Here is a 72,089-nt window from a genome sequence, read left to right as displayed (position 1 = left end):
AAAAGATATCATGATCACCAAAAGTGTTCACATTTCAAAAAATGTTCACGAATTTGAGAGGTGTTCGAAAAATAAAAAATGAAAAATGAAATAAATAAAAACGAAACTAAAAACACAAAAGAAATTGGAAATAGTGGAAAAGGGAAAAGAAAGAAAAACCAGAAGGAAAACTAAGGAAAACAAGAAAGCTGGAACCTACCCGTAACCGGAGGGGAAAATCTAGTCTCTGTCAGCCCATACACTGGACATACATGCGAGGGGGGGAATGCCCTAGGTTGTTATAGCTACCTGCGCATTAGTAGGGAACTGACCTTTCTCTCGCTTAAAGCAAGACGTATGGAAGCCTCACTTGGCTCAAGATAGTCCGGCATACGATTGGGGGAGGCCACAGCCTGGGTTTTTTTTCTTCACATTTATTGTTTCCGTGTTTAACTTTATTTTTTACTCTTGCATTTACTTCGAATATTCTATATAATTATATTGCAACAAACACTTTACATAATACATTTAAAATAAATGTTAACCAAGCATTTGAAAAATGTTAGATGTGTACAGAGAAAATGCTCCTCATGTATAAAAAATATATATTTGTGTCTGAAAAAAGTCGATCATGTATTCAGAGTATTAATCAAGCTTTTAAATGAATGTTAAGCAAGTATTTGAAAAAGGTTAATCAAGCATTTGGTAATGTTAAATGTGTATAGAAAAATGTTGAACATGTATTAAAAAAATTAGTCTTGTATTATAATAATCCTAAAAACATATAGAAAAGGTGGACCATATATTAGAAAATAATCTTGTATTTGAAAAATGTTAATGAGGCATTTGATGAAAATGTTAAATGTCTACAGAAAAAATATTGACTATCAATTCAAAAAATGTAGATCCTGTATTGGAAAAATGTTAAACGTGTATTAGAAATTAGATCCCTGCAAAATTATTAGATATACCAAAAATGAACAATGCCTATGAAAAGAGGTAGACATAAAAAAATATATGTTTTCATAAAATATTAAGCATGTATTTCAAAATGTTAAACATGTATATAGAAAATGTTTCTGATGTATATAAAAAAATGTTGAATGTGTACTGTAAACACAATGATGAGAAACAAAGAAAAATGATGATAATGAGAAACAAAGAAAACTGACGAAATATGAGAAGGAAAGAAAAAACCCGCAGAAAACGAAGAAAAAAAAGAGAGAGAATAAAAAAATAATGAAAACCGAAAAAACAGGGGAAAACCCTGAAGAAAATGAAAGAGAAAATAAAGAAAAGGGAATACTAATGAGAACAGAGAAAGAAACGAAGAAATATGATTAAAAAACCAGTGGGAAAACCGGCTCATTTACCTCAAGTTTGTCACGCCTCGAATTTTACCACCAACTCTTGTTCCTCAATGGCTAGCAACGCTATACAGCACCGAGCAGACGTGGGATCGATCACTTTATTTTTGCGCTAATGGGTCGGCCCATTAATGCAGACACTTCCAGCAAGAGCTTCATCGTCTTGGCATAAGCGAGATATAGCTCTTGCAATTTTTTTGAGAAATTATAGCTCTCGCAAATAGTAATGTTCGTCTGGCTGCAGGTTTTTATCCCACGTGACTTTACCAGGCCGACACATTTAGTCTACATTTTGGTAAGCTAGGTTTCGATTGAAAACGCTCGCCGTTGGGTTTTTCAGTATTTTTTCTTTCACTTCTTTTTCTTCGGGATATTTAGTTTACTCTTTGGTTTTGTTCGGATATTTTTCTTTGTCATATTTGGTTAACTTTCGTTTCTTATTCGATTTTCTTTCTTTCTCTGTTATACTTTGGTTTTCTTTGTTCCTTTCTTAGTTTTCTCTGTTTTTCTTCTTATTTGTTTGTCTCCTTTGTTTTTTTAACACATCTACCTTTTCTCAATACATAGTCTATATTTCCATTTCACATGTGGAAAAAAATTAATACACAGTGGACATTTTTCAAACAATTTTCGGAACACACTATGACATTATTCAAATCATGCATTGGTACAATTTTTAACATCAACCAAAAAATTTAAAACTACCAGAACATTTTTTGTATTTTATAAAAGTTTCTTTAAATTGTCACAACATATTTTTAAATGTGATAATATTTATTTAGATTATCACGAACATGTTTAAAAGGCAGGAACATAATTTTCCATTGTACAAATAGTTTTTAAATGTCATGACTATTTTTCTGAAACACGAGAATATGTGTTGAAAATATTATGTATATTTTTAATGGTATGAAACACTGTTTTATTAAAAAAAATCTAACAATATACGCACTTTAAAAAATCACATTTATCTTTTTGAAATGCGGGAATATTTTTTTCAACTTGATGAGCATTCCTCTAAAAGCTAACAACATTATTTTAATTGTGTAGCAAATTATTTATAGTACGTTTACCTTTTTTAATTTCCAGACTGTTTTAGAAAATAAGTAAATTTGTGTTTTATACTGTCTTCATTTAAACTAAAAATAAAATTAGAACGAAAATAAAGACAAGTTTGGTTTGACATCTTCATGACATCAACATTGCCAAACCAAACATCTACAGAATCAAAAATCATCTACAGAATCAAAAATCATCTCTGACGGCCTTTTGTTTCCCTCATACTCCTTCAGAATTAGCACACTGAAATCATATTGCCATGGCCCATTATTCATTGCATGTTTCCAATCCCCCTCACTGCCAAAGTGCACCTCAAAAACGTTTGAACCCAAATCTCTGAACTGGGCTTCTCTGTGCAAACCCCAAGCTCTTTGCATTGTTCTTTCTAGTGCACTCTTGATCATCGGTCTCTTTGAGCAAACCTTCCCTACTGCAGACCACCTTGAATTCTTCGGGATTACTTCTTCAGGTTCATCAAAGATCAGTCCCTCTACCTCCTTATCCATCAGTACCATGCCACCCATCCTTGCTGAAAGACTCGACGTAGGATCCGGAGTTTTGCACTCTAACGGGGATTTTGAACTTTGTTTTTGAAAAAAACTAACTAATTTCGAAATTACAAATATATTTTAAAAATAGGAAAAAAAATTACAATTGTGTTTTTTCTAAAAAAAATCAAAAAATTGAGAAATTTTTTTGAAACTTCAAACAAGCATTGAGTTTTTTTTAATATTATAAACATTGTTTCTAAAAAAACTAAAAATCCCAATAAAGAGAAAACAGAGAAAAAATAGTCAGAATATTCTAAAAGGTTCGCAAAACCGGAACCAAAAACCCTCATGCTAGCCCTAAAAGGGCCTGCCTCCTTGCTCGCTTGGTGTGCTATTCCCTAAGTGAGGCAGCGACATAATACGCGGCACATAAGATTTTCCCAGCCCGACTACGTCAAAAAGGCTAACAAATTACGAAATGAAATGAGAAAAGGAGGAGTCGAAAAATCAAAAAATTGAGAATTTTTTTTCAAACTTCAAACAAGCATTGAGTTTTTTTTAATATTATAAACATTGTTTCTAAAAAAACTAAAAATCCCAATAAAGAGAAAACAGAGAAAAAATAGTCAGAATATTCTAAAAGGTTCGCAAAACCGAAACCAAAAACCCTCATGCTAGCCCTAAAAGGGCCTGCCTCCTTGCTCGCTTGGTGTGCTATTCCCTAAGTGAGGCAGCGACATAATACGCGGCACATAAGATTTTCCCAGGCCGACTACGTCAAAAAGGCTAACAATTACGAAATGAAATGAGAAAAGGACGACTACGTCAAAAAGGCTAACAATTACGAAATGAAATGAGAAAAGGAGGAGTCGAACCCTGGTCTCAAGGGAGATCGCGCGCTGCACTAACCTCCCTGCCAAAGTTAGTTTCATAGTTAGAACTAGGGGCGCGTCATACTTGACGATACTCGAGCGGTTTTCTTCTATATAATAGGTTTTCCTTTTTTATTTTATTTTGTTTCTTTTCTTTTTTTCTTCTCTGTTTTATTTCATTCTTTTTCATTCATTTTTGCGTTTTGTTTCTTCATTTTTTATTTTCTTTTTTCTTCTCCATTGTTTGTTTGGTTTTATTTTTTCTTCTCCATTTTTCGGTTTTCATTTTTTTCGTCTTTTCTTTGTTTCTTTTTGTTCCATCCTACATTTTTATATACATGATCAATATATTTTTTCAAATACTTGTTCAACATTCTTCAAACACTTGTTCCACATTTTTATATACATGGTCAACATTTTTTCCAATAACTGTTTAACATTTTTCCAAATACTTGCTCAACATTTTTATATACATGATCAACATTTTTTCAAATAATTGTTCAACATTTTCAATTAATTGTTCAAAGTTTTTTAAATACTGTTCAACATTTTCCAAATACTTGTTTAATATTTTTATATACATGATCAATATATTTTTAAATACTTGTTCAACATTTTTCAAATACTCGTTCAACATTTTTTAAATATTTGCTCGACATTTTGTCAAATGCATGATTAACATTTTTCTAAATATTATGTAAAGTATGTTTTTGTAATATATATGTCTATACTATTCGAAAGTGTAAACAAAATGAAAAAAATGGAATCAAAAAACGAAATAAAAACATGAAGAAAAAACAGAAGAAAAAAACGACATAGTGTAGTACATGCGAACTTGGTCCGGCCCATATGCTCCCGCGCTTCAGCGAGTCGAAAGCCTCGACTCATTGAACGCGACACATAGTGAGTGATGCCTGTCAGCTACTCTCTTTGTGGCCAATTCCTTGGCGCTTGACACCTTATCTCGTGTGCGTGTAGTTCCCATATGGGCCGATCCATGTAGGAGTCTTTCCAGCGGTTTTAGGAAACTTCTGGAAGTTTCCATCGTATTTATCCCGGTTAGGTTTTGTTCGGGTTTTTTCATTTTATTTTAAATTTTTTTAAAAAAATTCATTTTCTCTTTTTGTTTTGAATTTCCGCAACATGTTTTCATTTTTGTGAACATGTTCAAAGCGCGGAATTTTTTCAAATCCGTGAACATTTTTTAAAATCCGCGACCACTTTTTAAATTTGGTACTCCCTTCATCAGCACAACGGCGTGGTGACGATGATGGTGATGTGATCCGCGCAGGGCCTCGCCTAAGCACTACGACAATATGACCGGAGGAGTAAACTGTGGAGAGGGGCACCGCACACGGCGAAAAACAACTGTTGTCCTTTGGGGTGCCCCTGCCCCCATATATAAATGAGGAGAGGGAGGAGTCCGGCCACAAGGGGGCGCGCCATGGGGGGGAAACCGACAAGGACTCCTAGTCCTAGTCGCCCCCTTCCTTTCTTTAGGAGGGGGAAAAGGGAAGGAGAAGGAGAGGGGGAAGGAAAGGGGGGACCGTGCCCCCTCCCCTTGTCCAATTCGGACAACCCATGGGGGGGCGCCTCCCCTTGTGGGCTTCCCTCTCTCTCCCCTATGGCCCATGTTGGCCCATTACTCCCTCCCCGGGGGGGGGGGGGTCCGGTTGAGGGAGTCCTGGATTAGGGGGGTCCTCGGACAACCGGACTATATACTTTGACCGGACTGTTGGACTATGAAGATACAAGATTAAAGGCTTCATCCCGTGTCCGGGTGGGACTCTCCTTTACGTGGAAGGCAAGCTTGGTGATTCGGATATGTAGATCTCCTTCTCCGTAAACGACTCTGTGTAACCCTAGCCCCCTCCGGTGTCTATAAATCGGAGGGTTTAGTCCGTAGGACAACAAAAATCACAATCATAATCGTAGGCTAGCTTCTAGGGTTTAGCCTCTACGATCTCGTGGTAGATCAACTCTTGTAATACTCATATCATCAAGATCAATCAAGCAGGAAGTAGGGTATTACCTCCATCGAGAGGGCCTGAACCTGGGTAAACATTGTGTCCCCCACCTCCTGTTACCATTAGCCTTAGATGCACAGTTCGGGACCCCCTACCCGAGATCCGTCGGTTTTGACACTGACATTGATGCTTTCATTGAGAGTTGCACTGTGCCGTCACGATAAAGGCTTGATGGCTCATTCGATCATCGGTAACGATGCGATCCAGGGTGAGGTTTTTCTCCCGGGACAGATCTTCGTATTTGGCGGCTTCATACTGCGGGTCAACTCGTTTGGCCATCTAGAGCAGATCGATAGCTACGCCCCTGGCCATCAGGTCAGATTTGGAAGCTTGAACTACACTGCCGATATCCGCAGAGACTTGATCTTCGACGGATTCGAGCTCATGTCAGGCGCGCCGCACAGTCACGACGAGCATGACTTAGCTCTGCCATCGGACGGTGTTCGGGAGATCGCACCTGCGGTTACTCCGGCCCTCAATCCGGAGCAGATCGTGCCATCCGAGGACGGGTGGATTGTAACACCCACGATGCGGCTATATCTCCCATGTGTTGAAGCACGACTTAGATGCATAACCGCATAGTAGGCATGTCACAAGAGGGGTAATCTTTACACATCCCATGTGCTGAATAAGAAAGGGATAAAGAGTTGGCTTACAATCGCCACTTCACACAAATACAAATTATACATACATCATCCAGAATACAATCAAGGTCCGACTACGGAACCAAAGTAAAGAAAGACAACCCCAAATGCTAGATCCCCGATCATCCCAACTGGTCTCCACTACTGATCAAAAGGAAACAAAACAAAACAACGACCAAGATCTTCATCGAGCTCCCACTTGAGCTCGGTTGCGTCACCTGCACTGGTATCATCGGCACCTGCAACTGTTTGGAAGTATCTGTGAGCCACAGGGACTCAGCAATCACACACCCGCGAGATCAAGAATATTTAAGTTTATGGGTAGGAAAGGGGTAATGAGATGGAGCTACAGCAAGCACTAATCATATATGGTGGCTAACATATGCAAATAAGAGCAAGAAGAGAAGCAGCGCACGGTCGTGAAGCTAGAAATGATCAAGAAGTGATCCTGAAACTACTTACGTTCAAACATAACTCCAAAGCCGTGTTCACTTCTCGGACCCCGCCGAGAAGAGACCATCACAGCTACACATGCGGTTGATGCATTTTAATTAAGTTAAGTTTCAAGTTTTCTACAACCGGACATTAACAAATTCCCATCTGCCCATAACCGCGGGCACGGCTTTCGAAAGTTCAAAACCCTGCAGGGGTGTCCCAACTTAGCCCATCACAAGCTCTCACGGTCAACGAAGGATATTCCTTCTCCCAAGAAGACCCGATCAGACTCTGAATCCCGGTTACAAGACATTTCGACAATGGTAAAACAAGACCAGCAAAGCCGCCCGAATGTGCCGACAAATCCCGATATGAGCTGCACATATCTCGTTCTCAGGGCACAGCGGATGAGACATCCTACAAGTAAAACCAAACCTCAAGTTTCCCTGAGGTGGCCCCGTAGTCTACTCGGTTCGGACCAACACTTAGAGAAGCACTGGCCCGAGGGGGTTAAAATAAGATGACCCTCGGGTTAATTACTCCCAAGGGAAAAGTTTAGGTTGTTAGGCAAATGTAAAACCAAGGTTGGGCCTTGCTGGAGGAGTTTTATTCAAGGCGAACTGTCAAGGGGTCCCCATAACACCCAACCGTGTAAGGAACACAAAATCAAGGAACATAACACCGGTATGATGGAAACTAGGGCGGCAAGAGTGGAACAAAACACCAGGCATAAGGCCGAGCCTTCCACCCTTTACCAAGTATATAGATGCATTAATTAAATAAAAGAGATTGTGATATCCCAAACATATCCATGTTCCAACATGGAACAACCTTCATCTGCACCTGCAACTAGCAACGCTATAAGAGGGGTTGAGCAAAGCGGTAACATAGCCAAACAACGGTTTGCTAGGAAAGGTGGGTTAGAGGCTTGACATGGCAATATGGGAGGCATGATATAGCAAGTGGTAGGTATCGCAGCATAGCAATAGAGCGAGCAACTAGCAAGCAAAGATAGAAGTGATTTCGAGGGTATGGTCATCTTGCCTGAGATCCTGCAAGGAAGAAGAACGAGTTCATGAAGAAGACAAACGGACGTAGACGAATGAATCCTCACAACTCCGGAACAAAACCGAAGCTAACGCGAGAAGCAACCCAGAAAGAAGCAAACAACAGAGTAAACAACCATCACATAAGCATGGCATGATGCATAACCAAGTATGATGCATGTCCGGTATAATGAGGCATGGCATGGCAAAGTGCACAAGCAAAACTACAAGTTAAGTGGAGCTCAAAATGCAACGAGTTGCTTTTTAGCGAAACACCACAACAATTATTTAGTTCTCTCTCGTTTAAGTACTCAACAACATTAAATCTTTGTTAGCATGGCAAGGGGTGAAGAAAAAGAAAACTACCTATCTATGCAAGTTTAAATGAGGTCGGAAACAACGAACAACAATTCCGGTAAATCCCCATATGCAATTTATGGATTTGGTACTGTTCTACCCTAAACATAATTTTAGAGTTGTTAAACATGCAAAGTACGTACACCATGATAAACTAGCCATTTTCCACCCCATTTACATATAAAGTTTATTAAATTCCGAGTTACAGTTATTTAGTTATGAAATAAAGCATTTTAGCATGGCAATAGGTAAAATTTAAACAAACAACATTTTAAACATGGATGAAAGTTGCAAATTATGAAACTAGATTAAATTCTAGTCATGTTTCATATATAAATCATTTTAATCCGGTGCACGGATGATGAGTTATTAAATGCATGAAGCTAGGGGGTTTTCTGTAAATCTGTCGTTCTCTGGATAAAAAGGAACATCGCTGAAAGAAAAAAACAGAAGCGGGCCAAAACTGCTGGGCCCAAGGTGCACACGAGAGGGGGCGGCTCACCCATGGGCCATGGCCCGGCTCGGAGGAGGGGACTGGGCCTGCTGGCGCTGGATGCGCGGTCACCGCTCGGGATGAGCGGGCCGCTGCTGCTCTTTGTTCTGAAGAAGAGAGATGACAGAAGGCCATGGCGATGGAGAAGACGCAGGCAGGGGCCTTGGCGACAGGGTCGGCAGGAACCGGAGGAACGAGAGGATCGAGTCATCCGGCCTCGGTTCCAGGCAACGGTGGCGGACGGAGCTCCGGCAGGAACTTGGCGCGCGGGCGCAGCGACCTGAAGGAGGCGGCGAATAGAGAAGGCTGCGGTTGGATTTGACGAATGGAACGGCGAGGCGAGGTGGACCGCGGGGGAGGTCAAGGATGAAGGGGCCCGACGGATCCGGACGGGGCGGCGCTTGACGGCGGAAGGCGACGCGAGGCAGAGGAGGAGCAGAGGCAAGCCGGCGGCATCCATGGAGGTCCCCTGTCCAAAGGAAACGAGCAGAGGGATGAGCAAAGGGAGAGGAAACCAGAGAGGGAAAAGAAGGGGAAGGGGAAGGGGGTAGCGGTCTTGTTCTTGTCGCCGGTGGTGGTCGCCGGCAGCAGGTTGAGCTCCTGCTCGAGGAAGGAGGCACGCGAGGGGCTGGGCTTCTTGGTTGGAATGGATCAGGAGGGGATCGAGGGGAGGAGGTGGTTGGCCCAGTGGATCGGGCAGGGGAGATCCCGAGGGGGGATTTGGGTCAGGTGGCGGCGGCGATGGGACAAAATCTCCTAGGTTTTAGGGTTTGATCTGATATATATATAACAAGTGGATTTTTTGATAGGGGCATTTGGTACCTCCGATCTTAACCATACGGTCCCGGATAAATAGGTTAGGGAGCCCAATTAAGAAAACAGAGACGTTTTGTAGATGTTTGGGGATGATCTGGATCCAACGGTGACGACTGCCAGGGTCGGGTCCGGGACAGCTTTCGGACGCGCGCGTGAGGAGGGCTGCGGGCTTACAAGAGAGCTTAGGTTGGGCCTGGCGGTAGGTAGTGGACTGTGTAGACGGTCTAGAGAGAAAAGAGAGGAAAATCCCGGCAACAGTTTTCGGAGACCGAAAACGTCCGACGTTTGACCGACTATATTGTCGCTATAGTTATTCGTTGGGGCGTCAAACGAACTCCGAATGTGATGAAACTTGGCAGGCGGTCTACGGACAACATGACAACACCACATGCCAACTTTCAACCCATACCGAGAACATCTTTCGACCACTTAAAAAAACTATTTCGGACATGCCACGGGCGCGTGCAAGTGTGTCTGGGCTCAGAACGGGCAACAGAAAGAACTGGGAAACCCGGATGAATGCAAGTTTTGAAAAACATGATGATGCAATGTGCATGATGACATGGCATGATGCAACACGCAAGAAACTGACATGGCAAAGACAGCGAATAACTGGAAGACACCTGGCGCATCGGTCTCGGGGCATCACAACACTCCACCACTACGAGAAGATCTCGTCCCGAGATCTAGGATGGCACTAGAGGGAAAAGGAAGAGGAAGAGTAGAGGTAAAACTAAGTTGCTTCTTTGACAAACGAGTGAAACCAAGAACCTTGAGAGGTTAAACCATCTTCGAGAAAAGAATACAACGAAGATGAACAAAGTTGAAAACACTCCGTTAGAAAAGAGGAACAAGGAACATTACGGAAACCTTGTAGGTTGAAAGGCATAAGAAAAGGGTTGCAATTGACAAGAAGTACATGCAAGCACTCCGGTTAAGAAAAGATGCAAGACCTGACAAAATGGGAAGAACCTGAAAAGAGGGCTCGACACTCCGGTTAAAAGGATAAGCAAGGAAAAGAACGTGATCTTGACAAAACAAGATGATGGGTCGAAGAGAGCAATATCACAATGCCTCCGGAACAGAAGAATAGAAACTAGATCATTGGAAATGAAAGAATTGAGAAGAAAATGACAACTTCTGCCACAAATGAGCTTGGAAAACACCCTTCCAAAAAGGTTATAGCGGAGTTGTTGGAAAAAATCAACAACGAAACGAATAAACTTGTAGTGGGCTTATGGAGAACTTCTCAAGATTGAGGCGAAATTCTGCCACTACGGAAACAAAAGATTGGATTGATATCAACAAGGAGACGAGAAGCTTATTTCCCCGGGAGGAAAAATGAAGAACTTGGGTCATTTATAAGCACCATAAATAGCAACAAACCTTAGGGAAGGCTTTAGGTGAAAAATGACACAAGATGACTCCAACGAAGGGGTTAATGGATTGGAAAGGATCTCCTGAACAAAAAGAAAATGAAGGGTTTACATATCTCATCCATGAAAACTTGGGAATCATGAAACACTAATGGAAATTGTCAACAATGACATAACACCACCTCAAAAGATAAGTTAGAAATAATTGCACTTCGGAATGCAAGATGAAGAATGCTTAAACTCCTCAAAACAAAACATGTGTTGAACACCATGTTTATTTTAGAGTATAGCTTGGCGTAACATAACTCCGATAGAAATCTTGAAGAACAATTGAAGAATGAAAGGAATCCTTGACGAACCACCATGAAGAACCTCCATGAAGAACTCCGGTAACAAAATGATGATAAAAAGAAAGAGAAGTTGACAACACAAGGTGAAGCCTTATAATGATTTAGATGGATCTCCGTGGTGATATAATTGAGAGAGCTTGGAACTCTGGGAAAGAAAAGATGAAACAAATGAAAATTGAGAATTTATTCATCATGAACAAACTCCGAAGGAAGGAATTAATCACTTGGTTGAAATAAGAATAAGAATTAGATTATGCGTATCCTTCACCAATTAAATTGATGGCAAGCAATGGATTTGACATACTGCTTATTCTCGTAGAAAGGATTAAGAGAGATATAGATCAATCTTGAGGAGGTCTTCAATGATACGCCGGTAGGATTTGGAAAGAACGAATGAATTGATATGATAACGAAGGAAGAGAAATCTTGAATGAACCGCCGTAAGAATTGAAAATGAACGAAGAAAAGATAGAAACACCGGGAAGAATTGGAAAACGAAAGAAGATACTTGAGAGAATTTAGATACATGAGAACGAATAGATCACGAGCTGATTAGAGAATATTTGAATGATGCACCGGTAAGATTTGGAGAACAATAGCTGAAAGCTAAGAATGAATAAACCCGAAATGATGGCCTTCGGAGAATCAAACTAAAAAGAATCTCGAATTGCTCTGGATAGGTGAAAATAATTCTCACAATCAAAACCAATTATGAGAGGATGGCATCAAGCTTGAACTACGCATCTTCGAGAGAACGGACAAGATTTAAGAGAAAATCTTCTTCGGTCTTCCGATGTTGAGAATGATGATGAGAAACACCACCATGATTATTGAGGCACTCCGGAACAATGAAGGATAGGAAGGTTGAACCAACGATGAAAGAATTTGAAAGATCTTGGAGAAAGACATTTGACTCATGACAAATCATTCCTACGTCAAACTTTGAAATAAATTTGAGGATAACACCGGAAAAATAGAAGAGTCAGGTAAGATCCTAGGAAAAAACCTGTGGGTTAGGGCCCACTCAAAAGATACACTGTTGAAAGATTTAAAAGAGAGATTGCGCCGGTTGAATTTAATGGCTTGAATGAGATAACAACCTCGAGATAGCTTAAATGAATTAGCAATGGAAACACGAATCTTCTGAGATATCTTTGGCACTCTGGAACACTTGATTAGCGAGAAGTGGATGATTAAGAGGTGAACCGGCATGAGAAGACATTTGAAATAAGGAAATAGATATGATCAACAGCGAAAGCTTGAATTGAATCCAACGGAGAAGAAAAGAGAATGAAGAATGATGAACTTGAAGCTCCGTTAGTATCTTCATGAGAAATCACCGGATAAGAACATTGAAAGAAAAGAATGGAGAGACTTCACATCCATAAGATGGATAATTGATTAAGAAATCCAAGTCCTTGAAGAAACAAGAGTGGGAGGGTGGGAAAACAAAGACAACTTGGGATGTATGAAACGAACACCATTGAGAAAACTGAGATTGGATCTTGCGAATGGGAAAAAAATGATAGGATCATCTTGAAGAGAATCACACCGGTTGGAAAGAATTGACATGACAACCTCAATGATCAAGAAGGATTGGTATTCACATAGAAGTATGAGAACACCACTTAGGGAAGGTATGGAATCAACATTTGACATTGAAGCAACTCAAATACCACAAACCAAAATAAAAACAAAGGATTGGCTTGCAGAATAAGCCGGAACAAACATATGATAGAGATTTCATCCGAAGTTTTCGTGGCAGGGCCCACACGGGCTCGATCGTACATCACCATCATGTACAAGGCAGTGCACATGACATACGAAGCGTCCCCGAGTCAGCATAGCCCAAGGACTCTTTAAGACACAAGGAGACCACTGTAAAACCAACCGTGGATAGGTGGACCACTAGACGTCGAACCCCAATCTCATATCATGCATCTGTCGAAAAGATATCCTAAGAGCTACTTGAATTCCCACTTATAAACTCCTGAAACTTTCTGGTTATGCATTCAGGTGTTGGGGACACATGGGAAGCATAATATCTCACCCAAACTAACAATCCCACATCCAGCTGTATCCATCCTTTAACACATAACCAAGAAACCTTCGGAAATCATTTACCTCAACCTTTGAAAAGCATCCGTTATACGAGTTATGGCAATACTCCCGAACTCCCGCCCTAGTACTGGGTGGCGTCGAGGTTATCTCACCAACAACTGCATAAAAGAGATTTTCGATGTCGGCGAACTCAGGTATTCCAGAACTGCAATGATAAAATTGTGACGACAACACCTCGGAGCTCAACTCCCCAGGACACTGCCACAACCCCTAAATGTCAGGAGGAACCAAGAACAATGTTCTCGTCACAAAATCATCGGAACGATTCCAAGATACCCGCGTGATCCTAAAAAAAACTTTCGTGAAATTTGAGGAGAGAAGAGTCAAAACTTCTACGTCAGCAGGCATCACCAGAGCGACGAAGGGACTGAGGAGTAAAAAGAATCCTACTCTCCGATATATATAATCCTAAGACTCAAAATTTTTTGTTCTAGACTCAACAACGTCAGGATTCAATCAAGAAGGGGGATCCTAAGTCGGGGATGGCTCTGATACCAACTTGTAACACCCACGATGCGGCTATATCTCCCACGTGTAGAAGCACGACTTAGAGGCATAACCGCATAGTAGGCATGTCGCAAGAGGGGTAATCTTTACACATCCCATGTACTGAATAAGAAAGGGATAAAGAGTTGGCTTACAATCGCCACTTCACACAAATACAAATTATACATACATCATCCAGAATACAATCAAGGTCCGACTATGGAATCAAAGTAAAGAAAGACAACCCCAAATGCTAGATCCCCGATCGTCCCAACTGGGCTCCACTACTGATCAAAAGGAAGCGAAAAAAACAATGAACAAGATCTTCATCGAGCTCCCACTTGAGCTCGGTTGCGTCACCTGCACTGGTATCATCGGCACCTGCAACTGTTTGGAAGTATCTGTGAGCCACAGGGACTCAGCAATCTCACACCCGCGAGATCAAGACTATTTAAGCTTACGGGTAGGAAAGGGGTAATGAGATGGAGCTGCAGCAAGCACTAAGCATATATGGTGGCTAACATACGGAAATAAGAGCAAGAAGAGAAGCAGCGCACGGTCGTGAAGCTAGAAATGATCAAGAAGTGATCCTGAAACTACTTACGTTCAAACATAACTCCAAAGCCGTGTTCACTTCCCGGACCCCGCCCAGAAGAGACCATCATGGCTACACACACGGTTGATGCATTTTAATTAAGTTAAGTTTCAAGTTCTCTACAACCGGACATTAACAAATTCCCATCTGCCCATAACCGCGGGCCCGGCTTTTGAAAGTTCAAAACCCTGCAGGGGTGTCCCGACTTAGCCCATCACAAGCTCTCACGATCAACGAAGGATATTCCTTCTCTCAGGAAGACCGGATCAGACTCGGAATCCCGGTTACAAGACATTTCGACAATGGTAAAACAAAACCAGCAAAGCCGCCCGAATGTGCCGACAAATTCCGATAGGAGCTGCACATATCTCGTTCTCCGGGCACAAAGGATGAGACATCATATGAGTAAAACCAACCTCAAGTTTCCCCGAGGTGGCCCCGCAGTCTACTCGGTTCGGACCAACACTTAGAGAAGCACTGGCCCGGGGGGGGGGGGGTTAAAATAAGATGACCCTCGGGCTAATTACTCCCAAGGGAAACGTTTAGGTTGTTAGGCAAATGTAAAACCAAGGTTGGGCCTTGCTGGAGGAGTTTTATTCAAGGCGAATTGTCAAGGGGTCCCCATAACACCCAACCGTGTAAGGAACGCAAAATCAAGGAACATAACACCGGTATGACGGAAACTAGGGCGGCAAGAGTGGAACAAAACACCAGGCATAAGGCCGAGCCACCCTTTACCAAGTATATAGATGCATTAATTAAATAAAAGATATTGTGATACCCCAAACATATCCATGTTCCAACATGGAACAAACTTCATCTTCACTTGCAACTAGCAACACTATAAGAGGGGCCGAGCAAAGCGGTAACATAGCCAAACAACGGTTTGCTAGGAAAGGTGGGATAGAGGCTTGACATGGCAATATGGGAGGCATGATATAGCAAGTGGTAGGTATCGCAGCATAGCAACAGAGCGAGAAACTAGCAAGCAAATATAGAAGTGATTTCGAGGGTATGGTCATCTTGCGTGAGATCCCGCAAGGAAGAAGAACGAGTCCATGAAGAAGACAAGCGGACGTAGATGAACGAATCCTCACAACTCCGGAATGAAACCGAAGCTAACGCGAGAAGCAACCCGGAAAGAAGCAAACAACATAGTAAACAACCATCACATAAGCATGCCATGATGCACAACCAAGTATGATGCATGTCCGGTATAATGAGGCATGGCATGGCAAAGTGCACAAGCAAAACTACAAGTTAAGTGGAGCTCAATATGCAATGAGTTGTATATTAACGAAACACCACAACAATTATTTAGTTCTCTCCTGTTTAAGTACTCAACAACATTAAATGTTTTTAGCATGGCAAGGGGCGAAGCTAAAGAAAACTACCTATCTAGGCAAGTTCAAATGAGGCCGGAAACAATGAACAACAATTCCGGTAAATCCCCATATGCAATTTATGGATTTGGTACTGTTCTGCCCTAAACATAATTTTAGAGTTGTTAAACATGCAAAGTAAGTACACCATGATAAACTAGGCATTTTCCACCCCATTTACACATAAAGTTTATTAAATTCCAAGTTACGGTTATTTAGTTATGAAATAAAGCATTTTAGCATGGCAATCGGCAAAATTTAAACAAACAACATTTCAAACATGGATGAAAGTTGCAAATTATGAAACTAGATGAAATTCTAGTCATGTTTCATATATAAATCATTTTAATCCGGTGCACGGATGATGAGTTATTAAATGCATGAAGTTAGGGGTGTTTTCTGTAAATCTGCTATTCTCTCGATAAAAAGGAAATCGCTGAAAGGAAAAAAACAGAAGCGGGACAAAACTGCTGGGCCCAAGGTGCACATGAGAGGGGGCGAGTCACCCATGGGCCGTGGCCCGGCTTGGAGGAGGGGACTGGGCCTGCTGGCGCCGGATGCGCGGTCACCGCTCGGGATGAGCGAGCCGCTGCTGCTCTCTATTCTAAAGAAGAGAGATGGCAGGAGGCCATGGCGACGGAGAAGACACAGGCAGGTGCCTTGACAACAGGGTCGGCGGGCACCAGAGGAACGGGAGGATCGAGTCGTCCGGCCTTGGTTCCAGGCAACGGTGGCGGACGGAGCTCCGGCAGGAACTTGGCGCGCGGGCGCAGCGACCTGAAGGAGGTGGCGAACAGAGGCGGCTGCGGTTGGACTTGACGAATGGAACGGCGAGGCGAGGTGGACCATGGGGGAGGTCAAGGACGACGGGGCCCGATGGATCCGGATGGGGCGGCGGTTGACGGCGGAAGGCGACGTGAGGTAGAGGAGGAGCAGAGGCAAGCCGGCGGCGTCCATGGAGGTCCCCTATCCAAAGGAAATGAGCAGAGGGATGAGCAAAGGGAGAAGAAACAAGAGACGGAAAAGAAGGGGAAGGGGAACGGGGTAGCAGTCTTGTTCTTGTCGCCGGTGGTGGTCGCCGGCAGCAGGTCGAGCTCCTGCTCGAGGAAGGAGGCGCGCGAGGGGCTGGGCTGCTTGGTTGGAACGGATCAGGAGGGGATCGAGGGGAGGAGGTGGTTGGCCCGGTGGATCGGGCAGGGGAGATCCCGAGGGGGGATTTGGGTCAGTTGGCGGCGGCGATGGGACAAAATCTCCTAGGTTTTAGGGTTTGATCTGATATATATATACACATACATATATATGCATATATATAACAAGTGGATTTTTGGATAGGGGCATTTGGTCCCTCCGATCTTAACCGTACGGTCCCGGATAAATAGGTTAGGGAGCCCAATTAAGAAAACAGAGACGTTTTGTAGATGTTTGGGGATGATCCGGATCCAACGGTGATGAGTGCCCGGGTCGGGTCCGGGATAGCTTTTGGTTGCGGGCTGACGAGAGAGCTTAGGTTGGGCCTGGCGGTAGGTAGTGGACTATGTAGACGGTCTAGAGAGGAAAGAGAGGAAAAGCCGGGCAACAGTTTTCGGAGACCGAAAATGTCCGACGTTTGACCGACTATATTGTCGCTATAGTTATTCGTTGGGGTGTCAAACGAACTCCGAATGCGATGAAAGTTGGCAGGCGGCCTATTGACAACATAACAACACCGCATGCCAACTTTCAACCCATACCGAGAACATCTTTCCGCCACTTAAAAAAACTATTTCGGACATGCCACGGGCGCGTGCAAGTGTGTCTGGGCTTACAACGGGCAACAGAAAGAACTGGGAAACCTGGATGAATGCAAGTTTTGAAAAACATGACGATGTAATGTGCATGATGACATGGCAAGATGCAACACGCAAGCAACTAACATGGCAAAGACAACGAATAACTGGAAGACACCTAGCGCACCGGTCTCGGGGCGTCACATGGATGGACCCCGTCACGGAGGCCGCACACTCAGCGGCGATAGAGCCGAATACTGACTTCACCTCCTATGAGACCTGTGTTACCGGACCCTTGGATTCGTCCCCGGCCACAGGCTCTAAACCGCCTGCGTCCGTGCCTATCAATCTGATTGGGCACCGATCATGGAGTTTACCTCGATGGATATTTTTCAGCACTCGCCCTTGGGCGATGTGCTAGATTCATTGAGGTCTCTCTCCTTGTTAGGGGACCCTCGGCCGAACTATGTCAGGCTCGAGTGGGAAGCAGACAACGAAGGAATTCGTTCCCCACCCACCACCCACTTAATAGCCATTGTCGACAACTTAACCGACATGCTTGATTTCGACTCCGAAGACATCGACGGTATGGATGACGATGCAGGAGAGGAACAGGAACCACCGCCTACAGGGCGCTGGACAGCCACTTCATCACACGATATATACATGGTGGATACACCCAAAGAAAACAACGATGAGGAACGGAAGGATGCAGCGAAGGATAGTCCCCTCGAGAAGCAACCAAAGCTACGACGTAGGCGCCGCTCCAAATCCCGCCTCAGCAAAAACAGCGATAACAACGCAAGAAAGAATAATACCCCGGTCGACTCCAAAGGAAACAACGACCACATGGACCCAGCGATGGAGCAGGATGAGCCAGCGGACGACGAACATAGTACGGAGCCGCTGTCCGATCACGGCGACGTCAAGGGTAAAGCTCATCAACCTGTCTCCGGAGAGGAGAACAGTCCGGACGACGATGCACACATCATCCCGGAAAGACACTTGGAACAAGAGAACCTCCATAGAAGGCTTATTGCCACCGCGAGGAGCCTGAAGAAGTAGAAGCAAAGGCTTAAGGCCGCGCAGAATACGCTCAACAGCAGATGGAATAAAGTTCTTGACACTGAAGAAAAGTACGGTGGCAGTCGCCTCACAAAGAGCTATCCAAAGCGCAAGCTGCTGCCTGAATTCGACGACGAGGCTTTAGAGCCCATTCAGCCGAAAAATAAAACGGCCGATCAGCCGGATCGACCACCCCGTGGCCGTGACAGGGCGGCTATCGATGTCGCACACAAGTCAGCGCATGATTTACGCGAAGACCTGCACAAAAAAGCCGGTATGGCCAGGTCCATCTACGGATCCAGGAAGCACGCTCCGTCACAGAATCATGGCCTCCCAAACGATTATATTGACCGAATAACAACTCAATATCAAAACCAAACACTACAACCGTCTGAAGAATGCCATGACACATCCAAATACAGGGGTGCCGCGCACCCCCTATGCTTCACCGATGAGGTGCTGGATCATGAATTTCCAAAGGGATTCAAACCCGTGAACATAGAGGCACACGACGGAACGACAGACCCTGGGGTCTGGATTGAGGACTTTATCCTTCACATCCACATGGCTCGCGGAGATGATCTCCATGCCATCAAATACCTGCCCCTCAAGTTGAAAGGACAAGCTCGGCACTGGCTGAAAAGCCTCCCCGAAAACTCAATTGGAAGCTGGGAAGAGCTTGAGGATGCTTTTAGGGCCAATTTTCAAGGGACCTATGTCCGACCTCCGGACGCAGATGATTTAAGTCACATAATTCAACAGCCGGGAGAGTCAGCCCGAAAGCTTTGGAACAGATTTCTCACAAAGAAGAATCAAATCGTCGACTACCCGGATGCCGAAGCCTTAGCGGCTTTCAAGCACAGCGTCCGGAACGAATGGCTCGCCAGACACCTCGGCCAGGAAAACCGAGGACAATGACAACCCTAACAAGCCTTATGACCCGCTTTTGCGCGGGCGAAGATAGTTGGCTGGCCCGTAGCGGCACCAGCAACCCAGGCACATCCGAAGTCAGGGATGGCAACGGGAAACCGTGATGGAATAAAAGCAAGCGTCGAAACAACAAAGACAGCCCAGACAACACGGCGGTAAACGTCGGATTCACGGGCTCTAGACCCGGTCAATGGAAAAAGCCATTTAAAGGCAGCAGAGATGGACCGTCCAGCCTAAACAAGATTCTAGTGTAGCGACCAGACCTCAAACAGTCTGATCTCTGTGCTTTAGTGTCATCCCTGGATCAGTAATGCTGACATGCACAGTACTTGAAGGATTTATAATAGAGTAGCAATCACACACTTATTACATCGAATGTCTCAAAAGAGAACTTATTACAATAAGTATGGCTTAAGGCCATCTAATAACGATAACAACGGAAGGCTTGGAAGATAAGTGAGTCCATCAACTCCAATGGCATCACTGAGTATAGAACCACGACCTAAAGGCACCTTACTCGTCGTCTGAAAAGTCTGCAACATGAATGTTGCAGCCCGAAAACGGGTCAGCACATGGAATATGCTGGCAATGTAACACATAGAGAGTAATGGAAGAATAAAGCTATACTACATGCATATATGGCTGGTGGAAAGCTCTATGGTTACAGTTTTGCGTAAAGCCAATTTTTCCCAAATGCAAAGGAATAAATCTTATTTAACTATCATGGTAGTTGTTAAACATTGAGAGTGTAGACACCCTGTCAATCCCAATTTAGTATCATCATTAAAACCCAACAGTATTAATTTAAAGTAACATGATGAGATTCACATGATAATCCAAGTACTAGATACTCAAGACGTCCATAACCGGGGACACGGCTAACCATGATTAGTTTATACACTCTGCAGAGGTTTGCACACTTTTCCCCACAAGACTCGATCTCCTCCGTTGGGATTCTTGCACTACATGGTGTTTGCGAAACGGATGACCGAGACATAGTCTTTCAGAAGCGCTAGTACCTTATGATCGGGTAGGCAGTACCAACCTACATCCCCTACATCTGCTAGTCTACCACTGTAAGAGTTCGCATGGCTTAATCGACTATGCTAGAGCCCATAGTAGCTTGTGGCTGCACACGGAAGTTTCTAGTATGAATAAATCTCATGATCCCTTTGAGCCTGGGTGGCGGTCCATAAAGAAAAACAGGCAATCGCTGGAATACCCAGGTGCCTCAATCCACCCAGATGTGTGTTTAAGTTGCCACCTTAAATAAACCATTAATTTATCAATCTCACATCTGTCATGGATACACTCTCCCAATCCACGTCTACTAGCATAGCATGGCATAATAAGCAAACGTAGAAGTAACTCCCAAGGGTTGATAATAAAACAGGTAATAGGTTCTACCTCATCTACTTCCCAAAACCCACATATTAATTAGATCCTAATCGCACAATTGTTTGAGGATTGATCTAATGCAATAAAACTGGGTAGTAAATAGGTATGATCAAAGTGTTACTTGCCTTGCTGATGATCCGTGAAACCTAGAGATTCGAAGTAGCAAGCGGCGCACTCCGAGTACTCTACTGCAAACAAACAAGCATACAATAGGTACTCATCTAATGCAAGGGTAAAACTCAAATAAGAAACTAACCAGAAAGTTCAACTTAAGAACTCCGGTTTGTAAAAAGAATCAAATCGAACGAAGCAACGAAAATCAAACGGTGAAAGAAACAAGCTTCATTTACTAATCTGGATCTAAGTCAAATTTTATAGATGCAAAAACTTGTTTGAGTTGGTTAAACGGAAAGAGGGTTTCGAGACGAAACTCCAGGCGCTTGAATCGCCTAATTCCGATAAACGAGCGAAAAGTTGTACTAGAACGAAAATCGGATCAGAAATCGCGATCAAAAATCGCGATCAGAAATAACCGCGGAAAAAATTCAAGAAAAAGAAAAACTGATGAACAGATTAACGAACGAACGTCCGTTAACTGAAACTAAACGACGAATTCGTCCGTTAAAACGAACGAACGGGCGAACGCTCGCTAAATAAATAAACCGGAAAATAAAACCGATCTATTTATAAAAAAAGAATCTAGGGTTTTTCTAAAAAACCGGATCGGTTTCTTTAGAAAAACCAGGGCAGCGGGCGGCTACCTCGGCTCGGGCTCCGGCGAGGTCCGGCGGGGCTTCGGTGGCGGTGGGCGGCATGGGCTGGCGGGGCGGCGGCTCCTGGCGGCGGCGGCGCAAGGCGGCGGGGCGGCGGTGGCTTGCGGGGCAGCAAGTGGCGGTGCGGGCGGCGAGGGGCTGCGGTGGCGGCGACTCGGGGCTCCAGGGGGGCCCCGGGGTGGTATTTAAAGGGGTAGAGGCGGCAGCGGCTCCGACTTGGGGAGGGGGTCGGGCGGCGGCGGCTCGGACTCTCCCGAGTCCGGCGGCGGCACGGGACGGGGAGGCGGTGGCGCGGGCGGGCCGGCCTGGCTCGGCTGGGCTTCGGCCCAGTCGGGCGCGTGGGAGGTTTTTTTTTTTAAAAATCCCGCCGAACTAAGAAAAACCTAGAAAAATAAATAAAAATCTAAAAATGCCAAAACAAATTTTCACCGTCTAAATAAAATATTTAGAACATGATGAACATTTTCTTGGCCCTAAAATGCAGTTTTGAAAACGTGCATTTTTTCCTAAATTCAAATAAAATAGCGAGAAAACTCCGAAATAAAATCTTACTTGATTTTTTTTATTAAACCTTCAATATTTCTTTATTTTGGGAAAGTCCTTTTATTCCCTCTCTCATATTTTTATTATAGAAATAATTGAATATAGAATAAATAAAATCAATGATCCTATTTTCAAAATTTGAGAAAAACCCAAATATGAAAATAACGAAATCCCCAACTCTCTGTGGGTCCTTGAGTTGCGTAGAATTTCTGGATCAGGCCAAAAGCAAATAAAATATGATATGCAGTGATGACCTAATGTATAACATTCCAAATTGAAAATTTGGGATGTTACAAACCTACCCCCCTTAAGATGAATCTCGCCCTCGAGATTCAGGTTGGCTAGAAAATAGGTGAGGGTGGTCCTTCAGCAGTTCTTCCTCTCGCTCCCAGGTGGCTTCATCCTCGGTGTGGTGGCTCCACTGAACTTTGCAAAACTTGATAACCTTGCTGCGGGTGACTCGGCTGGCATACTCAAGAATCTTGACTGGTTCCTCCTCATAGGTTAAATCACTATCCAACCGAATTGCTTCCAGCGGCACGGTATCTCTCAGCGGTATGTCCGCCATCTCTGCGTGGCACTTCCTCAACTGGGAGACATGGAACACGTTGTGAACTCCCGACAATCCTTCAAGCAACTCCAACTTGTAGGCAACTTCTCCCATACGCTCCAAAACTTTGTATGGTGTGGCGCTAACATTCCTTTAACTCCAAAGCGCTTCACTCCCCGAAGTGGAGATACTCGAAGATAAACTCGGTCTCTGACTTCGTAAACTGTCTCCTTGCATTTAGGATCCGCGTAGCTCTTCTGCCTGGACTGGGCTACCTTGAGCCTATCACGAATCAATTTCACTTTTTGTTCAGACTCGTTAATCAAATCCGGTCCAAACAACTGGCAGTCTCCAACTTCATCCCACGACAATGGTGTTCTGCACCTTCTTCCGTACAAGGCTTCGAAAGGGGCCATCTTCAAACTGGATTGATAACTGTTGTTGTAGGAGAACTCTGCATATGGCAAATTGTCGTCCCAACTAGATCCATAATCTAGCGCACAAGCTCTCAGCATATCCTCCAAAATCTGATTGACTCTCTTGGTCTATCCATCTGTCTGCGGATGAAAAGCTGTACTGAACTCTAGCCTGGTACCCAAAGTTTCATGCAATTGATTCCAGAACTTTGAGGTAAACTGGGTTCCTCTATCTGATACAATGCTCCTTGGAACTCCATGCAGTCATACGATCCTGGTCATGTATATCTTTGCCAACTTAGCGCTGGTGTAGGTGGTCTTTACTGGGATGAAATGAGCTACCTTCGTCAAGCGATCGACTACAACCCATATCGAGTCATAGCTTGAACGGGTCCTGGGTAATCCCGTGATGAAATCCATGCCTAGCTTATCCCACTTCCATTCGGATATCAGCAATGGTTGTAGCAATCCTGCTGGCTTCTGATGCTCTGCCTTTACTCTCTGACATACATCACAAACTTCTACATACTCCGCAATATCCTTCTTCATTCCGGTCCACCAGAAAGTATCCTTCAAATCCAAATACATCTTGGTATTTCCTGGGTTTATCGAGTATGGTGAATCATGGGCCTCCTGCAGAATCAACTTCCTGATCTCCAGGTCGTTAGGCACATAAACACGATCTTCAAACCATAGGGTATCGTGCTCATCCTCACGAAATCCTTTAACTTTACCTTTGCTCATCTTCTCTTTTATAGAGGCAACCTCCTTGTCAGTTTTTTGAGCTTCTCTGATCTTATCCATCAAAGTAGACCGAATCTCCAATGCTGCTACATAGCCTCTCGGAACTATCTCCAAACATAGCTCACGGAGGTCTTCGGCTAACACCTTCGATAAATCTCCCATCATTAATGTGTTGACATGGCTCTTATGGCTCAGCGCATCGGCTACTACGTTAGCCTTTCCGGGATGATAATGCAATCTCATATCATAATCCTTGATGAGATCCAACCATCTCCTTTGCCTGAGATTTAGCTCCTTCTGCGTGAAAATATACTTCAAACTCTTGTGATCCGTGTATACTTCACAATGGTTTCCAATGAGAAAATGTCTCCAAGTCTTCAATGCATGCACTATGGCTGCTAACTCCAAATCATGCGTGGCATAATTCAACTCACGAGGTTTCAGCTGTCGTGAAGCATACAAAACAACTCTTCCCTCCTGCATAAGCACTGCTCCAAGTCCTCGACGTGAAGCGTCGCAATACACCTCACAATCCTTGCTCTGATCTGGCAGAATCAACACTGGTGATGTAACCAAACGTTTCTTCAACTCCTGGAAACTGGCCTCACATTTCTTAGTCCATTTGAACTTGGTATCCTTCTTCAACAACTCCGTCATAGGCTTCGCAATTTTTGAGAAATTCTCAATGAATCTCTGGTAGTATCCTGCAAGTCCAAGAAAACTCCGGATCTCTCCAACTGTTGTTGGTGCTTCCCAATTTGTCACAGTGACAACCTTGGTGGGATCTACTGCTATACCTTATCCGGATATAACATGTCTGAGGAATCCAACTTCCTTCAACCAAAACTCACATTTACTGAACTTGGCATATAACTGATGTTCTCTGAGCTTCTCAAGTACCAAACGCGAATGCTCCTTATGCTCCTCTTCGTTCTTTGAGTAGACTAAAATATCATCAATGAACACCACGACGAACTTATCCAAAAACTCCATAAACACCTTGTTCATGATGTTCATGAAATATGCAGGTGCGTTAGTCAGACCAAATGACATAACGGTATACTCGTATAGCCCATACCTGGTGGTAAAAGCCGTCTTAGGTATATCCTGCTCTTGAATCTTCAACTTATGGTATCCTGATCGCAGATCGATCTTGGAAAATACCTTAGCTCCTTGCAATCAATCAAACAGATCATTGATCATCGGCAGTGGGTACTTGTTCTTGATTGTTACTTCGTTCAATCCTCGATAATCAACAACCATCCTTAACGATCCATCCTTCTTCTCCAGTAGAAGTACTGGCGATCCTCAAGGTGAAGAACTTGGGTGAATATAACCTTTATCCAGTAACTCCTTAATCTGCTTCTTAATCTCCTCCAAATCTTTTGCGGGCATCCTGTATGGTCTCTTAGATATGGGCCCTGTGCCTGGAAAAAGCTCAATCAAAAACTCAATATCTCTATCCGGTGGCATGCCTGGCAACTCCTCCGGAAATACGTCAAGGAAATCCTTCACCACTGGTACTTCCTCCTACACAACTCCTGATAAGGAATTTACTTGAGTCCTCTTTGGCACATGCCGGGATACATACTTGATCCTTCTTCCTTCTGGAGTTGTAAGAAAAATTGACTTACTAGCGCATTCAATGTTCCCTCCATACTTCGATAACCAATCCATGCCTAATATCACATCTAATCCTGGAGATTCCAATACTATTAGGCCTGAGGGAAATACATAGTTACCAATCCTTAATGGTAACCGATCACACCATAGACTAGCCATATACTCTGCTCTAGGCGAGGTTACTAACATGGGTGACCTAAGGGCTTGGGTTGGCAGTTTATACTTATCCACAAATCCCCTTGAGATGTCTGAATGCGATGCACTAGTATCAAAAAGAATGAGTGTAGTAAATGACTTAACCAAAAACTTACCTATTACTGCATCTGGCTGAGCTTCAACCTCCTCCACGTTAACGTGATTCACCTGTCCCCTATTGAAAGGGTTCGGCTTCTTCCCAGAGCTTACAGTGCCATTTCCACTCTGGGCTTCAGGACATTCATTGGCGTAGTGTCCAGTCTTCTGGCACTTATAGCAAGTCACTTGGCTCAGGTCTCTCTTGGCTGGCGTCGATGGGTTGGTACGGTTCTGGCCGTTGCTTCCTCCATTCCCGTTACCATTCTTGGGGCCATTATGATTGTGCGAGCTGCCTCCTCCATGGGTATGCTGAAAATGTCCTCCCGGTTTAGGGGTAAAACGTGGCTTCTGCTGAGCTCCAGAATTGTACTTCCCTTGTCCATACTTCCTCTTGCGGTTTTCAATCTGCTGCTGCTTCCCTTCAATCATAAGAGCGCGATCTACCAACTCCTGGTAGTTGTTGAAGCTTGCTACCATCAACTGCATGCTCAACTCATCATTCAGTCCTTCCAGAAACTTCTCCTGGTTAGCTGCATCCGTAGCAACTTCATCCGGGGCATAACGTGCTAGCTTACTAAAGTCATCCACATACTGGCCAACTGTCTGTCCTCCTTGGCGCAAGTTGCGAAACTCACGCTTCTTCATGGCCATAGCTCCTGCTGACACATGGGCAGTATGGAAAGCCTGCTGAAATTGGTCCCATGTCACCGTGGCTATAAGGTAGGTGACAGTGTAATTCTCCCACCATGATACTACTGGTCCATCGAACTGATGTGCGGCAAAGCGCACCTTCTCAGCATCAGTACATCTTGTAGTGGTTAACTCCCTTCCAATCTCGCGAAGCCAATCATCTGCTACTATAGGCTCGGTGCTACTAGAGAACACCGGCGGATTCAGCCTAAGAAAACGGGTTAAGTGATCCACAGGTGGTGGCGGTGGTGGGTTGTTGTTGTTGTTGTTGTTCCCCTGATCCTGATTCTGGACTAGCAACTGCATCAACGTATTCTATTGCTAGATCAACTGGGTGAGCTCCGGTGGGAAAGCAAATCCATTGTCATGTCTGGGAGGCATCTTGGGGGGTTTAGAAAAGAGGAGAATATAGAATAGAATGAGGTCTAGAGGGAAAACACTACCCATATGCACATGAGGCAAATGCAAACAAAATCACTTCATTCAATCAAACAAGGGCATACAACGGTCTATCTATCGTTAAAAAAGTGCTCGGGCTATACTAGGTACATGGGGAAATACTACTACTGATATGGGGGTCGACTAGAAAAACTGCTCCGATGAAGACTCCATGATATCTGCTCCGGCTTCATCAACATAGTCATCATCGCTATCGTCTGGGCCCGAGTCGGTGTCGTCGATGATGATGTAGTTCTCTGGACAAGTGCAATCTTCGTCTTCTCCACCAATTGCGGGAAATCCCATGAATATTTTTAGCTTCTTCTTCAGATCATCGTTCTTCTCCACAAGTGTTGCTATTTCCTCCTCATATCCATCGCGTGTAGAATTGAGTAGCTCCGTGATCTTGGTCATGGCCTTCTTCAGGTCTATCATGCCTGCGCACATCTGGTTCTCCTGGCGTCGAATGTGCTGGTTTAACTCCTGGATGAAAGCTGCAATTGCTCTATCCTTCCTGGTGCTGATCATCTTCCATTGCTCATCTCGGCGCCCACAAATCTGGTAGATAGTATCCTTGAGATCCTTGTGGTAGACTTCTCTAATGCGTCCCATAGTGATGTGGGCTGCCATGCTCTTTCCTAGACTCCAGGTTGGTGCGTCAAAGGAAAACTCTACGGCCTCAGTGACGGGCATGAACGTCCTTCCTGAAACTTGAACTTGAATCATCCAACGCTCCTCTTTAGGTAAAGTGGCGTTGTAGGTTCCGGTGAAGCTTGGTACTCTGATGTTCAGGTATCTAGTAACTTCCTTCAAGTGACGTCCAAAGGGTGTATCTTCATCCGGTTGCGTGAACTTGTTCCTTGAATCCGCCATCCTAAAAGAGTAGAAAAGATGAGGAGTCAGAAATGAGAAGAGGGAGTATTGATCTAGGGCTTTAGCTTAGTGGTCGTGTCCTACAGTCAGCGTGTGCTCTGATACCATCTTGTAGCGACCAGACCTCAAACAGTCTGATCTCTGTGCTTTAGTGTCAACCCTGGATCAATAATGCTGACACGCACAGTACTTGAAGGATTTATAATAGAGTAGCAATCACACACTAATTACATCGAATGTCACAAAAGAAAACTTATTACAATAAATATGGCTTAAGGCCATCTAATAACGATAACATCGGAAGGCTTGGAAGATAAGTGAGTCCATCAACTCCAACGACATCACTGAGTATAGAACCATGACCTAAAGGCACCTTACTCGTCGTCTGAAAAGTCTGCAACATGAACGTTGCAGCCCGAAAACGGGTCATCACATGGAATATGCTGGCAATGTAACACATAGAGAGTAATGGAAGAATAAAGCTATACTACATGCATATATGGCTGGTGGAAAGCTCTATGGTTACAGTTTTGCGTAAAGCCAATTTTTCCCTAATGCAAAGGAATAAATTTTATTTAACTATCATGGTAGTTGTTAAACATTGAGAGTGTAGACACCCTCTCAATCCCAATTTAGTATCATCATTAAAACCCAACAGTATTAATTTAAAGTAACATGATGAGATTCACATGATAATCCAAGTACCAGATACTCAAGACGTCCATAACCGGGGACATGGCTAACCATGATTAGTTTATACACTCTGCAGAGGTTTGCGCACTTTTCCCCACAAGACTCGATCTCCTCCGTTGGGATTCTCGCACTACATGGTGTTTGAGAAACGGATGACCGAGACATAGTCTTTCAAAAGCGCTAGCACCTTACGATCGGGTATACAGTACCAACCTACATCCCCTTACATCTGCTAGTCTACCACTGTAAGAGTTCGCACGGCTTAATCGACTATGCTAGAGCCCATAGTAGCTTGTGGCTGCACACGGAAGTTTCTAGTATGAATAACTCTCATGATCCCTTTGAGCCTGGGTGGCGGTCCATAAAGAAAAACAGGCAATCGCTGGAATACCCAGGTGCCTCAATCCACCCAGATGTGTGTTTAAGTTGCCACCTTAAATAAACCATTAATTTCTCAATCTCACATCTGTCATGGATACACTCTCCCAATCCACGTCTACTAGCATAGCATGGCATAATAAGCAAACGTAGAAGTAACTCCCAAGGGTTGATAATAAAACAGGTAATAGGTTCTACCTCATCTAGTTCCCAAAACCCACATATTAATCAGATCCTAATCGTGCAATTGTTTGAGGATTGATATAATGCAATAAAACTGGGTAGTAAAGAGGTATGATCAAAGTGTTACTTGACTTGCTGATGATCCGTGAAACCTAGAGATTTGAAGTAGCAAGCGGCGCACTCCGGGTACTCTATCGCAAACAAACAAGCATACAATAAGTACTCATCTAATGCACGGGTAAAACTCAAATAAGAAAACTAACCAGAAAGTTCAACTTAAGAGCTCCAGTTTGCAAAAAGAATCAAATCGAACGAAGCAACGAAAATCAAACGACAAAAGAAACAAACTTCATTTACTAATCTGGATCTAATTCAAATTTTACAGATGCAAAAACTTGTTTGAGTTGATTAAACGGAAAGAGGGTTTCGAGATGAAACTCCAGGCGCTTGAATCGCCTGATTCCGATAAACGAGCGAAAAGTTATACTAGAACGAAACTCGGATCAGAAATAACCGCGGAAAAAATCTGAGAAAAAGAAAAATTGATGAACAAATTAACGAACGAACATTCGTTAACTGAAACTAAACGACGAATTCGTCCGTTAAAACGAACGAACGGGCGAACGCTCGTTAAATAAATAAACCGGAAAATAAAATCGATCTATTTATAAAAAAAGAATCTAGGGTTTTCTAAAAAAACAGATCGGTTTCTTTAGAAAAACCAGGGCGGCGGGCGGCTACTTCGGCTCGGGCTCCGGCGAGGTCCGGCGGGGCTCCGGTGGCGGTGGGCGGCATGGGGTGGCGGGGCGGCGGCTCCTGGCAGCGGCGCAAGGCGGCGGGGCGGCGGCAAGTGGCGGCGCGGGCGGTGAGGGGCTGCGGCGGCGGCGAGTCAGGGCTCCAGGGGGGCCCCGATGTGGTATTTAAAGGGGGAGAGGCGGCGGCAGCTCCGACTTGGGGAGGGGGTCGGGCGGCGGCGGCGGCTCGGACTCTCCCGAGTCCGACGGTGGTGGTGCGGGCGGGCCGGCCTGGCTCGGCTGGGCTTCGGCCCAGTCGGGCGCGCGAAAGGTTTTTTTAAAAAAAATCCAGCCGAACTAATAAAAAAACCTAGAAAAATAAATAAAAATCTAAAAATGCCAAAACAAATTTTCACCGTCTAAATAAAATATTTAGAACAGGATGAACATTTTCTTGGCCCTAAAATGCAGTTTTGAAAACGTGCAATTTTTCCTAAATTCAAATAAAATAGCGAGAAAACTCCGAAATAAAATCTTGCTTGATTTTTTATTAAACCTTCAATATTTCTTTATTTTGGGAAAGTCATTTTATTTCCTCTCTCATATTTTTATTATAGAAATAATTGAAGATAGAATAAACAAAATCAATGATCCTATTTTCAAAATTTGAGAAAAACCCAAATATGAAAATAACGAAATCCCCAACTCTCTCTGTGGGTCCTTGAGTTGCGTAGAATTTCTGGATTAGGCCAAAAGCAAATAAAATATGATATGCAGTGATGACCTAATGTATAACATTCCAAATTGAAAATTTGGGATGTTACATCTAGACAGACCATGTCAGATTCATGGCACCTCCGACAAACCTGCAAATCACACCAACAGAGAATGCTGGGTCTTCAAGCAGGCTGGCAAGCTAAACGCCGAACATAAGGGGAGGGAGACACCAAGAGAAGACGAGGATGAGCCTTGCCAGCCGAACACTGGGGGACAGAAAGAATTCCCACCAGAGGTCAAAACAATGAACATGATTTACGCAACTCACATACCGAAGGGGAGGTGCAAACGCGCACCCCAAGACGTATACACCGTGGAGCCCGTCACCCCCAAGTTCAACCCTTGGTCGGCCTGCCCGATCACTTTTGATCGCAGGGATCACCTGACTAGTATCCAGCACGGAGGATCGGCTGCCTTGGTGCTAGACCCAATAATTGACGGATACCATCTCACCCGAGTCCTTATGGACGACGGCAGTAGTGTTAATCTGATATATCAGGACATCGTCCACAAAATGGGGATAGACCCATCTAGAATCAGCCAAAGCAATACTACCTTTAAAGGAGTAGTACCAAGCCCAGAGGCCCGCTGCACGGGCTCTCTAGTGCTAGAGGTTGTATTCGGTTTTCCGACAACTTCCGAAGAGAAGAATTAACCTTCGACATCGCTCCATTCCGAAGCGGCCATCACGCACTACTCGAAAGAACGACCTTCGCTCGTTTTAATGCAATACCGCATTACGCTTATCTTAAGCTTAAGATGCCCGGTCCACGTGGCATCATCATAGTTAATGGAAACACAGAGCGTTCTCACGTACGGAGGAATATGTGGCGGCTCTAGCAGCCAATCACTGAACGGCCTCTCCAACCAGAATAAATGATCGGTCGGCAAGACCGAGGACACGGTTAGATGATTCTGGTGCACCACCAGCTGTAACAGCTCAGATAAACCTGAGATTGGGTCGATGGATATACCCCCATAGGTGGTGCTAGGGGCTTCCCGCATGTAAAATGGGCTATAGTTTGGATTGACCCTATTTAGATTACATTTTAATGGTTCATTAAGAATAACCAATTTTTCGCACGAAGACTTTCACCTGGGTTTTTCTCTTTTACAGATGATCATCGTGCTACACCCTTCCAGGATACGACACAAAGGAGACACATGCGCAGACGTGCAGCAGGGCCCCGCTCAAAGGCTTCTTTTTAGATTAAGACCCTGTGTAAACCTTTTTTTTACTGTCTCTTGTTTCTTCACTCCCTCCGGATACTCTACACAACCGAAAGGGATGCTGGCGTTATTGGCATTTCGTCACGTCAGGCTAATGCAAGTACCTGGAAATTCAGGGCTCATTATCGAGGGCGTTACTCAACCCAGTATATGTTGTAAAGTCTGAATACCTTAGGGAGTGTTCGGCGTCGCGAGTTTGGCCTTATATGTATCAGCTCCGAATCATGTCTTTGGTCAATAGTTGGGTTTGCCCGGCTCCCGTGTTTTGCTACCTTATGTTCCTCTCTATTGGCTAAGGTGGCACCGGGAGAACTACTATGATTGTGCCCTGGTTCATCTGGATGAGCACCTTAGTAATGAAAGCCGAAAACTGACCGCCATGATAAAGCGCGAGACTGGTCAACTACTCGATGACTCAGCGGAATCTTCGCGATTCCTCCGCATTAACGAAGGACCGGTTTCCGAGTCATGTATGTACGCGCACCATATTCGGATGAGCGCGGAAGTACCAGGGGCTATATAGTAGCCCCACCATCAAACTCCTATGGCTAAGTGAAAGTGTTAAAGCTATATAGTCTGATTGCCTTGTTCGCCGCGCTATCACCTCCTTAATGGACCAAGACGTTGGGTCAAGTGTGAATACGTGCTTTTCTGAACACCCCCGCATTATGTGCGTGGGGGCTGAAGCCAATGACTGCAAACTTTCAGGTTATATACATACATAAACGGCCGCACAGGAGGCATCATAATAATTTCAGGCAAAAGTATAAACACAGCCTTTATAATCCAAATAGCATTGTTTTTACAATTGGGATACATGTCACTCGAACATGATACTCTTCGAGCACCGAGCCTCTATTAAACAAGCGCCTTCTAGGACTTCTTCAAAATAGTGCTCAACCGAGACTTGGCCTACGGCCGGATCCCGGGTTGCAATAGCAGTGGCCTCCATCTCTGCCCAGTATGTCTTAACACGGGCAAGAGCCATCCGCACACCCTCTATGCACGTCGACCTCTTTACAGCATCGATATGAGGCACAACACCAAGGAATCGTTGCACTAAACCAAAATAACTATCCGGACTTGGTCCCTTTGGCCAAATATGATCCACGACAGACCTCATGGCAAGTCCGGATAACCTATGGAGCTCGGCCCACTCGGCCATTTGTTCATTTAACAGCAGCGGACGCGTTGGAGCACTGAACTGCGAGCAGAACAATCTTTCCACTTCATGATCTTTCTAATCTTTGAAAAACTCAGTCGCATCAGCAGCACTCATTGCCAAGTCCAAGTACGCGTCTGCAGTACTCCATAATTGATCTAGAGGGCCATACTTCGGATCTTCGAACTTTGTCCGCAACAAAAAGGGCTTCCCAGCCATGATATCTCCGGCTTGATGGAGCTCCTCCTTGGCTGCTTCCACGGCTTTCTTCAGGTCAGCCGCTTTTTCTTGGCTTTCCTTTTCAAGAAGCTCATATCGGCCGGCGGCATCTTTCAGCTCAACAACCATCTTGGCTATTTTATCTTCGCTCTGGCGATGAGCAGCCTGTTCGGCTCTTAAGTCTTCGGCCGCCTTTAGGGTGGCCGCATCACTTCTCCTGGCTTGTTCCTTGGCTCGGGCAAGTTCCGCCCGAAGGGTCTCCACGGCGGCAGCTCCATATGCAGTCATAGCATATTATAGATACTAGCATCATGCTCCTCTTAATATTTGTTGACCACCCAAAAATACATACCCTGTGCCACGTCAAGCCGCTTGTTCACAAGCGCAATGTCAGCATCTGTCGCGTCAAGTTGCCGCCTCAGTCCGGCAAACTCAGCAGTCCGGCCAGCCACCAGACCCTCAGCCGCCTGCACATGAAAGCAGCGCGATCGTTACCTGGGACTATGATCCTCTGTTTGTCACCTCTGGACAGCAACCAGAGTCTCAGGGGCCACTATCTATATAGGGCACACCTAGCGTGTGCGGTGATACGTCCATTTTGCATCATGCTTTTATATCGATATTTATTGCATTATGGGCTGTTATTACACATTATATCATAATACTTATGCCTATTCTCTCTTATTTTACAAGGTTTACGTAAAGAGGGAGAATGCCGGCAGCTGGGATTCTGGGCTGGAAAAGGAGCAAATATTAGAGACCTATTCTGCACAGCTCAAAAAGTCTTGAAACTTCACGGAAGTCATTTTCAGAATATATAAAAAATACTGAGCTCAAGAAGTTCACCAGGGGGGCCACACCATGCCCACGAGGGTGGGGGGCGTGCCCTATCCCCTGGGCATGCCCCCTACCTCGTGGGCCCCCTGGTGGTCCTCCGATGGCCATCTTCTGCTATATGGAGTCTTTCAATGAGGAAAAAAAATCATAAGCCATCTTTTCGGACAAGACTCCACCGCCACGAGGCGGAACCTTGGCGGAACCAATCTAGGGCTCTGGCGGAGCTGTTCTGCCGGGGAAACTTCCCTCTGGGAGGGGGAAATCATTGCCATCATCATCACCAATGCTCATCTTATCGGGAGAGGGCAATCTCCATCAACATCTTCACCAACACCATCTCCTCTCAAAACCCTAGTTCATCTCTTGTATCCAATTCTTGTCTCCAACTCCGGGATTGGTACCTGTGGGTTGCTAGTAGTGTTAATTACTCCTTGTAGTTGATGCTAGTTGGTTTATTTGGTGGAAGATCATATGTTCAGATCCTGTATGCATATTAATACCCCTCTGATTATGAACATGAATATGCTTTGTGAGTAGTTACGTTTGTTCCTGAGGACATGAGAGAAGTCTTGCTATTAGGCCCTATTTGGTTCAGCTTTTATCAATGGATTCCGCTGCCGCGCAGCAGAATCTGAACTAATGGACGAACCCAGCAGAATCCGATTCCAGAAATCCGCTGCCAAAATCTGAACCAAAAGCGGAAGCAGCCCAGGACGTGCTTTCCAAAATCTGATTCCGCTGCGGGGCAAAATCTGAAAAAGCTGTATCAGCTGGTTTGCCAAATGACCTACATCTTTTTCACATCAGATTTTCCACAGCAGACTTTTCACAAATGCTTTTAGAAATCCACAGCCGAACCAAACAGGGCCTTAGTAGTCATGTGAATTTGGTATTCGTTTGATATTTTGATGAGATGTATGTTGTCTCTCCTTTAGTGGTGTTATGTGAACGTCGACTACATAACACTTCACCATTATTTGGGCCTAGAGGAAAGCATTGGGAAGTAATAAGTAGATGATGGGTTTATAGAGTGACAGAAGCTTAAACCCTAGTTTATGGCGTTGCTTCGTAAGGGGCTGATTTGGATCCATATGTTTCATGCTATGGTTAGGTTTACCTTAATACTTTTGTTGTAGTTGCGGATGCTTGCAATAGAGGTTAATCATAAGTGGGATGCTTGTCCAATTAAGGGCAGCACCCAAGCTCCGGTCCACCCACATACCAAATTATCAAAGTACCGAATGCGAATCATATGAACGTGATGAAAACTAGCTTGACGATATTCCCACGTGTCCTCGGGAGCGCTTTACATCATATAAGAGTTTGTCCAGGCTTGTCCTTTGCTACAAAAAGGATTGAGCCACCTTGCTGCACTTTATTTACTCTTGTTACCTGTTACTCTTTACAAATTATCCTATCACAAAACTATCTGTTACCTATTATTTCAGTGCTTGCAGAGAATACCTTGCTGAAAACCGCTTATCATTTCCTTCTGCTCCTCGTTGGGTTCGACACTCTTACTTATCGAAAGGACTACGATAGATCCCCTATACTTGTGGGTCATCAAGACTCTTTTCTGGCGCTGTTGCCGGGGAGTGAAGCGCCTTTGGTAGGTGGAATTTGGTAAGGAAAAATTTATATAGTGTGCTCAAATTTACTGTCACTTGTTACTATGGAAAGTAATCCTTTGAGGGGCTTGTTCGGGGCATCTTCACCCCAACCAGTAGAGCAAAGAGTTGCTCCTCAACCTACTGAACCTAATGAAAATGAAAATGTCTGCTTTGAAATTCCTTCGGGTATGATAGAAAAACTTCTAGCTAATCCTTTTGCAGGAGACGGAACAATGCATCCTGATGAACACCTAATACATGTGGATGAAGTTTGTGGATTATTTAAGCTTGCAGGTGTACCCGGAGATGTTATTAAGAAGAAGGTCTTCCCTTTATCTTTGAAGGAAGATGCATTGACATGGTATAGGCTATGTGATGATACGGGGTCATGGAACTACAAATGATTGAAATTGGAATTTCATCAGAAGTTTTATCCTATGCATCTTGTTCATCGTGACCGCAATTATATATATAATTTTTGGCCTCGCGAAGGAGAAAGCATCGCTCAAGCTTGGGGGAGGCTTAAATCAATGTTATATTCATGCACCAATCATGAGCTCTCAAGAGAAATGATTATTCGAAATTTTTTATGCTCGGCTTTCTGATAACAATCGCACCGTGCTTGATACTTCTTGTGCTGGCTCTTTTATGATTAAGACTATTGAATTCAAATGGGATTTATTGGAAAGAATTAAACGCAACTCTGAAGATTGGGACCTCGACAAAGGTAAGGAGTCAGGTATGACACCTAAGTTTGATTGTGTTAAATCTTTTATGGATACCGATGTTTTCTGTAAATTTAGCACTAAATATGGACTTGACTCTGAGATAGTAGCTTCTTTCTGTGAATCTTTTGCTACTCATGTTGATCTCCCTAGGGAGAAGTGGTTTAAATATCATCCTCCCATAGAAGTAAAAGTAGCTGCACCTATTAAAGTTGAAGAAAAGACTATCACTTATAATGATCATGTTGTTCCTACTTCTTATGTTGAGAAACCACCTTTCCCTGTTAGGATAAAGGATCATGCTAAAGCTTCAACTGTGGTTCGTAAAAGCAATATCAGAACTTATACACCTCCTGAGCAAATTAAAGTTGAACCTAATATTGCTATTGTTAAAGATCTCTTGTCTGATAATATTGAAGGGCATGTTATTCATTTCCGTGATGGGACTGCTAGAATTGCTAAAGTTGTGCTAAAGATAAACCTAGATCTTTGGTAGGCATGCCTGTTATTTCTGTTAAAATAGGAGACCATTGTTATCATGGCTTATGTGATATGGGTGCCAGTGCTAGTGCTATACCTTTTGACTTATACAAAGAAATTATGCATGATATTGCACCCGCTGAGATAGAAGATATTGATGTCACAATTAAACCTGCCAATAGAGATACTATTTCACCAATGGGAATTGTTAGAGATGTTGAAGTCTTGTGTGGGAAAACTAAATATCCTGCTGATTTTCTTGTTCTTGGTTCCCCACAAGATAGCTTTTGTCCCATTATATTTGGTAGACCCTTCTTGAACACTGTTAATGCTAAGATAGATTGCAAAAAGGATGTTGTTACTATTGGTTTAGGTGATATGTCTCATGAATTTAATTTATCTAAATTTCGTAGACAACACCGTGAATAGGAATTGCCTAGTAAAGATGAAATTATTGGTCTTGCTTCTATTGCCGTACCTCCTAGTGACCCCTTATAATAATATTTGCTAGACCATGAAAATGATATGTTTATGAATGAAAGAAGGGAAATAGACGAAGTATTCTTTAAACAGGAACCCATCCTGAAACAGAATTTGCCTGTTGAAATCCTAGGGGATCCTCCTCCACCCAAGGGTGATCCCGTGTTTGAGCTTAAACCGTTACCTGATACTCTTAAATATGCTTATCTTGACGAGAAAAAGATATATCCTGTTATTATTAGTGCTAACATTTCAGAGCATGAAGAAGAAAGATTATTGAAAACTCTAAAGAAGCACCGTGCTGCTATTGGATATACTCTTGACGATCTTAAGGGCATTAGTCCCACTCTATGTCAACACAAAATAAATTTGGAGGAAGATGCTAAACCAGTTCATGATCATCAACGACAGCTGAATCCTAAGATGAAGGAAGTGGTAAGAAAGGAAATACTAAAGCTTCTTGAGGCAGGTATAATTTATCCTGTTGCTGATAGTCAGTGGGTAAGTCCTGTCCATTGTGTCCCTAAGAAGGGAGGTATTACTGTCGTTCGTAATGATAAAGATGAGTTGATCCCGCAAAGAATTATTACTGGTTATAGGATGGTAATTGATTTCCACAAATTAAATAAAGCTACTAAAAAAGATCATTACCCCTTACCTTTTATCGATCAAATGCTAGAAAGGTTATCCAAACATACACATTTTTGCTTTCTAGATGGTTATTCTGGTTTCTCTCAAATACCTGTGTCGGCCAATGATCAATCAAAGACTACTTTTACTTGCCCTTTTGGTACTTTTGCTTATAGACGTATGCATTTTGGTTTATGTAATGCACCTGCTACCTTTCAAAGATGCATGATGGCTATATTCTCTGACTTCTGTGAAAAGATTTGTGAGGTTTTCATGGATGATTTTTCCGTCTATGGATCCTCTTTTGATGATTGCTTAAGCAACCTTGACCGAGTTTTGCAGAGATGTGAAGAAACTAATCTTGTTTTGAATTGGGAAAAGTGCCACTTTATGGTTAATGAAGGTATTGTCTTGGGGCATAAAGTTTCTGAAAGAGGTATTGAGGTTGATAAAAGCCAAGGTTGATGCTATTGAAAAGATGCCATGTCCCAAGGACATCAAAGGTATAAGAAGTTTCCTTGGTCATGCCGGATTTTATAGGAGGTTCATTAAGGACTTCTCCAAAATTTTCCGACCTTTGACTAATTTATTACAAAAATATATACCATTTGTCTTTGATGATGATTGCGTTGAAGCATTTGAAATACTTAAGAAAGCATTAATCTCTACACCTATTGTTCAGCCACCTGATTGGAATTTACCCTTTGAAATTATGTGTGATGCTTGTGATTATGCTGTAGGTGCTGTTCTAGGGCAAAGAGTTGATAAGAAATTAAATGTTATTCAATATGCTAGTGAAACTCTAGATAATGCCCAGACAAATTATGCTACTACTGAAAAAGAATTCTTAGCAGTTGTATTTGCTTGTGATAAGTTTAGACCTTGTATTATTGATTCTAAAGTAACTATTCACACTGATCATGGTGCTATTCAATATCTCATGGAAAAGAAAGATGCTAAACCTAGACTTATTAGATGGGTTCTCTTGCTACAAGAATTTGATTTGCATATTATTGATAGAAAGGGAGCTGAGAACCCCACTGCAGACAACTTGTCTAGGTTAGAAAATGTGCTTGATGACCCACTACCTATTGATGATAGCTTTCCTGATGAAAAATTAAATGTCATAAATGCTTCTCGTACTGCTCCATGGTATGCTGATTATGCTAATTATATTGTTGCTAAATTTATACCACCTAGTTTCACATACCAGCAAAAGAAAAAGTTCTTTGATTTGAGGCATTACTTTTGGGATGACCCACACATTTATAAAGAAGGAGTAGATGGTGTTATTAGATGTTGTGTACCTGAGCATGAACATGAATAGATCCTACAGAAGTGTCACTCCGAGGCTTATGGAGGACACCATGCTAGAGATAGAACTGCACACAAGGTATTGCAATCCGGGTTTTATTGGCCTACTCTCTTCAAGGATGCCCGTAAGTTTGTCTTGTCTTGTGATGAATGTCAAAGAATTGGTAATATTAGTAGACGTCAAGAAATGCCTATGAATTATTCACTTGTTATTGAACCCTTTGATGTTTGGGGCTTTGATTATATGGGACCTTTTCCTGCCTCTAATGGATATACACATATTTTAGTTGCTTTTGATTACGTTACTAAGTGGGTAGAAGCTATTCCAACTAGTAGTGCTGATCATAACACTTCTATTAAAATGCTTAAAGAAGTTATTTTTCCAAGGTTTGGAGTCCCTAGATATTTAATGACTGATGGTGGTTCACATTTTATTCATGGTGCTTTCTGTAAAATGCTTGCTAAGTATGATGTTAATCATAGAATTGCATCTCCTTATCACCCTAAGTCTAGTGGTCAAGTAGAATTGAGTAATAGAGAACTCAAATTAATTTTGCAAAAGATTGTTAATAGATTTAGAAAGAATTGGTCCAAGAAACTTGATGATGCATTATGGGCCTATAGAACTGCATATAAAAATCCTATGGGTATGTCTCCGTATAAAATGGTTTATGGAAAAGCATGTCACTTACCTCTCGAATTAGAACATAAGGCTTATTGGGCTATTAAAGAGATCAACTATGATTTCAAACTTGCCGGTGAGAAGAGGTTATTTGACATTAGCTCACTTGATGAATGGAGAACCCAAGCCTATGAGAATTCCAAATTATTTAAAGAAAAAGTTAAAAGATGGCATGACAAAAGGATACAAAAGCGTGAGTTTAATGTAGGTGATTATGTATTTCTATACAACTCTCGTTTAAGATTTTTTGTAGGAAAAACTTCTCTCTAAATGGGAAGGTCCTTACGTTATTGAGGAGGTCTATCGTTCCGGTGCCATAAAAATCAACAACTTCGAAGGCACAAATCCGAAGGTGGTGAACAGTCAAAGAATTAAACATTATATCTCAGGTAATCCTATAAATGTTTAAACCAATGTTATTGAAACCGTAACCCTGGAGGAATACATAAGGGACACTTTCCAGAACGTTCCAGACTCCGAAAAGAAATAGGTATGTGGTACGGTAAGTAGACCGACTCCAAAACAGTTCTAATGGAAATTTTCTTCCGTTTTGGAATATTTAGAAAAATAGAAAAATAAGAAGCAGTCCGGGAAGGACACGAGGGCTCCACGAGGGTGGAGGGCGCGCCCTACCCCCTGGGCGCGCCCCCTACCTCGTGGGCACCTCGTGTGCTCTCCGGACTCTACTTTCTTACCCGACACGTATTTTGGTCGGTAAAAATTCATTATATAACCTCCTGAAGGTTTTGACCCCCGTATCACGCAAATATCTCTTGTATTTGTTTGAGCTGTTTTTTGTCAGGGTTATCAAGGCCAGGCATTATGTCGTCTCCCTCCTCCTCCAACCATGAGGGCAACGATGCTTGGCTAATGAAGATAGAGCTGAAGAGAGAAGAACCCATGGAGATCAACAAGGATGAAGGGATCAAGAAGACCACGTAGGACCAAGTTCCGACGACAGAAGACCTCCTACGCTCAATGTGCATCTATCCATCACCAACAACTCCACCTTCTTCACCAAGAAAGGAGACATAATCACATGGGTATGGGCACTCCCCTTGGTAACTGCCAAGCTTGGGGGAGTGCCCCGGTATCGTATCACCATCACTTTTATCTTTACCATTCTTCTTAGTTCGATCCTTTTGATAATATTTTGATCTAGTAGAATAAAAGCTTTTAGTATGATCTAGTTGTGAGTTTTTCTTTATGATCCTTCTATGTAATCGAGTCCGTGAGCTATATATAATAAAGATTAGTGTTGAGTCAAGGGCTTGATTATTTTGCCATGATCTTGAGTGAATAAAAGAAAAGAGAAAGAATAAAAAGAAATAAAAGAGATCATATGGATCTTATGGAGAGTAATGAGTTCACATATAAAAAGTATGATGAATAAAAGTTGTTGAGAGTTGACAGACATAGTTTTGGTCATCGTTGCAATTAACAGGAAGTAATAAAGAAAGAGAGGTCTTCACATATAAATATACTATCTTGGACATCTTTTATGATTGTGAGCACTCATTAAAATATGACATGCTAAAGGGTTGACGTTGGACAAGGAAGACAACGTAATGGGTTATGTCTTCTTACATCTGAGATAAATTATATTGTCATGGATCATCCAACATGGTTGAGCTTGTGATACGTCTCCGTCGTATCTACTTTTCCAAACACTTTTGCCCTTGTTTTGGACTCTAACTTGTATGATTTGACTGGAACTAACCTGGACTGACGCTGTTTTCAGCAGAATTGCCATGATGTTGTTTTATGTGCAGAAAACAAAAGTTCTCGGAATGACCTAAAACTCCACAGAATATCTTACAATAAATAATAAAAATCCTCACCAAAGATGAAGACCAGGGGGCCCACACCCTTCTCACGAGGGTGGGGCGCGCCCCCCCTAGGGCGTGCCCCCTACCTCGTGGCCCCCTTGGAGACCCCCCCCGACTCCAACTCCAACTCCATATAACTGCTTTCGGGTAGAAAAAATTCAGAGAGAAGAAATCATCATGTTTTACGATACGGAGCCACCGCCAAGCCCTAAAACCTCTCGGGAGGGCTGATCTGGAGTCCGTTCGGGGCTCCGGAGAGGGGGATTCATTGCCGTCGTCATCATCAACCATCCTCCACCACCAATTTCATGATGCTCACCGCCGTGCGTGAGTAATTCCATCATAGGCTTGCTGCACGGTGATGGGTTGGATGAAATTCACCATGTAATCGAGTTAGTTTTGTTAGGGTTTGATCCCTAGTATCCACTATGTTATGAGATTGATGTTGCTATGACTTTGCTATGCTTAATGCTTGTCACTAGGGCCCGAGTGCCATGATTTCAGATCTGAACCTATTATGTTTTCATCAATATATGAGTGTTCTAGATCTTATCTTGCAAGTCTATAGTCACCTATTATGTGTTATGATCCGTTAACCCCGAAGTGACAATAATCGGGATACTTACCGGTGATGACCGTAGTTTGAGGAGTTCATGTATTCACTATGTGCTAATGCTTTGTTCCGGTTCTTTATTAAAAGGAGGCCTTAATATCCCTTAGTTTCCATTAGGACCCCGCTGCCACGGGAGGGTAGGACAAAAGATGTCATGCAAGTTCTTTTCCATAAGCACGTATGACTATATTCGGAATACATGCCTACATTACATTGACGAATTGGAGCTAGTTCTGTGTCACCCTATGTTATGACTGTTACATGATGAACCGCATCCGGCATAATTATCCATCATTGATCCAATGCCTACAAGCTTTCCATATACTGGTTTACGCTTATTTACTTTCCCGTTGCTATTGTTACAATCACTACAAAACACCAAAAACATTACTTTGCTTTCATTACTCTTTTGTTACCGTTACCATCACTATCATATTACTTTTCTACTAAACACTTTGCTGTAGATACTAAGTTTCCAGGTGTGGTTGAATTGAAAACTCAGCTGCTAATACTTGAGAATATTCTTTGGCTCCCCTTGTGTCGAATCAATAAATTTGGGTTGAATACTCTACCCTCAAAAGCTATTGCGATCCCCTATACTTGTGGGTTATCAAGACTAATTTCTGGCGCCGTTGCCGGGGAGCATAGCTCTATTCTTTGAGTCACTTGGGATTTATATCTGCTGGACACTATGAAGAACTTGAGAGATCCAAAAACCATGATCTATCCCTCAACTACGAGGGGAGGTAAGGAACTGCCATCTAGCTCTGCACTTGATTCACCTTCTGTTATGAGTAAGCTTGCGACACCTACACCTGCTTCTGCTATTCATTCTGATATGTCGCATGTTATTGATGATGCTACTTCTGCTATGCATGATACTTATGATGAAACTACCTCTATGCTTGATACTACTATGCCACTTAGCGATTTTCTAGAGGAACGACTTGATAGGGCTAGAGAGATTGAAAATATTGAATCTGATTATGAAGATGAAAGTGATGATGAAGAATCACTTGTTATTCCTGAGGGTTATTTATTTGATCAAGATGCTTCTTTAGCTATTTTATCCTGCAAAGATAGATATGAACTCAAAAGGTTATTAGCTAAATGGAATAAGCAATCTCCAAATGCTAGGATGAGACCTGACCCTGCTTTTGCTACTTCACCTATATGTGTTGCTGATAAGGATTATGAATTCTCTGTTGATCCTGATATAATTACTTTGGTTGAATCTGATCTTTTTCATGGCTACGAATCTGAAACTGCTGTAGCACATCTTACTAAATTAAATGATATAGCCACCCTGTTCACTAATGATGAGAGATCCCGCTACTTTTATATCCTTAAAATATTTCCGTTCTCATTAAAGGGTGATGCTAAGATATGGTTTAATTCTCTTGATCCTGGTTGTGTGCGTAGTCCCCAAGATATGATTTATTACTTCTCTGCTAAATATTTCCCTGCTCATAAGAAACAAGCTGCTTTAAAGGAAATATACAACTTTGTGCAAATTAAAGAAGAGAGTCTCCCACAAGCTTGGGGGAGGCTTCTCAAGTTACTTAATGCTTTGCCTGATCATCCTCTTAAGAAAAATGAAATACTTGATATCTTTTATAATGGACTAACCGATGCTTCCAGAGATTACCTGGATAGATTTGCTAGTTCTCTTTTTAGGGAAAGAACACCGGATGAAGCTGAAATCTTATTGAATAACATGTTGACAAATGAAAGTAATTGGGCACCTCCTGAGCCAGCTCCTAAGCCAGCTCCTGCTCCAATTAATGATCCTATTCCTAAACCAACTCTGAAGAAGAGAGGTGTTCTATTTCTCAGTCCTGAAGATATGCAAGAGGCAAAGAAATCTATGAAAGAAAAAGGTATTAAAGTTGAAGATGTTAAGAATTTACCTCCTATTGAAGAAATACATGGTCTCAATTTACCACTTGATGAAGAAATATATGATCTTAATCCTTTATTTATTGAAGAACCTCCAGACCTCGATAACCCGACACAGGTAGTAAAGGTAAATTCTCTCTATAGATATGATAAAGCTGAAATCCCTCCTACTAAAATTGCTAGTCAATGCTTGGATGAGTTTGATAATTTTATGTTTAAGCAAGAAGACTTCAATGTTTATTTTGGTAGATAATTAAAACAAGATGCTGATATGATTAAATACTTGGGTGATTATATGGCTAATATTAGAGGTGAACTTAAACTTGTTAGCAAACATGCTTCTATGGTTACCACTCAAGTAGAACAAGTACCTAAAGCTCAAAAAGAATTGCTCAATGAGATGAATAGTAAGAAAAATAACTATGCTGTTAAAGTGGCTACTAGAACTGGTAGAATGACTCAGGAACCTTTGTATCCTGAAGGCCACCCTAAGAGAATTGAGCAAGATTCTTAGAGAAATAAAATTGATGCACCTAGTTCTTCTAAAAGGAAGAAAAAGAAAAATGATAGAACTATGCAAACTTCTAGTGAACTTATTGCTGAACCACCTGATAATCCAAATGATATTTCTATTTCTGATGCTGAAACTCAATCTGGTAATGAACATGAACCTAATGAAAATGTTAATGATGATGTACATAATAATGCTCAACCTAGTAATCATAATGATGTAGAAATTGAACCTGCTGTTGATCTTGATAACCCACAATCAAAGAATCAACGTTATGATAAGAAAGACTTTGTTGCTAGGAAGCATGGTAAAGAAAGAGAACCTTGGGTTCAGAAACCCATGCCTTTTCCTCCCAAACCATCCAAGAAAAAGGATGATGAGGATTTTGAGCGCTTTGCTGAAATGATTAGACCTATCTTTTTACGTATGCGATTAACTGATATACTCAAAACAAATCCTTATGCTAAGTACATGAAAGATATTATTACAAATAAGACAAAGATACCGATAGCTGAAATTTCCACCATGCTTGCTAATTATACTTTTAAGGGTGGAATACCAAAGAAACTTGGAGATCCAGGAGTACCTACTATACCATGCTCCATTAAAAGAAACTATGTTAAAACTGCTTTATGTGATCTTGGAGCCGGTGTTAGTGTTGTGCCTCTCTCTTTATATCGTAGACTTGATTTGAATAAGTTGACACCTACTAAAATATCTTTTCAAATGGCTAATAAATCAACTGCTATACCTATCGGCATTTGTGAGGACGTGCCTGTTGTGGTTGCAGATGTTACTATTTTAACGGACTTTGTTATTCTTGATATTCCCGAGGACGATAGTATGTCTATTATTCTTGGAAGACCTTTTCTTAATACTGCAGGGGCTGTTATTGATTGCAACAAAGGCAATGTCACTTTTCATGTTAATGATAATGAGCATACAGTACACTTTTCGAGGAAACAACCTCAAGTTCATAGTATCAATTCTATCGGAAAAATTCCATCGATCATATTTGGAGGTTTTGAATTTTCTCTTCCTGCTGTCAAGAAGAAATATGGTATACTTATTATTGGGGATGTGCATATCCCTGTTGAGGTAACCTAGTGTTATTCGAAATTTCTCCGGTTTCATGTTAATTGGAATGGGTTTGTTAACAAGACTTGATCAACCTTGTTAGTGGATTCCTTTTGACGAGCATGAGATGGATGAAACTAGAAGCACAACCTTCTGTACCCTCTCTATACTTTCTGTTATTTAGTTAAAATAAAGTAAAAATAAATAATTTTCTGTGTGTTATCTGATTATCCATGCAATATAAAAATACCTCGAAAATAAAAGTTCTCCAAATTCCCTAAAAATTAAATATGATTTTTTATAGAATATTTGAGGATTTATGGAACAAAGAACACACACCCGGGGGCCAACCACCTTGCCACAAGGGTGGAGGGCGCGCCCACCCCCTAGGGCACGCCCCCCTGCCTCATGGGCCCAAGGTGGCCCTCCTCCACTTATTCTTCCAGCCACACACTTCATCTTCCTCCCCCAAACACGAAAAACCAACTCAAACCCGAGTCCAAGCTCGTTTTGCTGTCATTTTCAATCTCCTTGCTCAAAGCACCTCTCACAAAATTGCTTGGGGAGATTGTTCGTTGGTATGTGACTCCTCCATTGGTCCAATTAGTTTTTTTTCTAGTGCTTTATTCATTGCAATTTTGTGTTGCTTAGGTGACCCTATTCTTGAGCTTGCATGTGAAATTTATATGGTCAAAAGTAGTTTTGATGTATGATATAGGCCCTAGGCACTTGTAGGAGTACTTGCTATCAATATTATTGAGTTTGGTTTACTTTTATTTTGAAGTTACTAAAAATTTCATAATTTTTCAGAAAATGATGAGGAGCTTATTGAGGGGCTCATCGAGCTAAAGCTCGAAGGAAAAGGCACCGAAACCCAAGTATAATTTACCACGCACCGCGGAGGTTCGGGCGTGTGAATGGCCTTCTGAGGATTTCTTGAGAGCAGCCAGGATTTATGAAGATTTTCATGAGTTGGCTCATAATGCAGGCCTCACTGCTTTCCTCCATGACCAATGCGATCAGTATCTCTTGCTCACAAATACCTTTGTGGAAAACTTTCATTTTCATTCTAGGAACTCACCACCTACGGTGGAGTTTCATTTATATGATGAGCATAAGGAGATGTCACTTTATGATTTCTGTCAGATTTGTTTAGTCCCTTTTGGGGGCAAGACATAAGAACCACATCATGATGATGTGAAGGGATTTATTAATACTATCACTTTAGGGGAAACTAGGAAGGTTTCCGATGCACGAACCACTAGCATACATTTTCCTGTCTTACGTTACTTTGCATTATTTGCTAGTCGTTGCTTAATTGGTCGCGGAAACTGTGGAAACCTTAGTATCCCTGATATTATTATTTTGCTCCATGGTTTATACAGTGATAACACTTTTAGTATGGGCGGCATTATTGCTAGACGGTTAAGTATGAACCGTACTAAGGGTCCCATCTTTGGAGGCATCTATGCTACACGCCTAGCTGCACATTTTAACATTCTTATTAGGCATGCTAAGAAGGAAGAAAAAGTGCTGCCTCGCATTTATTTAGATTATAAAAGTATGGTGGCACATGATTTTATTGTTAAGAATAGGGCAGGAGAGCTTAAATATCAATTGTTCTTCAATAAACATCATCCTGAGACCATTACCTTGCTTGCTCCTGCTTTGTTTGATTTGACTGTAGGCAAGTACCTTGTTCCCTTGACGGCTATCCATGCCTACCGGAACCCTGCACCAGCCGAGGAGCCAGAACCGGAACCACAATTTGATCCTTCGCGATAGTCTAACTATCAGTGGGATCCAGAGATGATTGCCAGCCAGTGGCAATCGGAGCCTTCTTCTTCCTCATCACAGTACGACCCCAACAACTATTATAATGGATATCAGCCAGGCCAGCCATGGCCATAGACCAACTTAGGCCAAAAGCCTAAGCTTGGGGGAGTACGTATTTCTCATCGATATTACATTTATGTTCACACACACTCATTGCTAGATGTCGGTGCTCATACTTTTTCATTGTATCATCCATACTAGTTTATTTTCTTTTATGCTTTCTTCTTGTGTGTTTAATAAACCTTAAGAAAAACCAAAAACAAATTAGTTGTAGCTTTTAATTAATTTACTTTCCATGCTTGTAGTATTAATTAAAAATAAAACCCGAAAATATTTCCTGTTCTTCTTTTGCTTGTTGGTAGCTTTCCCGTGTAAATAGTTTTATTTCTTTTCTTTTCTTTGGGGGTCAGTAGGAGAAGACCATGATTAAATTGTTGAAGTGGCTCTTATATGCATTATTGTTGATTTAACCAAGAGCCCATATTGCTTTGTCTTCTCCTGTTTATTGAATGCTTGCCGATTCCAGCTTAGTCCAATGCAGGTGCACTCTTATTATTATTCACATCGTTCAGTCATGCAAGTGAAGGGCAATTATGATGATATAAGATGGACTAACTGAGATGAGAAAAGCTGGTATGAACTCGACCTCTTTTGTTTTTGTAAATATGATGAGTTCATCATTCTTGATTCAGCTTGTTATGAATAAACATGTTTGCAATGACAATTAGAGATCATAGTTGCTTGTGCCATGCTTGATTAGTAATGAGTTATAATGGTTTACCTTGCATGCCAACATGCTATTAAAATGGTTATGATGTGGTATGATAGGGTGGTATCCTCCTATGAATGATTTAAGTGACTTGACTTGGCACATGTTCACACATGTAGTTGAAACAAATCAACATAGCCTTCACGATATTTATGTTCATGGTGGTTATACCCTACTCATGCTTGCATCCAATGTTTATTAATTTTAATGCATGTACATGGCTGTTGTCGCTCTCTAGTTGGTCGCTTCCTAGTCTTTTGCTAGCCTTCACCTGTACTAAGTGGGAATACTGCTTGTGCATCCAAACTCCTTAAACCCCAAAGTTATTCCACATGAGTCCACTATACCTTCCTATATATGCGGTATCTACCTACCGTTCCAAGTAAATTTGTATGTGCCAAACTCTAAACCTTCAAATAATCATCCTGTTTTGTATGCTCGAATAGCTCATGTATCAACTAGGGCTGTCTGTATCTTCCATGCTAGGCGGGTTATTCTCAAGAGGAGTGGACTCCACTCCTCACTCACGAGATAAATGGCTGGTCACCGGGATGCCCAGTCCCATGCTTTATGCAAACTAATCAAAATAATTGCAAACAAAACTCCCCCTAGGACCTGATGTATGTTGGAGGCACTCGTTGTTTCGAGCATGCCATGGATTGCTGTTTGTTGGTGGAGGGGGAGTATAAACTTTACCATTCTGTTTGGGAACCGCCTATAATGTGTGTAGCATGGAAGATATCACCATCTCTTGGTTGTTATGTTGACAATGAATGTATACCTCTCAAAATATTATTCACCTCTATTTCAAAACCAAGCTCTGGCACCTCTACAAATCCCCGCTTCCCTCTGCGAAGGGCCTATCTATTTACTTTTATGTTGAGTCATCACCCTCTTAATAAAAAGCACTAGCTGGAGAGCGCAGCTGTCATTTGCCTTCATTATTGTTAGTTTACATTGGGTGTGACTATGATTGGATCTCTTTTACCATGAATTACAATGTTTAGTCAGTCCTTGATCTTTAAAGGTGCTCTGCATTTATGTTTTGCGGTCTCATAAAGGGCTAGCGAGATACCCATATTATGATTGTTTTGAGAAAGTGTTGTCATCCAAGATTTATTATTATGGCTTGCTAGTTGATTATGTTATTGATATGGGTAATCATGAGACCTGAGAATTATTGCAAATGTGGTTAGTTATAATCTTTGCTGAAAACTTGAATGCTAGCTTGACATATTTACAACAACAAGAGCAAACAGAGTTTGTAAAAGTTTTTCTTTATTTCTTTCAGTTTGTCAACTGAATTGCTTGAGGACAAGAAAGGGTTTAAGCTTGGGGGGGTTGATACGTCTCTGTCGTATCTACTTTTCCAAACACTTTTGCCCTTGTTTTGGACTCTAACTTGTATGATTTGAATGGAACTAACCCGGACTGACGCTGTTTTCAGCAGAATTGCCATGATGTTGTTTTATGTGTAGAAAACAAAAGTTCTCTGAATGACCTGAAACTCCATGGAATATCTTACAATAAATAATAAAAAATCCTCGCCAAAGATGAAGACCCGGGGGCCCACACCCTTCTCACGAGGGTGGGGGCGCCCCCCTAGGGCGCGCCCCCTACCTCGTGGGCCCCTTGGAGACCCCCCGACTCCAACTCCAACTCTATATAACTGCTTTTGGGGAGAAAAAAAATTAGAGAGAAGAAATCATCGCGTTTTACGATACGGAGCTGCCGCCAAGCCCTAAAACCTCTCGGGATGGCTGATCTGGAGTCCATTCGGGGCTCCGAAGAGGGGGATTCGTCGCCGTCGTCATCATCAACCATCCTCCATCACCAATTTCATGATGCTCACCGCCGTGCGTGAGTAATTCCATCGTAGTCTTGCTGCACGGTGATGGGTTGGATGAGATTCACGATGTAATCGAGTTAGTTTTGTTAGGGTTTGATCCCTAGTATCCACTATGTTCTGAGATTGATGTTGCTATGACTTTGCTATGCTTAATGCTTGTCACTAGGGCCTGAGTGCCATGATTTCAGATCTGAACCTATTATGTTTTCATCAATATATGAGTGTTCTAGATCTTATCTTGCAAGTCTATAGTCACCTATTATGTGTTATGATCCGTTAACCCCGAAGTGACAATAATCGGGATACTTACCGGTGATGACCGTAGGTTGAGGAGTTCATGTATTCACTATGTGCTAATGCTTTGTTCCGGTTCTTTATTAAAATGATGCCTTAATATCCCTTAGTTTCCATTAGGACCCCGCTGCCACGGGAGGGTAGGACAAAAGATGTCATGCAAGTTCTTTTCCATAAGGACGTATGACTATATTCGGAATACATGCCTACATTACATTGACGAATTGGAGCTAGTTTTGTGTCACCCTATGTTATGACAGTTACATGATGAACCGCATCCGGCATAATTATCCATCATTGATCCAATGCCTATGAGCTTTCCATATACTGGTTTACGCTTATTTACTTTCCCGTTGCTATTGTTACAATCACTACAAAACACCAAAAACATTACTTTGCTTTCATTACTCTTTTGTTACCATTACCATCACTATCATATTACTTTGCTACTAAACACTTTGCTGCAGATACTAAGTTTCCAGGTGTGGTTGAATTGACAACTCAGCTGCTAATACTTGAGAATATTCTTTGGCTCCCCTTGTGTTGAATCAATAAATTTGGGTTGAATACTCTACCCTTGAAAGCTGTTGCGATCCCCTATACTTGTGGGTTATCAGCTTGCCTTTCCCCCTCATGCTAGCCAAATTCTTTGCACCAAGTAGAGATACTACTTGTGCTTCCAAACACCCTTAAACCAGTTTTGCCATGAGAGTCCACCATATCTACCTATGGATTGAGTAAGATCCTTCAAGTAAGTTGTCATCGGTGCAAGCAATAAAAATTCTCTCTAAATATGTATGATTGATTGGTGTGGAGGAAATAAGCTTTATATGATTGTGTGATATGGAAGAAATAAAAGCAATGGACTACATAATAAAGGTCCATATCACAATTGGCAATATAAAGTGACGTTCTTTCGCATTAAGATTTTGTGCATCCAACTATAAAAGCGCATGACAACCTCTGCTTCCCTCTGCGAAGGGCCTATCTTTTACCTTTATCTCCTACCTTACATAAGAGTCATGGTGATCTTCACCCTTCCTTTTACATTTTATCTTTTGGCAAGCTCAACATGTTGGAAAGATCCTGGTATATATGGCTAATTGGATGTGAGTTTTCATGAACTATTATTGTTGACATTACCCTTGAGGTAAAACTTTGGGAGGCAAAACTATAAGCCCCTATCTTTCTCTGTGTCCGATTAAAACTCCATACCCATAAGTATTGCGTGAGTGTTAGCAATTGTGAAAGACTATATGATAGTTGAGTATGTGGACTTGCTAAAAATCTCTTATATTGACTCTTTCCTATGTTATGATAAATTGCAATTGCTCCAATGACTGAGATTATAGTTTGTTAGTTTTCAATGAAGTTTATGATTCATACTTGAAATTGTGATTGAATTATTACTCTAGCATAAGAGATCATATGACAAAAATTATATAAGTTGTTGTTCTAAGAATGATCATGATGCCCTCATGTCCATATTTTATTTTTATCGACACCTCTATCTCTAAACATGTGGACATATTTTTCGATTTGGTCTTTCGCTTGAGGACAATCAAGGTCTAAGCTTGGGGGAGTTGATACGTCCATTTTGCATCATGCTTTTATATCGATATTTATTGCATTATGGGCTGTTATTACACATTATATCACAATACTTATGCCTATTCTCTCTTATTTCACAAGGTTTACGTAAAGAGGGAGAATGCCGGCAGCTGGGATTCTGGGCTGGAAAAGGAGCAAATATGAGAGACCTATTCTGCACAGCTCCAAAAGTCCTGAAACTTCACGGAAGTCATGTTCAGAATATATAAAAAATATTGAGTGCAAGAAGTTCACCAGGGGGTCCATACCCTGCCCACGAGGGTGGGGGCGCGCCCTACCCCCTGGGTGCGTCCCCTTGCTCGTGGGCCCCCTGGTGGCCCTCCGATGGCCATCTTCTGCTATATGGAGTCTTTTGATGAGGAAAAAAATTCATAAGCCATCTTTCCGGATGAGACTCCGCCACCACGAGGCGGAACCTTGGCGGAACCAATCTAGGGCTCTGGCGGAGCTGTTCTGCCGGGGAAACTTCCCTCCAGGAGGGGGAAATCATCGCCATCATCATCACCAATGCTCCTCTCATCGAGAGAGGGCAATCTCCATCAACATATTCACCAGCACCATCTCCTCTCAAAACCCTAGGTCATCTCTTGTATCCAATTCTTGTCTCCAAGTCCGGGATTGGTACCTGTGGGTTGCTAGTAGTGTTAATTACTCCTTGTAGTTGATGCTAGTTGGTTTATTTGGTGGAAGATCATATGTTCAGATCCTATATGGATATTCATACCCCTCTGATTATGAACATGAATATGCTTTGTGAGTAGTTACGTTTGTTCCTAAGGACATGGGAGAAGTCTTGCTATTTGTAGTCATCTGAATTTGGTATTCGTTCGATATTTTGATGAGATGTATGTTGTCTCTCCTCTAGTGGTGTTATGTGAACGTCGACTACATAACACTTCACCATTATTTGGGCCTAGAGGAAAGCATTGGGAAGTCATAAGTAGATGATGGGTTGCTAGAGTGACAGAAGCTTAAACCCTAGTTTATGCGTTGCTTCGTAAGGGGCTGATTTGGATCCATATGTTTCATGCTATGGTTAGGTTTACCTTAATACTTTTGTTGTAGTTGCGGATGCTTGCAATAGAGGTTAATCATAAGTGGGATGCTTGCAATAGAGGTTAATCATAAGTGGGATGCTTGTCCAAGTAAGGGAAGCACGCAAGCTCCGGTCCACCCACATACCAAATTATCAAAGTACCGAACGCGAATCATATGAACGTGATGAAAACTAGCTTGACGATATTCCCATGTGTCCTCAGGAGCGCTTTACATCATATAAGAGTTTGTCCACGCTTGTCCTTTGCTACAAAAAGGATTGGTCCACCTTGCTGCACTTTATTTACTCTTGTTACTTGTTACTCGTTACAAATTATCCTATCACAAAACTATCTATTACCTATTATTTTAGTGCTTGCAGAGAATACCATGCTGAAAACCGCTTATCATTTCCTTCTGCTCCTTGTTGGGTTCGACACTCTTACTTATCGAAAGGACTACGATAGATCCCCTATACTTGTGGGTCATCATGTGGTACTGTCAAAAAATTTATATATTACTTTGCGTACCTCAAAGCCTCTTAGCAGGCTCATAAAAGCCTCATGCAACCCACTTTTGGCGGATGAAATCCTCTCAACCACCGTACCCATTAAAGTACGATGCACCTCTGAGATAGTCGCTTGCTTCAAAAGACCCATCAGTGCGTCTGGTTGTGCACCGAACAATCCCAGACTCTTTCTGTTGTTCTCCTTAGGAGCTGAATACTCCGGACTTCGGGTGGCCGAAGGGTTACCTTCTGGCCTTGGCGGATCAGGAGAAATCCTCCGTGATGACACCTCAGGGTCATCCGCCCCAGGAGGCGGGGAGACAGGGGGAGGTGTTTCGCTCTCCATCATCTCCGGAAGAAGATCCCCTGAAGACGAACTCTTTCGAGAAGGGCTACAAGGCGGACTGCAAGATATATGCCTCGGTTATTGTCCTCGGAGATAAAGCAAGATATATTTACCAAAAGTACTCTTGTTCACTTACAGCTCGGTGGAAGGCTGCCCCCCTTGCGGGCGCTGTGCGGTAAGGATACCCTCCGGGGCAGGACCCCCTGGCGCAGGTTTCTTCCCTTGTTTGGAAACCTTCGTTTCCATGTCTTCAGAGACGGTCCTTTTCCTTCCTTGGGGAGAGGGGATTCTAGATTCTTCTCCTCGATTATCCTCCTTCACGGAGACATTAATTCCCCCGGTTTGGATGAGTAATGTGTGAAGTCCGCTTTCGGCTTCTTTATTCCTCCCTTTATCTTCCCCTGATGGCACTTGATAAGGTGGGTGCTCAAGCATCCTGGCTAGTACAGGATCCGGCGAGGCTTCGAGAAGGGGGGCCGAACACCTGATCCTCTCCGCTTTTCCTATCCAGTCCTGGCCGAGAGCGATTTTTTTCACAATGATGTTATGACAAATAAAAAGACAGCATGTTCGGCCGCAGAATTACTTATGTGGGTATCTAAACGGTTGCAGTTGAGACCCGCATCCTCGGTGGTGTCCGGACACTTTATTCATGATCCGAAGAACAATCCATACATCTCTTCGAGCATCACGCCGAAGAATTGCTGAATAGTTCGCGGTCCTTCCGAGTTGAAATCCTACATACGGAGAGATCAACGTTGGCATGGAGGACCCGACGAACTAGCATAACTTGCATTACCTTGACAAGACTGACATCCCTCTTGAGGAGATCTCGGATGCGACTTTGCAATGTCAGCACGTCATTAACTGGCCCCTAGTCCAGCCCCTTGTTGACCCATGACGCCAGTTGCGGCGGGGGACCCGAGCGGAAGGCGGGGGCAGCTACCCACTTTGTACCTCGGGGAGCTGTGATGTAAAACCACTCCCGCTGCCGTAAGTTGGATACCTTCGGGAAGGAACCCTTTGGCCATAGAGCATCATCGCCTTTGCTTATTATGGAACCTCCGCATTCTGTGTGTCGCCCATCGATCGTCTTCGGCTTCACATTGAAGGTCTTGAGCCATAAGCTGAAGTGTGGGGTGATGCGGAGGAAGGCCTCACACACGACGATAAATGACAAGATGTGAAGGATGGAATCTAGAGCTAGATCATGGAAATCGATCCCGTAATAGAACATAAGCCCTCTTACAAAGGGATCAAGACTAAAGCATAGCCCTCGGAGGAAGTGGGAAACATATACGACACTCTCGTTGGGTTCGAGAGTGGGGATGACCTGCCCTTGAGTAGGCATCATGTGCGATATTTCGACGGTCAGATACCTGGCTTCCTTTAGCTTCATGATGTCCTCCTCTGTGATAGAGGAGGCCATCCACCGACCTTGAAGGTTGGATCCGGACATGGTTGAAGGTCCGAAGCACTTAGCCTGAGCCTTGGGTGTTGGAACTCGAGGTGGGGGAAGGGAAGGATCGAGCGCGAGAAGAAAAGGACAGGCCTTGGCCCCTTTATAAAGAGGGTGAATATCAAGCATCCTCCGCGTGGCCGTTTGGAACTTGCCTAAAATCGAGGAGTCATACTAACAAGCACTATTGGGTTACCCACACCCGTATTGATGAGAATCCCGTGATAAGGGGAACACGATCTTTGCTTCGACGAGACGTGCCAATAAAACCACCTCGCAACACGTGAAGTGGCAGGCTGGGAAAAACGGTTCGTAATGGCCGGACCACGGCAGATGTCACTTTATGAAAAGTTGTCAGTAGATTAGATTTGTGGAATATTATACTCTCTACGGTGGTATGTGGAATTTTTTTACAGAGCTGGACACAATCCTTGTGTTCAAAATCTTCTACGGAGTATTCGGAGAAGGAACCCGCCTTGCAATGCCGAAGACAATCTATGCGCCGGACTCATCGTCATTGAAGCATGGTTCAGGGGATACTGAGGGAGTCCTGGATTAGGGGGTCCTCGGACAGCCGGACTATATACTTTGGCCAGACTGTTGGACTATGAAGATACAAGATTGAAGGCTTCGTCCCGTGTCCGGGTGGGACTCTCCTTTGCGTGGAAGGCAAGCTTGGCGATTTGGATATGTAGATCTTCTTCTTTGTAACCGACTTTGTGTAACCCTAGCCCCCTCCAGTGTCTATATAAACTGGAGGGTTTAGTCCGTAGGACAACAACAATCACAATCATAATCATAGGCTAGCTTCTAGGGTTTAGCTTCTACGATCTCGTGGTAGATCAAGTCTTGTAATACTCATATCATCAAGATCAATCAAGCAGGAAGTAGGGTATTACCTCCATCGAGAGGGCCCGAACATGGGTAAACATTGTCTCCCCCGCCTCCTGTTACCATCACCCTTAGACACACAGTTCGGGACCCCCTACCCGAGATCCGCCAGTTTGGACACCGACACCGGTAACCTCCTGGTGCTTCGAAAAATACCCGAAACGATCCGGAACCATTCCAGTGTCTGAATACCATCGTCCAGTATATCAATCTTTACCTCTCGACCATTTCGAGACTCCTCGTCATGTACGTGATTTCATCCGGGACTCCGAGAAAACTTAGGTCACCAAAATACATAACTCATAATACAAATCATTATCGAACGTTAAGCGTGCGGACCCTACGGGTTCGAGAACTAGGTAGACATGACTGAGGCACATCTCCGGTTAATAACCAACAATGGAACCTGGATGCTCATATTGGTTCCTACATTTTCTACAAAGATCTTTATCGGTCAAACCACAATGACATCATACATTATTCGCTTTGTCATCGGTATGTTACTTGCCCGAGATTGGATCGTCGGTATCTGCATACCTAGTTCAATCTTATTACCGGCAAGTCTCTTTACTCGTTCCATAATGCATCATCCTGCAACTAACTCATTAGTTACATTGCTTGCAAGGCTTATTGTGATGTGCATTACCGAGAGGGCCCAGAGATACCTCTCCGATACTCGGAGTGACAAATCCTAATCTCGATCTATGCCAACCCAACAGACACCTGTAGAGCATCTTTATAATCACCCAATTATGTTGTGACGTTTGATAGCACACAAGGTGTTCCTCTGGTATTCGGGAGTTGCATAATCTCATAGTGAAAGGAATATGTATAAGTCATGAAGAAAGCAATAGCAATAAAACTTAACGATAATGATGTGATCCCGTTCATTAAATGACAACACATGTCTATGGTCAGGAAACTTAACCATATTTGATTAACGAGCTAGTCAAGTAGAGTCATACTAGGGACACTCTGTTTTGTCTATGTATTCACACATGTACCAAGTTTCCGGTTAATACAATTCTAGCATGAATAATAAACATTTATCATGATATAAGGAAATATAAATAACAACTTTATTATTGCCTCTAGGGCATATTTCCTTCAGTCTCCCACTTGCACTAGAGTCAATAATCTAGATTACATTGTAATTATTCTAACACCCATGGAGTCTTGGTGTTGATCATGTTTTTCTTGTGGAAGAGGCTTAGTCAACGGGTCTGCAACATTCAAATCCGTATGTATTTTGCAAATCTCTATGTCTCCCTCCTTGACTTGATCGCGGATGGAGTTGAAGCGTCCCTTGATGTGTTTGGTTCTCTTGTGAAATCTGGATTCCTTCGCTAAGGCAATTGCTCCAGTATTGTCACAAAAGATTTTCATTGAACCCGATGCACTTGGTATTACACCTAGATCAGATATGAACTCATTCATCCCGACTCCTTCATTTGCTGCTTCCGAAGCAGCTATGTACTCCGCTTCACACGTAGATCCCACCACGACGCTCTACTTGGAACTGCACCAACTGACAGCTCCACCATTCAATATAAATACATATCCGGTTTGCGACTTAGAGTCATCTGGATCAGCGTCAAAGCTAGCATCAACGTAACCATTTATGACAAGCTCTTTGTCACCTCCATAAACGAGAAACACATCCTTAGTCCTTTTTAGGTATTTCAGGATGTTCTTGACCATTGTCCAGTGATCCACTCCTGGATTACTTTGGTACCTTCCTGCTAAACTTATAGCAAGGCACACATCAGGTCTGGCACACATCATTGCATACATGATAGAACCTATGGCTGAGGCATAGGGAATGACTTTCATTTTCTCTCTATCTTCTGCAGTGGTCCGGCATTGAGTCTGACTCAACTTCACACCTTGTCACACAGGCAAGAACCCTTTCTTTGACTGATCCATTTTGATTTTTTTCAAAACTTTATCAAGGTATGTGCTTTGTGAAAGTCCAATTAAGAGTCTTGATCTATCTCTATAGATCTTGATGCCAATATATAAGCAGCTTCACCGAGGTCTTTCATTGAGAAATTCTTATTCAAGTATCCTTTTATGCTATCCAGAAATTATGTTTTATTTCCAATCAACAATATGTCATCCACACATATAATATTAGAAATGCTATAGAGCTCCCACTCACTTTCTTGTAAATACAGGCTTCTCCAAAAGTCTGTATAAAACCATATGCTTTGATCACACAATCAAAGCATATATTCCAACTCCGAGGGGCTTGCATCTGTCCATAAATGGATCGCTGGAGCTTGCATACTTTGTTAGCACCCTTAGGATCGACAAAACCTTCTGGTTGTATCATATACAACTCTTCTTTAAGAAATCCATTAAGGAATGCATTTTTGACATCCATTTGCCAAATTTCATAATCATAAAATGTGGCAATTTCTAACATGATTCGGAGAGACTTAAGCATCGCTACGGGTGAGAAGGTCTCATCGTAGTCAACTCCTTGAACTTGTCGAAAACCTTCCGTAGCAAGTTGAGCTTTGTAGACAGTAACATTACCATCAACGTCTGTCTTCTTCTTGAAGATCCATTTATTTTCTATGGCTTGACAATCATCGGGCAAGTCAACCAAAGTCCATACTTTGTTCTCATACATGGATCCCATCTCAGATTTCAGGGCTTGAAGCCATTTCGCGGAATCTGGGCTCATCATCGCTTCCTCGTAGTTCGTAGGTTTGTCATGGTCTTGTAACATGACTTCTAGAACAGGATTACCATACCACTCTGGTGCAGAACGTACTCTAGTTGACCTACGAGGTTCAGTAGTAACTTGATCTGAAGTTTGATGATCATCATCATTAGCTTCCTCACTAATTGGTGTAGGCATCAGTGGAACTGATTTCTATGATGAACTATTTTCCAATTCGAGAGAAGGTACAACTAGCTCATCAAGTTCTACTTTCCTCCCAATCACTTCTTTCGAGAGAAACTCCTTATCTAGAAAGGATCCATTCTTAGCAACAAATATCTTGCATTTGGATCTGTGATAGAAGGTGTACCCAGCTGTTTCTTTTGGGTATCCTATGAAGACGCACTTCTCAGATTTGGGTTCGAGCTTACCAGGCTGAAGCTTTTTCACATAATCATAGCAACCCCAAACTTTAAGAAACGACAGCTTAGGTTTCTTGCCAAACCACAGTTCATACGGTGTTGTCTCAACGGATTTATATGGTGCCCTATTTAATGTGAATGCAGCTGTCTCCAATGCATAACCCCAAAACGATAGTGGTAAATCAGTAAGAGACATCATAGATCGCACCATATCTAATAAAGTACGGTTACGACCTTCGGACACACCATTACGCTGTGGTGTTCCGGGTGGCGTGAGTTGCGAAACTATTCCACATTGTTTTAAATGAAGACCAAACTCGTAACTCAAATATTCGCCTCCGCGATCAGATCGTATAAACTTTATTTTCTTGTTACGATGATTTTCCGCTTCACTCTGAAATTCTTTGAACTTTTCAAATGTTTCATACTTATGTTTCATTAAGTAGATATACCCATATCTGCTCAAATCATTTGTGAATGTCAGAAAATAACAATACCCGCCGCGAGCCTCAATACTCATCGCACCGCATACATCAGTATGTATTATTTCCAATAAGTCAGTGGCTCGCTCCATTGTTCCGGAGAATGGAGTCTTTGAAGGAAATATGCCCTAGAGGCAATAATAATGTTATTATTTTATTTCCTTATATCATGATAAATGTTTATTATTCATGCTAGAATTGTATTATCCGGAAACATAATACTTGTGTGAATACATAGACAAACTAAAACGTCACTAGTATGCCTCTACTTGACTAGCTTGTTAATCAAAGATGGTTATGTTTCCTAACCATAGACATGTGTTGTCATTTGATTAACGGGATCACATTATTAGGAGAATGATGTGATTGACATGACCCATTCCATTAGCTTAGCACCTGATCGTTTAGTATGTTGCTATTGCTTTCTTCATGACTTATACATGTTCCTATGACTATGAGATTATGCAACTCTCGTTTGCCAGTGGAACACTTTGTGTGCTACCAAACTTCACAATGTAACTGGGTGATTATAAAGGAGCTCTACAGGTGTCTCCAAAGGTAAATGTTGGGTTGGCATATTTCGAGATTAGGATTTGTCACTCTGATTGTCGGAGAGGTATCTCTGGGCCCTCTCGATAATGCACATCACATAAGCCTTGCAAGCATTGCAACTAATGAGTTAGTTGCGAGATGATGTATTACAAAACGAATAAAGAGACTTGCCGGTAACGAGATTGAACTAGGTATTGAGATACCGACGATCGAATCTCGGGCAAGTAACATACCGATGACAAAGGGAACAACGTATGTTGTTATGCGGTCTGACCGATAAAGATCTTCGTAGAATATGTGGGAGCCAATATGAGCATCCAGGTTCCGCTATTGGTTATTGGCCGGAGACATGTCTCGGTCATGTCTACATTGTTCTCGAACCCGTAGGGTCCGCACGCTTAAGGTTTTGATGACAGTTATATTATGAGTTTATGAGTTTTGATGTACCGAAGTTAGTTCGGATTCCCGGATGTGATCACGGACATGAAGAGGAGTCTCGAAATTCTTGAGACATAAAGATTGATATATTGTACGGCTATATTCGGACACCAGAAGTGTTCCGGGTGATTTCGAAGAAAATCGGAGTGCCGGAGGGTTACCGGAACCCCCCCGGGAGAAGTAATGGGCCATATGGGCCTTAGTGGAGAGAGAGAGGAGCAGCCAGGCTGGGCCGCGCGCCTCCTCCCACCTGGTCCGAATTGGACTAGGAGAGGGGGGGCGGCGCCCCCCTTTCCTTCTCCCTCCCCCCTTCCTTTCCCCCTCCTAGTAGGAGTAGGAAAGAGGGGAGTCCTACTCCTACTAGGAGGAGGACTCCTCCTCCTTGGTGCGCCATAGGGCCGGCCGGCCTCCTCCCCTTGCTCCTTTATATACGGGGGCAGGGGGCACCCCTAGACACACAAGTTGATCCACGTGATCGTTTTCTTAGCCATGTGCGGTTCCCCCTTCCACCATAATCCTCGATAATATTGTAGCGGTGCTTAGGCGAAGCCCTGCGACGGTAGAACATCAAGATCGTCACCACGCTGTCATGCTGCCGGAACTCTTCCCCGACACTCGAGCTGAACGTGTGCTAAAACTCAGAGGTGTCGTAGTTTCGGTGCTTGATCGGTCGGGCCATGAAGACGTACGAGTACATCAACCGCGTTGTCATAACGCTTCCACTATCGGTCTACAAGGGTACGTAGATCACACTCTCCCCTCTCGTTGCTATGCATCACCATGATCTTGCGTGTGCGTAGGAATTTTTTTGAAATTACTACGTTCCCTAACAGTGGCATCCGAGCCTAGGTTTTATGTGTTGATGTTATATGCACGAGTAGAACACAAGTGAGTTGTGGGCGATATAAGTCATACTTCTTACCAGCATGTCATACTTTGGTTCGGCGGTATTGTTGGACGAAGCGGCCCGGACCAACATTACGCGTACGCTTACGCGAGACCGGTTCTCCCGACGTGCTTTGCACAAAGGTGGCTAGCGGGTGTCAGTTTCTCCAACTTTAGTTGAACCGAGTGTGGCTACGCCCGGTCCTTGCGAAGGTTAAAACAGCACCGCTTGACAAACTATCGTTGTGGTTTTGATGCGTAGGTAAGATTGGTTCTTACTTAAGCCCGTAGCAGCCATGTAAAACTTGCAACAACAAAGTAGAGAACGTCTAAATTGTTTTTGCAGGGCATGTTGTGATGTGATATGGTCAATACATGATGCTAAATTTTATTGTATGAGATGATCATGTTTTGTAACCGAGTTATCGGCAACTGGCAGGAGCCATATGGTTGTCGCTTTATTGTATGCAATGCAACTGCGCTGTAATGCTTTACTTTATCACTAAGCGGTAGCGATAGTCGTGGAAGCATAAGATTGGCGAGACAACAACGATGCTACGATGGTGATCAAGGTGTCGCGCCAGTGACGATGGTGATCATGACGGTGCTTCGAAGATGAAGATCACAAGCACAAGATGATGATGGCCATATCATATCACTTATATTGATTGCATGTGATGTTTATCTTTTATGCATCTTATCTTGCTTTGATTGACGGTAGCATTTTAAAATGATCTCTCACTATTTATCAAGAAGTGTTCTCCCTGAGTATGCACCATTGTGAAAGTTCTTCATGCTGAGACACCACGTGATGATCAAGTGTGATAGGCTCTACGTTCAAATACAACGGGTGCAAAACAGTTGCACACGCGGAATACTCAGGTTATACTTGACGAGCCAAGCATATACAGATATGGCCTCGGAACACGGAGACCGAAAGGTCGAGCGTGAATCATATAGTATATATGATCAACATAGTGATGTTCACCAATGAAACTACTCCATCTCACGTGATGATCGGACATGGTTTAGTTGATTTGGATCACGTAATCACTTAGAGGATTAGAGGGATGTCTATCTAAGTGGGAGTTCTTTAGTAATATGATTAATTGAACCTAAATTTATCATGAAATTAGTACCTGATAGTATCTTGCTTGTTTATGTTCGGTTGTAGATAGATGGCCCGTGCTATTGTTCCATTGAATTTTAATGCGTTCCTTGAGAAAGCAAAGTTGAAAGATGATGGTAGCAATTACACGGACTGGGTCCGTAACTTGAGGATTATCCTCATTGCTGCACAGAAGAATTATGTCCTGGAAGCACCACTGGGTGCCAGGCCTGCTGCTGGAGCAACACCAGATGTTATGAACGTCTGATAGAGCAAAGCTGATGACTACTCGATAGTTCAGTGTGCCATGCTTTACGGCTTAGAATCGGGACTTCAACGACGTTTTGAACGTCATGGAGCATATGAGATGTTCCAGGAGTTGAAGTTAATATTTCAAGCAAATGCCCGGATTGAGAGATATGAAGTCTCCAGTAAGTTCTATAGCTGCAAGATGGAGGAGAACAGTTCTGTCAGTGAGCATATACTCAAAATGTCTGGGTATAATAATCACTTGATTCAATTGGGATTTAATCTTCCTGATGATTGCGTCATTGACAGAATTCTCCAATCACTGCCACCTAGCTACAAGAGCTTCGTGATGAACTATAATATGCAAGGGATGAATAAGACTATTCCCGAGCTCTTCGCAATGCTGAAAGCTGCGGAGGTAGAAATCAAGAAGGAGCATCAAGTGTTGATGGTCAACAAGACCACTAGTTTCACGAAAAAGGGCAAAGGGAAGAAGAAGGGGAACTTCAAAAAGAACAGCAAGCAAGTTGCTACTCAAGAGAAGAAACCCAAACCTGGACCTAAGCCTGAAACTGAGTGCTTCTACTGCAAGCAGACTGGTCACTGGAAGCGGAACTGCCCCAAGTATTTGGCGGATAAGAAGGATGGCAAGGTGAACAAAGGTATATGTGATATACATGTTATTGATGTGTACCTTACTAATGCTCACAGTAGCACCTGGGTACTTGATACTAGTTCTGTTGCTAACATTTGCAACTCGAAACAGGGACTACGGATTAAGCGAAGATTGGCTAAGGACGAGGTGACGATGCGCGTGGGAAATGGTTCCAAAGTCGATGTGATCGCGGTCGGCACGCTACCTCTACATCTACCTTCGGGATTAGTATTAGACCTAAATAATTGTTATTTGGTGCCAGCATTGAGCATGAACATTATATCTGGATCTTGTTTGATGCAAGACGGTTATTCATTTAAATCAGAGAATAATGGTTGTTCTATTTATATGAGTAATATCTTTTATGGTCATGCACCCTTAAAGAGTGGTCTATTCTTATTAAATGTCGATAGTAGTGACACACATATTCATAATGTTGAAGCCAAAAGATGAAGAGTTGATAATAATAGTGCAACTTATTTGTGGCACTGCCGTTTGGGTCATATCGGTGTAAAGCGCATGAAGAAACTCCATACTGATGGACTTTTGGAACCACTTGATTATGAATCGCTTGGTACTTGCGAACCATGCCTTATGGGTAAGATGACAAAAACACCGTTCTCTGGTACTATGGACAAAGCAACAGATTTGTTGGAAATCATACATACAGATGTATGTGGTCCGATGAATGTTGAGGCTCGTGGAGGATATCATTATTTTCTCACCTTCACAGATGACTTAAGCAGATATGGGTATATCTACTTAATGAAACATAAGTCTGAAACATTTGAAAAGTTCAAAGAATTTCAGAGTGAAGTTGAAAATCATCATAACAAGAAAATAAAATTCCTACAATCTGATCATGGAGGAGAATATTTGAGTTACGAGTTTGGTGTACATTTGAAACAATGCGGAATAGTTTCGCAACTCACGCCACCCGGAACACCACAGCGTAATGGTGTGTCCGAACGTCGTAATCGTACTTTACTTCATATGGTGCGATCTATGATGTCTCTTACTGATTTACCACTATCGTTTTGGGGTTATGCTCTAGAGACGGCCGCATTCACGTTCAATAGGGTACCATCAAAATCCGTTGAGACGACGCCTTATGAACTGTGGTTTGGCAAGAAACCAAAGTTGTCGTTTCTGAAAGTTTGGGGCTGCGATGCTTATGTGAAAAAGCTTCAACCTGATAAGCTCGAACCCAAATCGGAGAAATGTGTCTTCATAGGATATCCAAAGGAAACTATTGGATACACCTTCTATCACAGATCCGAAGGCAAGACTTTTGTTACTAAATTCGGAAATTTTCTAGGGAAGGAGTTTCTCTCGAAAGAAGTGAGTGGGAGGAAAGTAGAACTTGACGAGGTAACTGTACCTGCTCCCTTAATGGAAAGTACCACATCACAGAAACCAGTTTCTGTGACACCTACACCAATTAGTGAGGAAGCTAATGATGATGATCATGAAACTTCAGAACAAGATACTACTGAACCTCGTAGATCAACCAGAGTAAGATCCACACCAGAGTGGTACGGTAATCCTGTTCTGGAAATCATGCTACTAGATCACGATGAACCTACGAACTATGGAGAAGCGATGGTGAGCCCAGATTCCGCAAAATGGCTTGAAGCCTTGAAATCTGAGATGGGATCCATGTATGAGAACAAAGTATGGACTTTGGTTGACTTGCCCAAAGATCGGCAAGCAATTGAGAATAAATGGATCTTCAAGAAGAAGACTGACGCTGACGGTAATGTTACTGTCTACAAAGCTCGACTTGCCGCAAAAGGTTTTTGACAAGTTCAAGGGATTGACTATGATGAGACCTTCTCACCCGTAGCGATGCTTAAGTCTGTCCGAATCATGTTAGCAATTGCCGCATTTTATAATTATGAAATTTGGCAGATGGATGTCAAAACTGCATTCCTGAATGGATTTCTGGAAGAAGAGTTGTATATGATGCAACCGGAATGTTTTGTCGATCCAAAGGGAGCTAACAAAGTGTGCAAGCTCCAGCGATCCATTTATGGACTGGTGCAAGCTTCTCGGAGTTGGAATAAACGCTTTGATAGTGTGATCAAAGCATTTGGTTTTGTACAGACTTTTGGAGAAGCCTGTATTTACAAGGAAGTGAGTGGGAGCTCTATAGCATTTCTGATATTATATGTAGATGACATATTACTAATCGGAAATGATATATAATTTCTTGATAGCATAAAGGGATACTTGAATAAGAGTTTTTCAATGAAAGACCTCGGTGAAGCTGCTTACATATTGGGCATTAAGATCTATAGAGATAGATCAAGACGCTTAATTGGACTTTCACAAAGGACATACCTTAACAAAATTTTGAAGAAGTTCAAAATGGATCAAGCAAAGAAAGGATTCTTGCCTGTGTTACAAGGTGTGAAATTGAGTAAGACTCAATGCCCGACCAATGCAGAAGATAGAGAGAAAATGAAAGATGTTCCCTATGCTTTAGCCATAGGATCTATCATGTATGCAATGCTGTGTACCAGACCTGATGTGTGTCTTGCTATAAGTCTAGCAGGGAGGTACCAAAGTAATCCAGGAGTGGATCACCGGACAGCGGTCAAGAACATCCTGAAATACCTGAAAAGGACTAAGCATATGTTTCTCATATATGGAGGTGACAAAGAGCTCATCGTAAATGGTTACATTGATGCAAGCTATGACACTGATCTGGACGATTCTAAATCGCAAACTGGATACATGTTTACATTAAACGGTGGAGCTGTCAGTTGGTGCAGTTCTAAACAAAGCGTTGTGGTGGGATCTACATGTGAAGTGGAGTACATAGCTGCTTCGGAAGCAGCAAACGAAGGAGTCTGGATGAAGGAGTTCATATCCGATCTAGGTGTCATACCTAGTGCATCGGGTGCAATGAAAATCTTTTGTGACAATACTGGTGCAATTGCCTTGGCAAAGGAATCCAGATTTCACAAGAGAACCAAGCACATCAAGAGACGCTTCAATTCCATCCGGGATCTAGTCCAGGTGGGAGACATAGAGATTTGCAAGATACATACGGATCTGAATGATGCAGACCCGTTGACTAAGCCTCTTCCACGAGCAAAACATGATCAGCACCAAAGCTCCATGGGTGTTAGAATCATTACTGTGTAATCTAGATTATTGACTCTAATGCAAGTGGGAGACTGAAGGAAATATGCCCTAGAGGCAATAATAATGTTATTATTTTATTTCCTTATATCATGATAAATGTTTATTATTCATGCTAGAATTGTATTATCCGGAAACATAATACTTGTGTGAATACATAGACAAACTAAAACGTCACTAGTATGCCTCTACTTAACAAGCTTGTTAATCAAAGATGGTTATGTTTCCTAACCATAGACATGTGTTGTCATTTGATTAACGGGATCACATTATTAGGAGAATGATGTGATTGACATGACCCATTCCAATAGCTTAGCACCCGATCGTTTAGTATGTTGCTATTGCTTTCTTCATGACTTATACATGTTCCTATGACTATGAGATTATGCAACTCCCGTTTGCCGGAGGAACACTTTGTGTGCTACCAAACGTCACAACGTAACTGGGTGATTATAAAGGAGCTCTACAGGTGTCTCCAAAGGTAAATGTTGGGTTGTCGTATTTCGAGATTAGGATTTGTCACTCCGATTGTCGGAGAGGTATCTCCGGGCCCTCTCGGTAATGCACATCACATAAGCCTTGCAAGCATTGCAACTAATGAGTTAGTTGCGAGATAATGTATTACAAAACGAATAAAGAGACTTGCCGGTAACGAGATTGAACTAGGTATTGAGATACCGACGATCGAATCTCGCGCAAGTAACATACCGATGACAAAGGGAACAACGTATGTTGTTATGCGGTCTGACCGATAAAGATCTTCGTAGAATATGTGGGAGCCAATATGAGCATCCAGGTTCCGCTATTGGTTATTGACCAGAGACATGTCTCGGTCATGTCTACATTGTTCTCGAACCCGTAGGGTCCGCACGCTTAAGGTTTTGATGACAGTTATATTATGAGTTTATGAGTTTTGATGTACCGAAGTTACTTTGGAGTCCCGGATGTGATCACGAACATGACGAGGAGTCTCGAAATGGTCGAGACATAAAGATTGATATATTGGACGGCTATATTCGGACACCGGAAGTGTTCCGAGTGATTTCGGACAAAACCGGAGTGCTGGAGGGTTACCGGACCCCCCCGGGAGAAGTAATGGGCCATATGGGCCTTAGTGGAGAGAGAGAGGAGCAGCCAGGGTGGGCCGCGCGCCTCCTCCCCCCTGGTCCGAATTGGACTAGGAGAGGGGGGGCGGCGCCCCCCTTTCCTTCTCCCTCCCCCCTTCCTTTCCCCCTCCTAGTAGGAGTAGGAAAGAGGGGAGTCCTACTCCTACTAGGAGGAGGACTCCTCCTCCTTGGCGCGCCATAGGGCCAGCCGGCCTCCTCCCCTTGCTCCTTTATATACGGGGGCAGGGGGCACCCCTAGACACACAAGTTGATCCACGTGATCGTTTTCTTAGCCGTGTGCGGTGCCCCCTTCCACCATAATCCTCGATAATATTGTAGCGGTGCTTAGGCAAAGCCCTGCGACGGTAGAACATCAAGATCGTCACCACACCATCGTGCTGACGGAACTCTTCCCCGACACTTTGTGGGATCGGAGTCCGGGGATCGTCATCGAGATGAACGTGTGCTAAAACTCGGAGGTGCCGTAGTTTCGGTGCTTGATCGGTCGGGCCGTGAAGACGTACGACTACATCAACCGCGTTGTCATAACGCTTCCGCTGTCGGTCTACAAGGGTACGTAGATCAATCTCTCCGCTCTCGTTGCTATGCATCACCATGATCTTGCGTGTGCGTAGGAATTTTTTTGAAATTAATACGTTCCCTAACAGTCTTAGTCATCTTGCCCATGAGGCATGGTTCACAAGCATCAAGTGATTCCAAAAGCCCATCTGCATGGAGTTTCTTCATGCGCTTTCACACCAATATGACCTAAACGGCAGTGCCACAAATAAGTTGCACTATCATTATTAACTTTGCATCTTTTGGCATCAATATTATGAATATGTGTATCACTATGATCGATATTCAACAAGAATAGACCACTCATCAAGGGTGCATGACCATAAAAGATATTACTCATATGAATAGAACAACAATTATTCTATGATTTAAATGAATAACTGTCTCGCATCAAACAAGATCTAGATATAATGTTCATGCTCAACGCTGGCACCAAATAACAATTATTCAGGTCTAAAACTAATCCCGAAGGTAGATGTAGAGGTAGCGTGCCGACGACGATCACATCGACCTTGGAACCATTTCCGACGCGCATCGTCACCTCGTCCTTAGCCAATCTTCGTTTAATCCATAGCCCCTATTTCGAGCTGTAAATATGAGCAATAGAACCAGTATCAAATACCCAGGCACTACTATGAGCATTAGTAAGGGATACATCAATAACATGTATATCAAATATACCTTTCACTTTGCCATCCTTCTTATCCGCCAAATACTTGGGGCAGTTCCGCTTCCAGTGACCAGTCCCTTTGTAGTAGAAGCACTCAGTTTTAGGCTTAGGTCCAGACATGGGCTTCTTCTCGGGAGCAGCAACTTTCTTGCTATTCTTCTCGAAGTTCCCTTTCTTTCCTTTGCCCTTTTTCTTAAAACTAGTGGTCTTGTTAACCATCAACACTTGATGCTCCTTCTTGATTTCTACCTTCGCAACTTTGAGCATTGCGAAGAGCTCGGGAATAGTCTTTTCCATCCCTTGCATATTATAGTTCATCACGAAACCTTTATAGCTTGGTGGCAGTGATTGAAGAACTCTGTCAATGACACTATCATCTGGAAGATTAACTCCCAGCTGAGTCAAGTGGTTATGGTACCCAAACATTCTGAGTATGTGTTCACTGACAGAAGTGTTCTCCTCCATCTTGCAACATAGAACTTGTTGGAGACTTCATATCTCTCAACTCGGGCATTTGCTTGAAATATTAACTTCAGCTCCTGGAACATCTCATATGGTCCATGACGTTCAAAACGTCTTTGAAGTCCCGATTCTAAGCCGTAAAGCATGGCACACTGAACTATCGAGTAGTCATCAGATTTAGCTTGCCAAATGTTCATAACATCCGGAGTTGCTCCTGCAGCAGGCCTCGCACCTAGCGGTGCATCAAGGACGTAATTATTTTGTGCAGCAATGAGGATAATCCTCAAGTTACGGACCCAGTCCGTGTAGTTGCTACCATCATCTTTCAACTTAGATTTCTCTAGGAACGCATTAAAATTCAAGGGAACGGTAGCACAGGCCATTGATCTACTACATAGATATGCAAAAACTATTAGGAGTAAGTCCATGATAAATTTAAGTTCAATTAATCATATTACTTAAGAACTCCCACTTAGATAGACATCCCTCGAGTCATCTAAATGATCACGTGATCCATATCAACTAAACCATGTCCGATCATCTTGTGAGATGGAGTAGTTTTCAATGGTGAACATCTCTATGTTGATCATATCTACTATGTGATTCACGTTCGACCTTTCGGTCTCAATGTTTTGAGGCCATGTCTGTACATGCTAGGCTCGTCAAGTTTAACCCGAGTATTCTGAACGTGCAAAACTGTCTTGCACCCGTTGTATGTGAACGTAGAGCTTATCACACCCGATCATCACGTGGTGTCTCAGCACGATGAACTGTAGCAACAGTGCATACTCAGGGAGAACACTTATACCTTGAAATTTAGTGAGGGATCATCTTATAATGCTACCACCGTACTAAGCAAAATAAGATGCATAAAAGATAAACATCACATGTAATCAAAATATGTGACATGATATGGCCATCATCATCTTATGCCTTTGATCTCCATCTGCAAAGCACCGTTGATAACCCACAAGTACAGGGGATCGCAACAGTTTTCGAGGGTAGAGTATTCAACCCAAATTTATAGATTTGACACAAGGGGAGCCAAAGAATATTTGAAGGTATTATGAGCTGAGTTGTCAATTCAACCACACCTGGAGATTAATTATCTGCAGGAACATGATCAGTAGCAAAGTAATATGATACTTTTGATAATAGTAGCAGTAGCAATGGTAACAGTAACAGTGACATCAATAGTTTTGTAGTAAGTGCAACAGTAACGATAGCAATAGTAACTTAGCAAGAACAATATATGATAAATTCGTAGGATTGGATCGGTGACTTGTTGGATGATATTCATCATTAGATAGTTATAAACTAGGGCAATACGACACTAGGACCAGTTCATCAATATAATGTAGGCATGTATTCCGTAAATAGTCATACGTGTTTATGGAAAGAACTTGCATGCCATATTTTGTCCTACCCTCCCATGGCAGCGGGGTCCTATTGGAAACTAAGGGATATTAAGGCCTCCTTTTAATAGAGAACCGGAACAAAGCATTAACACATGGTGAATACATGAAATCCTCGGTCATCACTGGAGTGATCCCGACTATTGTCACTCCGAGATTGCTGGATCATAACACGTAGTAGGTGACTATAACTTGCAAGATCGGATCTAGAACATGGATATAATGATGATAACATAAACAGTTCAGATCTGAAATCATGGCATCCGGGCCCAAAGTGACAAGCATTAAGCATGGCAAAGTCATAGCAACATCAATCTTAAAACATAGTGGATACTAGGGATCAAGCCCTAATAAAACTAACTCAATTACATGATGAATCTCATCCAACTCCTCACCGACCAGCGAGCCTACAAAGGAATTACTCACTCCCGGTGGGGAGCATCATGGAATTGGCGATGGAGAAGGGTTGGTGATGATGAAGAATGAAGACCCCACCCTCTCTGGAGCCCCAAACGGACTCCAGATCGGGCCTTCCGATGAAGAACAGGAGGTGACGACGGCTCTGTCTCGTGGATCGCGATAATT

This window comes from Triticum urartu, chromosome 4 (assembly GCF_003073215.2).
Source record: "Triticum urartu cultivar G1812 chromosome 4, Tu2.1, whole genome shotgun sequence".
In the NCBI taxonomy this organism is placed as follows: domain Eukaryota; kingdom Viridiplantae; phylum Streptophyta; class Magnoliopsida; order Poales; family Poaceae; genus Triticum; species Triticum urartu.
The sequence above is the reverse complement of the archived record's forward strand: the minus strand, read 5'-3'. Positions refer to the sequence as shown.